The sequence below is a fragment of the Martes martes genome (genome assembly GCF_963455335.1).
Source record: "Martes martes genome assembly, chromosome: 2".
Lineage (NCBI taxonomy): Eukaryota > Metazoa > Chordata > Mammalia > Carnivora > Mustelidae > Martes > Martes martes.
In genome coordinates this window covers 25809095-25881183 of record NC_137889.1, presented here as the reverse complement: position 1 = coordinate 25881183, position 72089 = coordinate 25809095, and the positions used below count along the sequence as shown (strand labels likewise).

The 72089-nt window shown below is 36.3% G+C and overlaps 2 protein-coding genes across 2 annotated transcripts; one reads left to right on the top strand and one right to left on the bottom strand.

Annotated features, from left to right (window-relative positions):
• Positions 1-42294: 42294 nt before the first annotated feature.
• On the top strand, positions 42295-43209 carry ZFP42 (ZFP42 zinc finger protein; the record flags this gene model as incomplete). The annotated part of the gene is made up of 1 exon (XM_080797685.1): positions 42295-43209. The coding sequence occupies one exon, from the start codon at positions 42295-42297 to the stop codon at positions 43207-43209; it is 915 nt and encodes a 304-aa protein (XP_080653811.1).
• Positions 43210-58192: 14983 nt separating this feature from the next.
• Positions 58193-58675, bottom strand: LOC308338231 (large ribosomal subunit protein uL15-like; the record flags this gene model as incomplete). The annotated part of the gene is made up of 1 exon (XM_080796284.1): positions 58193-58675. The coding sequence occupies one exon, from the start codon at positions 58673-58675 to the stop codon at positions 58193-58195; it is 483 nt and encodes a 160-aa protein (XP_080652410.1).
• Positions 58676-72089: the final 13414 nt, after the last annotated feature.

Sequence of the window (72089 nt, the reverse complement as noted above, 5' to 3'; positions counted from 1 at the left end):
AGTAAAGGTGAAAGCCAGGAAAGATACTTGAGAAGAGACTTACCTGGCTGATATTTTAATCTTGCGCTATGGTGAGTGAGTATGAAGGTTTAGACAATCTGAGTTATACTGTGGGGGATGTAATAGTGTATGTATATGAGTATATTTGTGTGTGTGTGTGTGTGTGTGTGTGTGTGTGTGAGAGAGAGAGACAGAGTGAGCCAGATCTACAGTAGGATCTATTCCCTCTTCAAACAGACCCTCAAGATATATGTAAGAGTAAATATATCCAGGCTAATATTAAGATGTAATGAAATCAATTTTTTTATTGATCTGAAAAAAATCTGAGTTTTTTAAGAAATATGGAAAAATAAGATATTTCAATTTGTACATATTCCCAGGTTATACTGTTAAATAGCAAAAGCATAATGAGAAATGTACGATTATATTTTTGAAGACATATTAAATGATGATGTTGTAAGTTGGATAACTGTTCCTATTTGCTCTAAATGTGATTATATACTCAATGCTCCCTCAGTTTCTCTCTTCACCCTCTCTGTCCTCCTCCCTCCTTCAGTGAAAATAGGGACTTCTTCAGTCTGAACCTGAAATGAGAAAATGCAGAGCCCACCAGCCCTCATGTGACAAGAATGGGGAATTTTTGTTACAACGAAAGGTGACTAGTGCAAGTTGTCACAGGGGAAGGGTGGAATTAATAAAAAGTTTTTCTCTCTTTTTTATTTCTGAAAATAAAGACTTTCTTATAACAAGGATTTTATAACCAAGTAAATAATGAAGCTGTATGACAACAAAATAACAACAAGCTTTTCATTTAGACTCCTCTCCCACTTTCCTAATCCCCAGGACCCAAAGTGGGGTACTAATACCACAAACCACCAAGAGGTAAATGACACAAAATGATCTCAGGCTTCCTTCACCACTAAGTTACATCATTTTACTATTAAAAAAGTGTATATATTATCAGACATATGTGGCTTTTTGGTTTGTATTTTAGAGACACACGGCTGATAGTTGTGTTAGTCTACTTAGCATCTCAAATCCTTTTTCAAATCAAAATGACTTTTCAGGCCAAATCAACTAGTTTTAGTCCCTCCTATCATGATGAAAAAAACACAGCTGGGTCATGGTAGAATTAAGTCATTCAATCTAAGTCATTACATATTTCAGATGCAATTCAGTTTCAGATATAAACTAGTCATGACAACCAAGTCAACTGGTTCTTCTAAAGTATAGTCCTCAGAAACATAAATGGTTTCTTCTTGTGAGTCTTGGAATATCCTTACTTGTAGAGATTATGAAATGTGTGCCCTTCTTTCTCCTTTGTCTCTCCTCAAATAACCTTAGTATATCCAGTTAACATCTAAGTCAGATATTCTATTTAACTCAGAATAGAAGTCAAAGTCCACACGAAGCCCACAGAATCCTCCATTATCTATCTAAATGTACTACTCTTGCCTCTCAATGATCAGCACGGTCTACCCTTTAAGACTTGGCACTGGCTCTTCCCACTGACTACAACTCCCTTTCCCCAGTATCCACTTAGCAAATTCTTTCACTTCCTTCACATTTGTACTCAAATATCACCATCTCAATGAAACTCAACCTGACCATTCTATTTAAAATTATAACTCATCCTAAATTCTAGATTTCTCTTACCATGTTCTAGTTTTCTTTTCTCCCATAGCACCTATTGCCTAGCTAGATATAATTTACTTATCTGTAATATTTATTTTTATTGACTGGAAATAAATGTCCCTTGTTAGAATGTAAGTTCCATGAAGCAAGGTTTTTTGTTTTTGTTTTTGTTTTTAATTTTATTTATTTATTGGAGAGAGAGAGAAAGAGTGAGGGAAGGGGCACAGGGAGAGGGGGAGAATCTCAAGCAGATTCTCTGCTGATTCCTATTGAGTGTTCAGAGCTTGGGGGTGGGGAGGCTCGATTCCCATGACCCTGAGATCATGACCTGAGCCTAAACCAAGAGTTGGGAACCCAGCACTTAACCAGCCAAGCCACCCAGGAGCCCTGAAGGCAGCTGTTTTTATTGAGGTATCCCAAGTGCTAGGAACTGTGCTAACAGATACTAGACACTCAATAAATATTTATTACTGTTGACTTGTGGTTCTCAGTAAAAATCACTAAATTCATGATAATATTGTATATTAATACATGTAATGGTCCAAGAATATATGAATTTTCCTTCTCTAAAACCAGACTGTTGCTAACTTGCAATTTTTAAGGCAGCATGTTACAGTCTGCCTCACACATCAGTCAGTTTCTTCAAAACATCTTGAAAAACCAAACATATCATTGCTAGTATACTGCACTTTGATGGATTGTATGTTTTAATCTAGTGGTACGTTCTTGGCTAATTTTAGAAACCATGTTAAGGTTAAACAGAAGGTTGTTTATATCTCCTCTTTGTTTTCTCTATTTCAGTCAGTGTGGCCTTTCAAAAGCAACCTCTGAATAAGTCATGTACTGTAATGCCTACTCAACCATTTGACCATATTCTAAATTTTTAATCACTTTGTCTTTCAAAGACTTCCTTAATCTAAGTACCTGATAAGGATTCTCTGGTTCTCATGACTTCTTGTATTTACAAATTGTAGCACCATGTTCTCCAACTAGTTATCTAACACAACCCTGGGCATAGGAGGTACTAAACAAATACTAAATAAATATATATTTTTTATTTTTAAGTAAGCTCTACATCCAATGTGGGGCTTGAACCCACAGCGCTGAGATCAAGAGTTGCATGCTCCCCTGACTGAGCCAGCCAGGTGGCTCTGAATAAATAAATGAATTCCACCCAAAAGTAGCCAGTAAATCTGACTTGCAATTTACCTCTTCAATACTTTTTTTTTTTTTTTTTTTTTTGCTGTGCCATTTCCTGGACTAAAGTACCCTTGTATGACAGTGGTATGAAGATCCTTCTTTGTCCATAACAGAATGATTCTCAAAATACACAAGCAGTTGTTATGCAACTAGATGATCTTATTATTGCTTCTGGAGGTGCTTTAACAAATATGTTTTTTACTTTCATAGGACTACTGACATCTCATAAAAACTTTCAACAAATTCTCAACTCAGAAATGATTCTGATTTTATTTTATGGATTTTCTGATCCTTTATATACTACATTTTATTTTTATATAAGCTCACTTTGCTTCATATTGAGTCCTCAAATTCAATGACCAAGATAATGTAACAGCATGAGCACAGAATACGACCTCTGCTCAGAAAAATTCCATTTCCACACAATACATTTCCAGGGTTTGGTGAAGGATGAAACCATTCTTCAATTCTTTCTCCTGAGTCATCAACTAACAAAGCAATTCCTGATGCTTTATTATTTTTTTCCCTGAATGGCTTTTTCTTTAATTTCCATTCATGCCTTCTGATCTAATTAGTATAATTAGCCTTGGACACACAATAAACAAAAGCAACAAACAAAAAAGCCCACAAAATTCCATTTCAATAGCCTGCCTTTCATAGACCTTCTGGATCTAAGTTTTCAGCTGCCTTCATAGCTCATAACCTTTAATCCTAACATCAATCTCTGTGTTCTGTTCAATTACAGCTGCTGCCTATTGAGAAGTAGCAAAGGTTTTGGAGAGTTTGTGGGAACAGAGAAGTTGTCCCATTCATTTTCATTAGTAAACTCAGGAGACACAAATTTCACTAAAATTGCCGAGAGTGCTCCTGCTGTGTCTAGGTGATTTATTATTAGACATCATATTTCTTTTCAAAATATGGTTAAAAGAACTCAAGAAAATCATGTGATTGTTTTACCTGAAACATTTTGTAATTTCATCACCTGTGCCCTAAAGTTGCTGACTAAAATCTTGATAGAATCACACAAGGGGATTTGCATGGCTGGAGGGAAAGGAAACAGACAGCAAGACCAAAGAGTAGCATGGAGTATAACACAGTTAGTTCCCATGAAAGTAACAATGGAGGGGAAATTGCATTTTAAAAAGACAATCTGCCATACCTACAAAAATTGGGAAAATGGCTGTTACTAAAAAATCAAGTTGTAAAATGTTGAGACAAGCTACCAATACTAAGGGACAAACATTACAACTTATAAAAAGCAATTAACAAAACTGTTGGGCTGTGGCACTAGGTGAAATGGCCTGTCCCTGCCCTTGAGGAGCCTCAAGGAGCTAATTTCCTAGAAACAATATTCAAGACCTTCCACACCTGGCCCAACTTACCTTTCACGGCTCATAACCTACAATGCCAGACCAGGCAGCCCGTGCCAGTCCACAATCCACATTTAAGGAACAAGGTGTAGCTCAGTTTTCCCACTTCCAGCTGTGCTTTAGGATCACCTAGGGAGCCTTCAAAAATTAAGACCAGGATCCAGCCCAGACTGATGAAATCAGCATCTCTAGGAGTGAGCTTTCCAGGTGATTCTAACGTGTAGGCTGTGCTGAGAACCACTGCTTTCACCACACTGAACTATTTACCTTCCCCCAATTACAGAATCATTTTTCTTCCTCTTTGTTCATATTATTCTCCCAATCTATTTTTATAAAGTTTCTACTTCAAATTTGCAGGCTTAACTCAAATTCCACTTTCATGAACAATCCTTATAATCTTCCAGCTTTTCCTAAAATCAACTGTTAGATTAAGCTAGATCAGCTGGGAAGAACTAAACCAAATTACACTAACCTTCTGCAGAACTATCTGTGACATGTCACCATCAGCCTTATTGCTCTTTTTTTAATTGAGGTATAATTGACATACAAAATTATCAGCCTATATTGTTCTAAAATAACCCTGTCACATTCACCATTTCAATGGCTCTCTGACAAACTGTGAAGGTGTTTTCAGGGATGTAGAACATGTCATATCACAATTTCCTCTTTGTGGTAAACTTCCAGAGTCAATTCTTCTAATTTCTTATTATAAATGGAGTGACACTTCTAAAGAGCAACAGGGATTCTCTGTATCTTGTGGACACTAGAAAGCACATAAGTAATCAATTCCCCCTTTATAAGTCTGCTACTAGAAAATTTAAAGCCAATTTGTGACCCTCTCATGGAAGATATGGTAATTATTAATATACATGTTTACATATTATTTCTGGCTTTGTTTTATATTTCTAGTCCATATGCTTTTTTTTTAAGATTTTATTTATTTATCAGATAGAGATCACAAGTAGGCAGAGAGGCAGGCAGAGAGAGGGAAGCAGGCTCCCTGTTGAGCAGAGAGCCCGACTTGAGACTTGATCCCAGGACCCTGGGATCATGACCTGAGCTGAAGGCAGAGGCTTTAACCCACTGAGCCACCCAGGCGTCCCCAAGTCCATATTCTTTATTATCCATTTACCCCAAGTTTAATTTATGTTATCTTGTTGTATTTTCTCTACTCATGAATTTTACCTTACATCATTTATAGAACAATATGGTGCAGAAGTTAAATAAGAAACAAACTTCCTTTAAGCTGTCCCACTTATTTCATCAAAATTAGCCCCTAAACTACCTTTCCTAGTCCTTTCTTTTATGCTTTGCATCATAGTTGCATTTCTTCTTTTAGATTCTCAATATCTTGAGGACAAGGAACATATCCTACTAATTTGGGTAAAACCCATGACATTAACAATTAGAAATTAGTTAAGGATTATTTGTCACTGTTATATAATATGTAACTTAATATATAATTAACATACACTTACAAATTATATACACACAAATATATATGTATATAAACATGCACGTGCACACACACACACACACACACACACACACACACACACTGAGACCCCAAGACCCTTGGACAATCCTTGAGGCCATGGTTGAAGAGGTAGACCTAAATGACATCATTCTAAGTCTTTATAGCAAAGACAAAAGCTAGGGGATCATATTCCAAGAACAGCAGGATACCAGTGAAGAATTTTAAGCAGGGATGTAGCAAAATCATATTTAAGATTTTAAAAGTGGACTCTGACTATTGTGCTAAATAAAAGAGCAAAAAAAAAAAAAAAAGCTCATTCCATTATGAGGAAAAGGACAATGGAAGCAGCAAGAAGAGCTAAGAAGCTATTGTAATAGCAAGCAAGAAAGCAATACTGGCTTAAGGCAATCTTATATAATGGTACAGCTACACTGAGACAGAAAGCTATTTTCATTCATATGTTATATTTATTATATATGTGGCTCTATTGTCTCTTGGAAGAAGTAATTAAAATATTTTCAAGCAAAATATTTATCCTTTCACAATACTGACTATATTAGCAGTCTTAGAAACTAAAAATATTTTTCCAGCAGAACTTCAACTCTTCAACAAGGAACCTGTTTAACTTCTAAAGCTCCAGATCTAAAATTAAGGATTAAAAGAGGCTCAAAATCTCCATCAAAGAGCCTGCCTCTCTTTAACTGGACCTCAATTTCTCTTTACAGCAATAAAATTCTGCATAGCACAGATTGCATGGTCTGGGACAAAACCAAGGGACACTGGAGGATTAAGGGCTCAAGAGTTGGGGGGGGGTACAAATGTATATATGTAAACTGTCTAGTAAGATGTCTAAAACACTATGTACTCACTATGTACTCACCATGATTCTAGATATTAGCACAGTATCAAGAATTCTGTTTAAGGAGGCGCCTGGGTGGCTCAGTGGGTTAAAACCTCTGCCTTCGGCTCAGGTCATGATCCCAGGATTCTGGGATCGAGCCCCGCTTCGGGCTCTCTGCTCAGCAGTGAGCCTGCTTCCCTTCCTCTCTCTCTCCGCCTACTTGTGATCTCTGTCAAATAAAGAAATAAAATATTTTTTAAAAAAAAGAATTCTGTTTAAAAGCTGACATATATCACCCCAAAACTGTATTACATTTCATTCTGTAAATTGTATTATTTCCTAACTGCATCCTAAGACGTGGTTCCTTTGAGGACCATCTGTCCACGGACATACAGAAACTCTGTGGCAACACAGATAATTGAAGAATACCTAAATAGCTTAGAGAAGAGAGTCGGCGGGCAGGGGCAGAGAGAGAAATTAAGGGTAGTGCCCAAAGGGCATGCAGAGAGCATCTCAGATGCTGAGATTTCCCTGCTTCTCTTTAGAGCTTGCAGCTTATGGGTTGGGCCCCCAGTGATGTTCAGATATAAAAAGAAATACAGCAAAATTAACTGTTTTTAGGCATACAGTTCTATGAATTTTGACAGGAGCACCCAGTGTATAACCACCACCTATATTTAAGACCTAGGACATTTTATCATCCCCAGGATTTCTTTGCCCTACTCCCAGCTTCTGGCAACTATGCCCTACTCTGTCTTTATTACTTCATCTAGGCTTTACAAAATATTTGTTTTTAGATGACAAATAACTGCCAATGTTGCCCCCCAGGACTTTCCAACACCAAAGCTTCTGCTCACTACATTAGGGCAACTGCCACACTCAACTCTTAACAAGTATTATTCAACTCTTTTGCTGTTTATATTTGCTTGTCAGTAGATTTGTTAACAAAACTGTGTTGAGAACTTTTCTTCTCTGTAGGTGTTCTCTCCATGTAGGTATTCTTTTCTTATGTGTAGCTGCCTACTAAATCCTTAACTTATATCTTCAAAGAATTGTCTGCTCCTCTCTTAAATGTCTCCTAAAATTCTGTCACTCTTATACAGGAATCTGCCTGCTTGTGTGAATGTCAAGCATGACTATTTCATGTTCCTCTATGCTTTCGAGCTATAGTTCTTAGGTTCCACACCCAGTATCTATATTGACACCACAAGTACAGAAGAACCCTTGGGACACATTGATGTGGAACTGCGTGTGAATCAACAAAGAAACTAACTAAAAACTATCCAAGTTTCAATTCTTATCCGTCTCCTTAAAGAATCTCCCTTATGCAAAGATAAAATTTTGTGTTTTTTTTCCCTCCAACATACCCCAGTAAAAACAATATAATTGCTTTACCAATATGAAATAATGAGAAAAGAGAGGGAGGGAGAGAGAGGAGAAATAACCTTTGTGTCAGATCAAGGGAAGAGACCACCCACCAAAGTGCTGCCTACCCCTAGGTCCCTGAAGGATATAAACATGGAGAATATGGCTAAGGAAGGAACTCCTAATGGAGTGAGCACTTTCCCCAGCCAACCGTAGGGCTTCACCACGCTATCTCCTTTCTCCTTTCCACTGAGCTACAGCTAGGCTCCTGCTTGGCCTTCTGAGAGGATAGGGGATGAGCCATGGAGCATGAGCATGTTGAGGGTTTTCATACGACATCCACACACAGGAAGTTCAAAAGACAGAAAAGAACAGGAAACAATAAATATTCCAAAGCAGGGAGCCCTACGTACAAAAACAAAAGCCTTTACCCTCTTAGTTGGTTACACTGAAAGTTCCACCATAGCTCCAACAGAATTCTTTGTTCAGATCCCATGTCCATCTTATTCTTCCTCAAAATAGGGAAGAGCTTCAAGCTTTGCATGGGAGCCTCTCAGAGGCTCTTCCTTGACTCACCATTCAGCATGGTATAAAGAGCTTTGAATTGGCTTGATAGAAAAATTACATGTTTGACAACTAAGAATGCCTAAAAAATGAATAATAACTTTTGTTGTCTTAGTTTGTATTCTTAATATATTTTTCACTATAAAAACAAATTGTCTGTCACACCCTATTTGGTGAAAGCTCAACATCTAATGCACTTAGAAAAGGAATCAGGCTGTATAAACAAATGTGTGGTAGATACCTAAGAAGAAAGTGACAGAATTCATAAAATAAAATAAGTGGCAGATATGTCTATCTAAAAATGTTTAGGGGTACCTGGGTGACTCAGTTGCTTAAGCACCTGACTCTTGATTTCACATCAGGTCATGATCAGGATCATGAGATCCAGCCCCATGTTGGACTCCTTCCTGAGCATGGAGCCTGCTTGAGATTCTCTCTCTCCCTCTACCCCTCCTCACCTAAAATAAATAAATAAATAAATAAGTAAAAATAAACATGTTTAAGTATCTCTATTCTTTAGGAATTCTGAGCCTTACATTAGCACATGGAGAATTTTCTTCCAATGTTGAATGAGAATCAAGCTGTTTGTCTTAATGAGCAAAGTACTTTTCCTTAAAAAACTTATTTTTTAAGCCCAGATAAATTGGTTTAAAGAATTTCCTTAGACAAACAGTAAAGTCACTTATTGGTTTGCAGGTTTATCTTCTTGGAACAGGAATCTTCCAGAGAAAACAGTTCAGTGATATTGACACATCAAAGCAGAAAACAATGTTTGGTTTCATACCACATTTAAAATAATACATATCTAAACTTGTGAGATGGAGCTAAAAGAACATTTAAAGGCAAACTTATAGACTCAAATATACATATTAGAAAAGAATAAAAAACTTAAATTACCTAACTGTCCAAATTAGGAGTTAAGTAAAGAACAAAAGAACAATCTAAAGAAAACCAATAACATTAAAATCAGAAATTAATGAAATAGAAAGTAAAGATATAATTGACAGGACAATAGAGCAAACATTGATTCCTTGCAAAGACTAATAAAATAAAATTTTAAAAATGTCTATTAGGGGTGCCTGGGTGGCTCAGTGGGTTAAGGCCTCTGCCTTCGGCTCAAGTCATGATCCCAGGGTTCTGGGATCGAGGCCCACGTCAGACTCTCTGCTCAGCGGGGGGCCTGCCTCACCCCTCTCTCTCTGCCTGCCTCTCTGCCTACTTGTGATCTCTGTCAAATAAATAAATAAAATCTTAAAAAAAAAAAAAAGAAGTGAGTGGAACTCATGGGCAAGAGCTGAAACAGCCATCTACCGTTGGAGTAATACTTTCTGAGGGAAGACCTTTCAACTGAGTGAAGCAGACTTATGCAGGATAATCTAAGATAATCATTCAATAAATATTTTAGGATCATCTGCCTAGTTAAAGTCAACTGATTATGGACTTTAATCACATCTATAAAATACTTTCACAGTAACACCTAGTTTAATGTTTGATTAAATAACTGGGGACTATAGGCAAGCCAAGATGATACATAAAACAAACGATCACAAAGTTAATATAATCTATACCAAAGCCAAAAAAAGAATAGTTCAAAAAAATCACTGGTTTATTTCGGTCATAATTTGGGATTCAAATCCCCTCCCACAACCACAAAACTAACTATATCTAGCAAATCAAATCCAACTATATGTAAAATGAAAAAGAAAATGTCCAAAATATAAACATTTATCTTCAAGATAATTCTGAAATTCTAGAACCACAAAACATTTGACCTCATAGCTCTTTAAATATTACTGAATAGAATATATACAATAAGCTGCCCTTATAATAGAGTAGTATGTTTATTATATCTCTTTTTAAGATATTCCATACTCTGAATAGTCCCTTGTTTCATATTCCATATTCATATGGAATCAGTGAAGTAACATTGAAGGAAGGAAAGTGGTAAATATTTTATATTCCCTCTCCATTATCTCTACTTCCTCAAGGTGAGCCTTTTATAATTACCTAGCACTAGAACTGCTTTACTGCTTCAATTTACTAAATTATATTGTGTTCCCTAATTTACTATGAATTACTAGCTTAATCTATGTAATAAAAGTTCTGAAGAAGAAGTGTTGTGGGGTTTTTTTTCTGGAATTTAAATGAAACTGGTGCTTTTATGTTACCATTTCTATTAATTTTTTTCCGGCATCAAAGTACAAACCCATTTATCCTTTGTAATAATACTCATAAACATAAATATATGAACTAAAACATTCACCTATAAAATTAGACAAATGGAGAAAAATGCTATAAAAGCAATAATACTTAAAGAGATATTGAATTCAAATAGGGTTTGCCTTTTCAATAGCTAAGTTCATTACTGCCAAAGTGGTATTTTAGTTGAAGAATCAGAGTAAGAAGAATTTAAACTAAATAGGGGCAACAATGTCTTAGAAGAGTACTGAAAAGGAAAGTATTCATCCAACAAATATTTAGTGGATGATTGTGTAGTATCAGGCTTGTGTTAAGTACTAGAGGTAACAGGCAAATAAGGAAAAATTTCTTTTTAAGATTCTCACAAGACTGGGGCACCTGGGTGGCTCAGTGGGTTAAAGCCTCTGCCTTCGGCTCAGGTCATGATCCCAGGGTCCTGGGATCGAGCCCCACATCGGGCTCTCTGCTCAGCGAGGAGCCTGCTTCCTCCTGATCTCTGCCTGTCAAATAAATAAATAAAATCTTAAAAAAAAAAAACCAAACGATTCTCACAAGACTAATGGTAAGCTAAAGGCTGACATATAAAAACATAAGTACATTTCTGTGTAATAAATGGTACATAAGAAATATACACAGGATACTATAAGAAGATATAATCATGTGAGAAGTAGAGGAATCCATTAAGAACTTGAGGAAATTATGTCAAATCTACATTCTGAAAAGAAATACCAGTTAGCTCACCCCTTAAGACAATTACTGAGGTCTGTAGGATGCAATACTGTAACTGATTAGACTATTTTGTTGTCAGGGGGCAAAATCTTCTGGAGGTAGGACTGAGGAGGAATGCATGTTGTCCAGGCAAATTAGAAGCAATGACATTCAGGTAGTTTAGGAGCTGCCATTTGGCCCTCTAATATTTGCTCAAAATATAAACTTCATGTACAGAGTTTTGATCCATTGGTTTTTGTGGAAATCTTTCCTCCAATAGATTCTTTAACAACCTGTCCACCCTTGGTTGTAGATTATTGCAATCTTCTGTCTTTAAAAAATGAATGTTGGTTTGCATTTTTTTCCATTGAGATGAAATCTTTGGAAACTTGGTATGGTGAATAAAGGATTTTACAACTCGTCACTTGCTGCTCTTAATTGGGACTGAAAAGCGATGCCCTTTTCATGCAGCACAATTTGTATGACATGATGATGTGTACAGCATATATTCTTCTAGCAACAGTAAGTCAAGACATCAGTGCTTAAATAAATACCTCATACCCAATATCTTGTGAGTTATACCGAGATTTAGTGAAAATCCCTTTTGCAGCTAGTTCCTTGGTATTTTCAACTTCTCTTCTTAATAGTGTAACACCAAGTGTGATGCTCTAATGTGAAGGTCTCACCTCTAAATTGATGAACAATATGCTTATCTTTGGTACTAAGATAATGATTTTCCCTTCTAACCATAACATTCTGTATTGTTTATTTTATCTAGAAATGCTGGCAATGATCTGTTCCAATGCCACTCTCCATTCCTCTCTGCTCCACAGACCCTGATCCTCTACTGCCTTATAAGAGACTTGACCTGCAATGCCTCATTAGCATCATGAGTCTCTAGTCCACTACCAGCATCTGGTCCCTGATAGTTTATCTTTGCCATTTTGTGACCTAATAGCTGAACTTTCCCATTTAGCTTCCCTTAACAGAGCTAAGCTCCCGACAAACCCATAAAGTAATTGATTTTTTGTTTGTTTTTGTTGCTTAGTCATTCTCTGCTTGAAATAAAGGGATCAGAGATATATGTATCTTCTCCTTTCCAAAGCCTAGCAATATCCACCTCAAGAATCTCATTTTAAACACACTTATTACAACATATTTTTGCATTTTGTTGTTTTTAATCTTCTTGTGTTGTCTTCTACTAATTAAAAAATTCTAAGTACTGAGATCAAAATCCTTAGAGAAGGAGAAATAAATCAACAGCTGTTTACTTATAAGTCTAGATTTGCCAAGTGGAGAATGATAGTAATCTCTTTAAGGACTTGGAAGAAAAAGGCAATAATTATATTTGTTTTGCTTTGGCATGCAAAACAAAATGAAAATATTCCTTTCATCAAAAATAAAACAACAATGTTTTAATTAACAAGGGGATACCTATTATTCTAAAAATAAAACATTCGTCCCATAATTCGTGTTAATATTTTTAATAACTTGCTTAGCATAGAAAGTAGGAGAGTTATGTGATGGATGCTTTATGGGTATAGCTCTATAATATCATGATTTTTTTGCATCAGTGAAAACCTACAAAAAAGAAAAACACAGTAAATTGTATTGACAAGCTTTTCATGCTTAAGCTTACATTTTATTGTACCATTATCCCCGAACAAATTGAGGAACAATATTTCATTAGACTGGACAGACATATTATTGAACACATAAAAGAATATCAAAGGCCATTCAACAGTTTTAGCAAAGACAATCAATATTATGTTTGTAGGTTTGTGGGGAAAAAAAGAAAGTACTTTTTATATTATAGCTACATCTTTTATAATGATTTCTTTTTTAAATACCCAAAATGAATAGATAATTTATTTTTAAGAGGTACGTTTTAAAGGTGTTGTTTTTTTCATAGGGCTTTAGTATTTCGAGTCATTATATTTAAAGGAGAGGGTGTTCACATACAATCTTAAGGACTACATCTCAGAACTGGATTCTGAAACAGTTCTGGCAATAGTTCTGTTAAGTCATGTGTTACTTACATGCAGTTTAGTCACAATAAAGCATCCAACATTGAAATTCCTCCCAAACACTCCCCATTTCCTAGCATTAGAGACTATTTGTAACAGGGAATTTAAAGGTTTATGGTGCTTTTACAAGAGGATACAGGTTATTCCATGTAAACATAAGTCATAACAAAGTAGAATAAGGGACATCACATAATTATAAAAGGGTCAATTCATCAAGATGAGGTAACAACCCTAAATGTGTGCCTAACTAATTTTAGAGCTCCAAAACACAGAAAGAAAAAGCTTACAGAAATGAAAAGAGAATAGACAAATGCACAGTTATTACTGGAGACATCAACACTCATCTCAGTAACTGATAGAGCAGACAGAAAATCAGTGAGGATACAGAAGACATGAACAGCAGCATCTACTAATTTGTCCTACTTGACCTTTATAGAAAACTACATCCAACAACAAAATACACATCCTTTTCAAATACACATGGAACATTCACCAGGATAGACCAAGAGATCCTCTCCAACTTTGGTTAGGTATTTAAACCTGAAATGTTTGATACTAATGTAAAAAGTATTAGTTAATTGAACACTTGTCAGCATCTGATAATGAAAATCATTGGATTCCAATTGGTTCTATGAATCTTGCCTCTTACTACCTAGTTTCCAAGCACTACAGTACAGGAAAGCAAGTCCAAGATATCATTCTCTCAATCCTACAAATATCTCATAGCAAGTAGGTAGAAAAACAGCCATATCACCTCTTGCCACTCTCAGCTCTTGGGTGTTCTAACAAGCATATAGTACAAAAGGTTCACTTCAAAACAGACACAATATTTTGCTGATAGGATAAGCAAACATTCTTGTTGTATCAGGTTACATAATGGTTACCTGTGAGTGGAGTCATAGGATCAAAGAAAGCCCTAGGCCTAAGGGACTACTCTGAGAAGATTAGAATGTAGGTCGTATGAAACACTTTTACTTTACTCAAGGGCATAGACCCTGCACAATCTTTCTTGTCTACTATGCATTTTGAACATTGCTCATCTCATCAATGAAATGTTTTTTCCTACATTCCATGGGCTAATTAGCAATGTCTCTGGTTTAGATTTAGATATTAATATTTGAAAATCTGCTGTGTCCACCTTTCAAACTGATCCAAGCAGTTCAAAGGCTAATCAACTACCCCTAAGGTATAGATTAATGTTAATTTACACTTACATATATTTCACACTCCACACTAATTATAAAAAATATATTTTGTCATATGACCCAACAGTATATTAATTCAATATACTAAAAATATGCTAAAATATTTTCAGTAAAATTACCAAAACTTCTCAGAATATAACTGGAGGTGGGAGGCTAGGAAGGTAACATGAATTTATGATGCCAAAAGGAAATCATGGCATTTTAGTTAAACCAGCGGGGGGGGGGGGGAGAAAAAAATTTTTTTTTTGCTTTTTGACATTTTTTTCTATCATCTTTTAATAATTGCTCTTTAACTACCACTCTAGTTTTCCTGAGAACAAAGAACAAATTGTCTGTAGGTAATAGGATTTACCTTCTTTTAGCATCTATTAAAATGCTGTTTAATAAAGGTAATAATGATTTTTAAAATCAACACTTGTTTGACAGTAGAATTTAATTATCTGACTCTTAGGAGTGTAGAAAGATATTCACATTGTAATATATATGTGTGTGTGTGTGTGTGTGTGTGTATAAAAGTCTCCTATTAACATAGGACATATTCTTAGCTGCAACTGGGTTCCATCAGTGTTTTCTTATTTCAATCATGGACAGTTACATCATTAAATTGCATTCATTTGACTAAGTCACTGAAAAACTGTTCACCTCCCACATTCCAATTTTAACACCTACTCTTTGCTCTTCATTTTGTATATGCAGGTTTTAGTTCATCATTCAAATTCTGCAGAGATTTATGTATTTATAACACTTACCAAAATTTTCCAAGAATTTCCTCTAGAGGTAGAAAAAAAATATGGTGCCATGGGCTTAATTTCTCTTTGAAGATTTCGATTTTACCTTAAAACTTGGTTAATTTTGTGTTTAAACACACAATGTATCAATGTTAATTTTTATATAAATGTTAATAATTTAAACTCTCATTGCTTAAATCACATTAATCACACAGCTATATGAAATTCTTCTAGTTTCTCTATGTGTACCCAACCGAATTTGGAACAAGGAACAGTAGCCACAACTAAAAACAAATTTAGGGATCATTGTGAAGGGTTAGAAATGTTTCATGAAGTGACTATCTAATAGCCTTAAAGGGCCATATAGAGAGAAAGGAAATGGAATGACCACATTCATGAACTCCATTTTTCCTAATTCTGTTTCACAATGCCTATCTCACTAAGATTCAGAGAGATTTTAGAAGTGATATTTGGTATATCAATATAGGCAGCATTAATTTTATATGGTTTTTGAAGTTTTCTTCATCCCTTAAACAAGCCAAATTGTAGGAATCATCTTCCAGGCTCATACCTGGCGAGCCTGGGAAGCCATGAAAACTGTCTTTGGATTAAATACCCATTGTGAAAAAACAACCATTTAATGCAGCTTGTTTCTCTTTCAGGATAAATTCTCTTCTCAGAAGCCAAAACAAGAAATATCGGGGTGAAGGAACAACAAAGCCTCAGAATACACGTGGGACAGGAACTAGGTAACTAGAGGTCAGGAGTTGAAAAGACTTCCTTTTCTGGTTTTCTTTGTTTCTTTTACTGTTTGTACCGTGTACATGTATTACCTTCTCAGAAAATAAATTCATAATTTTTAATAAATAATTTCAAGACATCAGAAAATAAGAAAGTGACTTTTCATCTCTATCGTAATTTTAGCCTTGGGGGGGTCTCACCAGACAGCTCTGGAGAAGCTCTGAGTCACTCTAAATGAAGATTTCATACCTGACTATGCCTCATAAGTTGAGCAACTACATGGTTAGTCCTTGCAGTTGCAATAAGAGAGGTGTGCAAATGTGAGGGATATGCTAAAGGTACCCACAATATTTTATATGCTCCCAATTATTGAAAGGGGAAGGAAAATAATATATCCGTGTTTATTCATTTATGCATAAAACAATCTTTTGAAATTACGGATGCCTAAGACATAAAGTGACCCACATTATATTCATTTCATTGGATAGCATCCAATATGTGGAACTCTATTTTGCCTTTCAATTCATTTAGGTTTATTATAGGATTCAAATTAACAAATTTGAATTAACAAATTTGATTCAAATTAACAAAAGTTTATCCAATACTAAATGAACCAATCTAAACTGAGTCTTTCTATGAATACATACCACAATATACACATTATTTGTTTGAGAAAGAAGCAAAGGCAACAATACCCTACTTTCTAGGGGGCCCACAATGATCTTTTTCCCATTGTAGAAATGGATTGGATATCATATATGAATTCTCATCAGAATGAGTTCTAGAGCTTCCAAATGGAAACTCAATCTTTAAGTATTACCCACCTCTAATATTAGGAGTAAAGTAAGACAGTATCCCCTCTTCCCACCATGCACACACACACACTCCATCAAGTGAGCAAAAATTATCAAAGTGTGACAGTCTCCCTGTTGTGGGATACTTTATGGGATTCGTCTGTCTATTCTGTTCTTTCTGTTTGTGGGAGAGTTGCTATTAACACAGTTGCTCAGATTAACTATATGCAACAAAGCTAGTGAAACAAATTATGTTGAATATATGAATAATATGAATAATATACTTGAATAATGAATAATATACTTTCTGTCCCTGTTAACTCCACTCATATGGCCATAGGTTTTAGGGATTTAAGACATGGATACTAAGAAGAAGAAGTTGGACTTGGCCTGCCTTGGTGTTGAGAAAGTGCTATAGCTGAGACTCAGATTCACAATGTTTACACTCATGCATCTACTACGGCTGTCAGTTTTTATGTGTAGGTGGATCACCTGGATTTTGTTAAAATGCAATTTTGGTCCTACAGGTCTGCAGTAGGATCAGAGAGTCTACATTTCTTACAAGGTGCTGCTGCTGTGGCTGAGTCATGGGTCACACTTTAATTAGCAAGTCTCTGCTTCTCTGAAGACTTAGACCTGCAGAGTTTTTCACATGTTTTGAATTTTGAACATGAGATTTTGAACATTTGAATACATTGTAATGTTTTATAACACTGAAACATTCTGAAATGTTTCACTATTCAAAAAATGAATACAAATTATAAAGCAAACAAAATCATCTTTTGTTGAAGTCCTAGTATTCTGCAGCTGAGAACTCAAGCAGCTGAGTAGACCATGAGTAAGGTGAGTAGAAGCTTGGCCCTCTTCAGAAACCCTGACTTCTGAGTAGGAAGCTTTTTTTTTTTAACATGCTCACCCTGGAGATTTCATCTCCTGTGCTCCAGTTACATAGTTCCTCACAGACCAACCTGAAGTGTTACTGAGAATGGCTTCATGAAATTTCCTGAACAAAATAATCACTTTTTCCTCTTCTACATGCAATACTACCAAGAGGAAAAAAAAAAAAAAAAAAAGAGAGAGAGAGAAGAAAAAAAGGAAACCTCCAGAGATTATATGATAATTTTATGAGTATATAACAGGTTCCCTTTGGGGTGGATACATTTGAAAAAGTGGCCCCTTTGGATAGATGAAGCCCTAGGTAGATGGTGTCCTTATTCAAAAGGGAAGGTAGCCCTCCTCCCAGATTGACCTGGCTCATGGCTTGAAGAGTGGAGCTTGGGTTGGATTTGTGAAGGGCACAATTTGACAATTCGATAGGGCAACCTATCTAAAATTCTCCCTTGCCAGATTCAGTACGCAATAAGGAAAATCTCTTAGAAAGTGGGCAATAAATTAAAGGGAAGAGTTTGTAGAGAATAGTCTTTTTATTCCCTTCCTAAATCCCATGATGATAATAGAGACTTTGTGCTGGTAGTTCAGGAAAGCAGATGGTATAACACTAAGGAAAACATGAAGTTCCATTTCCACACTTGACACCTGGTCATGTGTTTGTGTTGTATTATGGGTTGAATTGTGCACCCATTCCCCAATTCCTATGTTGAATGAATGTAACTAAATTTAGCGACAGAGTCTTTCAAGAAGTAATGAAGTTAAAATGAGGTCATAAGAGTGGAGGTCATAAGAGTGGATCCATAAGAGTAGTGTCCTTATAACAAGTGATTAGGACAAAAACACAGCGGGAAGACCATGTGAAGACACAGGGTGAAGGTGGCCATCTACAAGCCAAGGGGAGGGGACTCAGAAGGAACTAATCTTACTGACATCTTGATCTCAGACTTCCAGCCTCTAGAATAGTAAGAAATTTAATTTCTGTTTCTCTAAGCCACTCATTTTATGGTACTTTGTTATGGAAGCCCTAGCAAACTAATATAACTTGTGTCAACTAGACTTGATAATTTATAGGCAAAGTCAAAGGCAACGGTTTGTTAGATTATAGGGGAAAAATGCATCAGAATTATACCCACAAAAAGTTTTCTACTCACCTAATCTCTCCCCCTCCCATCCAAAGGGCACAGAGATTAAGAGATGGCAGTGGATTTAAGTAAAAGCTCTTCAGGAAATGGGACTTTTGAAGGTTGCGCTCCTGACTTGTAATTATCTGTCTTTTTATTCAAAGCCATCAAGATTCACTGACCATAGTCACTGAGTAGACTAAACTGTGAAAAAATGCTTTAGTAAGTACAAAGCATTATATCAAGAACTGTGTTAAAACAGAAAGAAGATGGGAGATGGAGTGTGAAACCCCATTTCTCCAAATTCCACTTCCAAAGCATCTTTGACATGCAGAGAGTGATCACATCTCCTAGGTCAATCTAAGGTGTTTAGAGGGGAGGGCAACATTTATTATTCATTTTTTTTTACTCCATAGCCATTTAAGTCCTTTGCTGCCAAGAAGCAGAGGCATTGGCTAAATGGCTTCTAATTAAAAAGCTTAAAGTGACTTCATAAAGATGTCATGGCAATATAGTGCAATAGTAAATCATGATAACTCCCCAGACTTAAGTACATAAGCATAGATCTATTTCTTCTTGAATTTTTATTTCAGGATATGAGTCCCCTGCCCACTCCAAAGGTCTATTTGAACACAATTTCACTTCTTTTCCTCTTTCCCAAATAACATCTGTAGCACTATTTATGTTCTTCCACACCAAGGGAAAGCAAATCCCTTCTTATATATAAATATATATAGGAATCTATTTCATCAACCGTATTCCATACGGCCTTCACACATGCAAACTTTTTCTCTATTTCTCCAGGTTTTTTCCTTCTTTCTTTCTCCTTTGCGGCTCAAGATGACCTACGGCATAGAACCAAACCTATCACTTTCTGACACCTTCAAAGGTGTCAATGCCTTGAGGAAACTCATGAAGCATCATTAAGCACTGAGTTAAAACTCTCAATGGAGAAAAAAATGTGTTTCATTATAATTAAGTCAGAAAATAGATTTGTCCTCCATTTTCTATGTAATGCCAAACACCTGTGCTATCTTAGACTAGTCACTAGACTCAATGACGTGTGTGTTCATCCAAGTTGCTTATTATGTATGACCATGAGGTGAAAATGAATAGTACTTAATCCTTGTTTGGATAACCTTGTTTTTTTTTTTTAATTTTAAATTTAATTTTAGAACTTTAGAACATACCGAAATGTACAAAGAAGAAAATAAATGTTATCTGTTATCCTATCACCCAGAGTAGCAGTTGGGGGCAGGGGTTGTAGTGATTTTTTTTTTAATTATTTTTTATCATTCCCCCTTCAGTGGGATTTCTATTTATTTTTTGTTTGTTTTAATTAACATATAATGTATTATTAGTTTCAGAGGTAGAGTTCAGTGATTCATCAGTCTTATATAATACCCAGTGCTCATTACATCATGCGCCCTCCTTAATGTCCATCACCCAGTTACCTCATCTTCCCATCACCCCTCTCCAAAAACCCTGTTTGTTTCCTATGATTAAGAGTCTTATGGTTTGTCTCCCTCTCTGATTTCATCTTGTTTTATTTTTCCCTCTCCTCCCCTATGATCCTGTTTTGTTTTTTAAATTCCACATATCAGTGAGATCCTATGCTAATTATCTTTCTCTGACGGAACTTTTTCATTTAGCATCATACTCTAGTTTCATTCATGTTGTTACAAACGGCAAGATTTCATTCTTTTGATGGCTGAGTAGTATTCCACTGTGAATATACACAACATCTTCTGTTGTTGGACATCTGAGCTCTTTCCATAGTTTGACTATTGTGGACATTGCTGGGGTGCACGTGTCCCTTTGGATCATTACATTTGTATCTTTGGGTTAAATACCTTGTAGTGCAATTGCTGGGTCATAGGGTAGTTCTGTTTTCAACTTCTTGAGGAACCTCCATATTGTTTTCCAGAATGGCTGCACCAGCTTGCATTCACACCACCAGTGTAAGAGGGTTCCCCTTTCTCCACATACTCGCCATCATCTATTGTTTCCTGACTTGTTAATTTTAGCCATTCTGACTGGTGTGAGGGGTATTTCATTGTGGTTTTGATTTGTAGTTCTCGGATGCTGAATGATGTTGAGCAATTTTTCATGCATTTGTCGGCCATTTGTATGTCTTCTTTGCAGAAATGTCTGTTGATGTCTTCTGCTCATTTCTTGATTGGATTATTTGTTCTTTGGGTGTTGAGTTTGATAAGTTCATTATGGATTTCAGATACTAGCCCCTTCTCTAATAAGACATTTGAAAATATCTTTTCCCATTCTGTCAATTGTCTTTTGCTTTTGTCAACTGTCTCCTTTGCTGGGCAAAAACTTTTTTATCTTGGTGAAATCCCAATAATTCATTTTTGTCTTTGTTTCCCTTGCCTTTTGGAGACATGTCTAGCAAGAAGTTGCTGTGGCTGACTGCCTTGTGTTGAACCACCCTGGCAGCCCAGGAATAAATCCCACTTGGTCATGGTGAGTAATCCTTTTAATGTACCGTTGGATCCTATTGGCTAGTATCTTGGTGAGACATTCTGCATCCACATTCATTAGGGATATTGGTCTGCAATTATCCTTTTCAGTGGGGTCTTTGTCTGGTTTGGGGATCAAGGTAATGCTGGCCTCATAGAAAGAGTTTGAAAGTTTTCCTTCCATTTCTATTTTTTGATATAGCTTCAGAAGAATAGGTTTTAATTCTTCTTTAAACGTTTGGGAGATGGGTGCCCGGGTGGCTCAGTGGGTTAAGCCTCTGCCTTCAGCTCAGGTAATTACCTCAGGGTCCTGGGATTGAGGCCTGCATGGAGCTCTCCACTCACTGGAGAGCCTTCTTCTCCCTCTCTGCCTACTTGTGATCTCTTGCTCTGTCAAATAAATAAAATCTTTAAAAAATAAAGTAAAATAAATGTTTGAAAGAATTCCCCTGGGAAGCCACCGGCCCTGGACTCTTCTTTGTTGGGAGATTTTTTTTTGATCACTACTTTAGCTTCCTTGCTGGTTATGGAAACTTACTTCCTTTAGTCTTTGCCATATGCTCACCCTGCTACTCTTTTTAGACACTATTAGTTTCTTCATTGGATATGGTTTCTATTTTACTGGCTCTCAAAAGTAAATGTACATATAAATGACCTGTGTATTTTGTTAAGATTTAGATTATTCCAGGGGCACCTGGGTGGCTCAGTGGGTTAAGCGTCTGCCTTCAGCTCCGGTCATGATCCCAGGGTCCTGGGATCAAGCCCTACCTCGGGCTCCCTGCTCCATGGGGAATCTGCTTCTCCCTCTCCCTCTGCCTGTTTCTCCCTCTACTTGTACACATTCTCTCTCTCTCTCTCTCTCTCTCTCTCCCTCTCTCTGTCAAATAAATAAATCTTTTAAAAATTTTAGATTATTTCAGTAGATCTAAAGTTAGACCTAAAAATCATTTCTGACAAGCTCCCACATGATACCAATGCTGCTGATCTGAGATCACACATTCGTTTAAAAGGTTCTATTGTAAATAATGTTATGTGGTGATAGATGGTAACTACACTTATCAAGGTGAGCATTGCATAATGTATGAAAGTGCCAAATCATTATGTCATACACCTGAAACTGATAATAACATTGTATATCAACTATACTCCAATAAAATAACAAAACAACCCCCTCCCCCCAAAAAAACACTTGGGAAATAGAACTGAAAAGTGAGAAAAGAAACCAAAATTTATTGTAACCTTTTATAGGATTTTTGCAGTTCCAAACATGGGCTCTGGGGGAAAAATTATTCGTGATACTTATGTGACATTTCTGCCAAGTGAGTGGCCAAGTCAGTCCATCAGAGAATATTTACTGAATACTCACTTCAAAGTCCTTAGTAAAATATTTATATTTTAGCTTGGTAAGTATTCCCTAAAGAATTTGCCATTTTAAAATCCAAAAGACTAAAAAAAATAAATAAATAAATCCAAAAGTCTTCTAAGTCCTTCAAAGGCAGCCAGTAGCCCATCAGTCATTAATATTCTTCTTCTTTCTCCCCATCTCCTCATCACCAAGAAATATTAATATAAGATTTGTAATTCACTTCTATGCAGATGGGGTTCAGGACCAAAGAAGCTTTCCAGTATCCTCAGGTTGTATTTATTCATTCACTCAACAAATACTTACTGAGCACATACTGTATTCTATGCGCTATTTACTGGTAACTGCAGAACACAGACATCGCCAAACTCCTGCAGTTATGGGGCTCACACTCCATAAGGACAGGAAATAGACAATAAAAATATAAAAATACAAATAATTTCAGATAATCATCAGTAAATGACTAAAATAAAACAACATAATAGGACAGAGCATGACTGGAAAGTATTATTTCAAAAAGGATAATTAGGGAAAGCCTTTCTGTGGTGATCCCATTAGATTTGATATGTAAACGGTGAGAAGCAAACTATGGAAAGAGCTAAAAGAAGACCATTTAAGAGTCACATTTCTATGATTTATTCTGCAGAGTGTGTCCCTGCAAGTACTGTTTTTGTGTGTGGTATTCTGTGAGTCTGAGTGTGTCTGAAAAGTTGTTTTGAAATCCAGATGATACACATTTATCTCTTCTCTTGCCTACATTTTTTAGTTTTTTACAAGAAAATATTAATGTAGACTGTTTACATGAAGACTGGCTTGTTGACAATAACAGGAGAGTGTAGGTACAGATTTCAATGATCCAGGAGCAAACTATACATGGAATATTAAAGTCCATCATACATTTAAGGAAGGGAGGAAAAATTCTCTTTAATACTCACTTAATGAGCACCTGTCACATGAGAAAAAATATATTTTTAATAAAAGAATTAGATGTGAGTACATAGAGATGAATATGATATGGATCCTGTCTCCAGAGAGCTTATAAACAAACTATAAAGTAAAATGATAAAAAGTAAGGAACTAGAAGTACAAAGGGATGGAATAATCACTTTGATGAATGTGTAATATCTGGTAGGAGAATCTGTAAGTGTTCTATCAAGAAGTTGATATTTGACCTCAGCCTTGAAATACGAAACATGGGTTTCGTATTTCATACGAAATACATATCAATAGGCAATATGAAAGTCCATGGCACTAGATGAGACCATTTGGAGAATAAGTAGAAGGAAGGGAAAAGGTTCAAGCATTGAGTCCCTTGCACAGATGTTAATGGTCTTAAAGATGAGGAAGCACAATAAATAGAGATTTCAACCATGTCAAATGATACACAGTAAGATGAATAGTGAAAACTGACTGTGAATTTAGCAATTTGGAGATAATTGGTGACCTTGAAAGTGTCGGGGAATGGGCAAAATGAGTGCAGAGGATGGAAGACATAGACTTTCAGTGATGGAATAAGTCATGGAAATACAAGGCACAGTATAGTCAATGGTATTGTAACAGTGTATGATGACAGATGGTAGCTACACTTGTGGTGAGCATAGCACAATATATTGAGATGTTGAATCACTATGTTGTATACCTGAAATGAATGTAACATTATATATCAACTATTTAAATAAAAAATATTGAAAAGACCTGTTTCAGTAGAGTAGAAAGGAACAATTCTTTGAAGTAGATTCAAGAGAAAACTACAATGAGAAGAACTAAAAATTAGCACTACAAATTAGTGCTTCTCAAACATTAATGTCATTATAAGTCTTGGTAATCCTACTAAAATGCAGTTTGTGATTCAGTAGGTCCAGAGTAGGATCTGAGAGTCTGTGTTTTTACGAAGTTCCTTGGTGATGCTGATGCTGTTGGCCAATCATAATTTGAGAAGCAAAGAAGCAAATCCTTTCAGGAATTTTCTACAAAAGGAAGCAATAAAATGAGATGAGTGAGCAAACTAACTTGGGGGTGGGGGGAGGTACTGGGTCAAGGGAATTATTTTTAGAATTCTCATTATCACAGCATGTGTGTTTGAATGTCATTAGCATTCTCTCCAGAGTTGAGAGAAGGGGGAAAAAAATGAAGATGGAGGAGAGAGGGGGAAATTGTTTGAACAATGTCCTTGAGTAGTCAAGACAAAATGGCATCCAGTGATAAATGAAGGGGAAGCCCTGGCTAGGAACACTGACCGCTGACCCACATTACTAAGGAAGGATCCAAGTTACCGGGGTATAGATGCAAATGAGTTGGATGGTGGAGTGCATAGAAGGTTCTCTTCCAATTGTTTTTAATTCTCAGTGCAGTAACATACTTAGATGATAGGACTTGGGAAAAGTTGTTAGAGGTTTGAGGAAAGAGAAAAATGTGAAATAATCATGAAATGGGGAAAAGGGGATGAATAGGTGCAGCACAGAAAACTTAAGGCAGAGAAACTACACCATGTGATACCATAATAATTGATACATGTCATTATATATTTGTTCAAACTCAGAGTGTACAACACCAAGAGTAATCATTCAAACCCATAGAGTGTACAACACCAAGAGTAAACCTTAATATAAACTATGGACTTTGGATGATAATAATGTGTCACTGTAAGTTCATCAATTAGTAACATATCAACCACTCTGTTGGGGGTGTTGATAATGGAGGAGGGGATCGATGAATGCCAACAGGGGGCACAAGGGAAATCTCCATACCTTTGCTCAGTTTTGCTTTGGACCTAAAACTGCTTCAAAAATAAAGTCTATTATATAAAAAATACATAAATATACAATTATGAGAAAGTGATTTGTCTAGGACAGTTGTTCTCAACCCTGCCAAACCCAAAGACCACTTTTATAACATTTTTAACACCTTTGGCACGTATTGCATGGACCACTGGATGTGACACATAAACAATGAATTTTGGTACACTGAAAAAATAAAATAAAGTTTAAAAAAAAAAACTCTTGCTACTTCGTAAAAATAAAGTAATAATTTAACCTAGCTACACACATCTTTTTTGAATCAATATAACATCCTCACCATACTATAAAAAAATAAAAGGGAAGTAAGTAATAATAAAACAACATGTACTTCCACATGTAAATGCTCAGGTGTGGGTATACGGAGACCAAAAACATCTCCACAAAACACTTAATGCCCTCTGGGGGGCGATTCTACTCTTGGTGAGAATGATTATGTTGCTTGACGTGATTCCACATTAGGGCTTGTGATTTCCCAGGAGACCCATTTGCAAAGTTGTGTGTTTTGTTCAGCTGCTTGGATGCAAGCTTAGGAATAAGTGAGTTGCATCTAACAGGATAGTAGCTTTATTAGAAGAGTAAATGAACTGAGCAGGGAACAAGGCCACTTAAGGCCCAAGTCCACAATTCCTTTCTGTACTTCCATAATCCAAAAAGATCATGGAAAAAAACAAACAAACAAAAATTTCTTTTGATTATATGGTTCACAACTCAAATGGCAGCAAAACTCAACCTGAACAGGCTCATAGCTATTTAAATCCTTTATTGGCCTCACTTATTTGGGAATAATCATCAGTCCCACTGCAGATGGTGTTATACAACACGGTATGGTATAGGAACTGTACTCTCTTTCTAAAATTAAAAAAATATATATGTGAATTTGGAAATACATTAGACCTCAGGGATTTGGAATAAAGGTTTATGACCTGTATACCTAAAGGAATTAATAAAATAATGGTCCATGTAATCTAAGGTGGATCAGATAGGAAATGAGGACAAGAGAAGTTGAGGGACACTGAACAGGTAGAAAGCTACTGGATGGCAGATCCTTGAGTACTAGAAGTGAGCTGAGAAGGCTGGAAGTGATGGTCACAGAGTGAGATGCTTTTAAATGAAACTGTGAATTTGTATGGTTACAGGAAATGATGAGTTTGTGCCCTGAGGTGGCAGAGGTCAAGAAGAATCATTCGTGTGGATACTGAAATCATGAAGAAGAGTAGTGGGTACTTAGATTTGACTACATCAAGGAGTAGTGCTGGGTAATATAGTCTGACAGCCTAAACTTCAAAAGAGAAGTTTGGTATGAGTAGGCAGAAAGAAAGGTCTGGAGGGAGCAACAAGGGAGAAGAACATTTATCCATGGTGTCGGGTGAAAGGTTGTGGGGGAAAAAAAGAAAAAAATAACAGCCTCAACCTGAGAGGTCTTCAGGGGAAGCCAGGCTATTTGTTAAGGCGAGAAGATGGTAATGGTTGTTGGCATACAAGGACACAGAAGAAGGTCTGTACATTGGCATACAAGAACACAGAAGGACTTCTGCAAATGTGTGAGATTGGCTCACATAAGGAAATGTACAGAGCCTTGTGATGGGGACAGACCAGTGAAGAAGTGTTTGGCCACTTGTGGCAACTGAGGTAAATGGGAACAATTGACTCACTACTAAGGATATACACAAGCAACAGCAGAATTTTGAAAATGAACCAGCCCTATTCAGGCAAAACAGAGTAGTTCATGGGGTCAGTTAACTTTTTTGTAAAAGACCAGATAATAAATATTTTAGGTTCTATGTCACAATGATTCAACTCTGCCAGAATACACAAAGTAGCCATATCCAATGGCAAGTGAATGGGCATAGGTCTATTCCAACAATATTTCATTCATTGTTAATGAACTTTTAATTTCACATAATCTTCAATGTCAGAATATATTACTTTTCTTTTGATTTTCTGTCCAATAATTTAAAAATGTGAAAACCCTTCTTAGCTCATGATAAGCAGTAGAACACATTTAGACAAGGCACTACAGGTAGAAGACCTCTGGAATAGTTTAATATGTAGACGGGGAAAAGAGAAGAAGAAGTTAGAACCAGACTAGGGAGGGAGGACTTCAAAAAGCATACTAAATGACTTTGTACTTTGGGGGGGGGGGGTTGGTATGCTTTAGGACCTATTCAATTGTCACAGAGATAAAAGATATCATCTCATCAGTGTTCAGGAAAGTAAGTGGTTGTCATAGAAATAATGGATTGGAAAGACGAAAGAGTGGCTGCAGAGTCTCAGTTTAGAAGTTTTGGCACTTGGGGCGCCTGGGTGGCTCAGTGGGTTGAAGCCTCTGCCTTCGGCTCAGGTCACGATCCCGGGGTCCTGGGATCGAGTCCCGCGTTGGGCTCTCTGCTCAGCAGGGAGCCTGCTTCCTCCTCTCTCTGCCTGCCTCTCTGCCTGCCTGTGATCTCTGTCTGTCAAATTAAATAAAATCAAAAAAAAATTAAAAAAAAAAAGTTTTGGCACTTATATAGAGGGGACATAAATGCCCAGAGACCCCTTCGTTTCAGAAAGGATAAGCCATTCAATGTCATTAGAAATAATAAAAAAGGCAATGCTGAAAGGATATTAAATATACAATTTACTTTCTGTCTGAAAATTCTCAGAGGAGGAAGTTATCTAATGAACAAAAAAAGCAATTCAATATCCTGAAATGGAACCCAAAGAGTATTGTAGATAGAGAAAGCACATACGAGGCACAGACATAGAAAGGAAAGAATATTTAGGAATATTAAAGAGATTTAATTCACAGGACTCAGAGGCTAAGAATATGATGCTGGTCAAGAAATAGGAGAGTGGGGTTCGCTTCGGCAGCACATATACTAAAAAAAAAAAGAAATAGGAGAGTGGGTATACATAGAGAAGAGCTCCGAAAAGGGGATTCAAGAGCATGGTCCCTCCACTTATCAGAGCTAAAATTATTTTCCCTTGGGGTTTGAGAAATCTTTTTTATGACAATTTCTTAAAATACTTTCTTCTCTTAAATTTTATGACTGACTTTTCTGGGCAAAACTCTAGAAGCTGGGGAAAGGAGAAATCCCATCCTAGAGACTTCAAGTGATTCTAACCCAGAAAGGCACATCTGAGACCCATTCCCAGGCTCAAAGGACTCCTGGCTTGGGCCAGCAAGAAACACTTTCAGAATCCTACCAAAGCAGTAATTTCTTGGCTCCTTCTGTAGAAAAGAGTAAAAATATACCCAGAAACCTCTGCCATTACTTTCCATATTCACCCAAATAAAAAAAAAACTAGTAGAAGTGTAGAAACTTGGTGAGTACTCTGGAGAAAATCCACTTACTTTCTCTTTTGCCCTTTGCTATTTAGAGACTGTACTTCAAAGCGGAGCAATTAAAATTTGGTCCTAAGCTGCCTCTCTTTTCTACTTTTGCCAGCACCAGGGAGGTTAATACAAAGAAAACAAATCAGGAACATACGATAGAATTTGAGAAAATTTATGTACACTGGCCCCAACCTACCGCTGAAACTGAAACCAGAATGAAGCCAAGAACCAGGCTTGTGATAATCTGGGCAGAGAATTTCAGACAGAAGAAAAACAAGTGCAAAAATCCTGTCAGTGGTCCTGGCATGGCTGTAGAAGAAGGAAGGAAGGTTAGACTCGAGGAAAAATGAGTGCAGCTGAGACAGGAGATGGTGGGTACAGGCCATACCACTGGCTGCCTCCTAAGATAGGAAGGCATTTGAATTTTTTTCTAAGGGAGATGGAAAGCCATTGGAGGAAGTGGCATTTCATTTACCTTTTTAAAAGGTCACTGTGGTGTGCCCTATTCTTTCAATGGTGCCTTTTAATAAAATTTCATAATTTCAATCTCATCCAATTTATCATTTTTTTTCTTTATATTCAATCTTCTTTTCTGAGAGAGAGAGAGTGCTCGTGCAGGCGTCGGGGGGGGGGGGAGGGGGATAGAGAGAGAGAATCTCAACCTGACTCTCCGCTGAGCACAGAGCCCCATATGGGGCTCGAACTCACCTCCCCGATCATGATCTGAGGAGAAATCAAGAGTCATTTTCCTATTTCCTTCTTAAAGTTGTATTATTTTTACCTTTCTCAATTATACCTACAATCCATAATTATAGCTATAATCTGGAACTTCCCTTTGTGTGCAGTATGAATAACAGGTGAAGATTCTTTTTTTCCCCACATAGATAACCAGTAGTCTCAGCATTGTTTTTGGAAACACTAGTCTTTTCTCATGGCCACCTTTGTTATGAGTCAGTATCCTCGTCAATTCAGGCTGCTATAACAAAATACCATATAATGGGTGGCTTATCACCTTAGGAGAAATTTATTTCTCATACTTCTGGAGGCTGGAGTCAAGATCATGGTATTCACATGGTTGGATCCAGTGAGAGCCTTTTCTCTGAGGCAGACTGCCAACCTTTCATTGTATCTTCACGGTGGTAGAAAGAGAATGAACCACCTCTCACCTCTTATAAGGGCACCAACCTTATTTGTGAGTACCTTCATAACCTGATTACCTTCTAAATGTTCTGCCTCCCAGGGCCATCACACTAGGTGTCAGATTTCAGCATATGAATTTGGGGGAGGACACAGGTCAGTCACGTTATCCCAGGTATACAGGGCTATTTCTGGTCTCTGCTCTGGTATATTGTATGTCTTTCTATCATGTTAACAGACTTTATAGAAAATATTTAATGATGCCAGTTACAAAGATGGATGTGACCAGTAACACAATTCTTACATTGTTCATTCCTGCTGCACTTTCTTGTGGATGGGGAGTAAAGTATAACTGGAAAACTGAGGACCTGCCCTGTTTATTTATATAAAGTAGATTATCTAAACTAACTTATTTTAAAGCACCTTTGGGATTATTTTAGCTCAAAAAATAAATAAATAAAATATTTAAGTTCCAAATTAAAGACTGTCTGAATCTCTGATGCTCACACCTTTACCCATTTTGATCCATTTCTAATGAAAAAATATAAACAAATTATTTAGAGCTACATTTTTCAAACTTTATTGAGTAACAAAATGCTGGTCTGGGGTGCCTAAGTGGCTCAGTGGGTTAAGCCTCTGCCTTCAGCTCAGGTCATGATCTCAGGGTCCTGGGATCAAGCCCCACATGGGGCTATCTCTCAGCAAGGAGCCTGCTTCTCCCTCTCTCTCTCTGCCTGCCTCTCTGCCTACTTGTGATCTCTGTCAAATAAATAAATATTTTTTTTAAAAATGCTGGTCTACTCACTAATGGGTTCCAGCTCACAGTCTGAACAAAATACATTTAGATCTGAAAATTAAAAAAAAAAAAAAAAAGACTATACATGATTGTATACACCACAACTAGCTCTTTTATATATTTTTCTTTTCCCAAATAAGGCAGAAGCAATATTACTTGTATGTTAAACCTCACCATTTATTTTCATTTCTTCAAAAACAATATAAAACAGTAACCAAAATCTTCTACAGTTTTTGTAATTAGAGTACACAGACTTTAAAAAGCCTGGAGGATCCAATGTGCCATAATGATTTTCTCTTGTACAAATGTGCATTTTACCGGTTTCCCGCTTACCACATTACAGATTCGAAAGATCTCTAAAGGTAATGTTAAATAGCTGATTATGTGGAATAGAATATATTTCTAAAAGCCAAGGTAATTCTAGAGAGAGAGAGAGATGGCATTGAGTTTCCAAAAGATTTTCTGAGAGGTATGATTCTTGACTTGCGTCTTGAAAGAGATATAAACTTGGAATCAGGGTTGGCGTTGAATTTTAAAAGAGGAGTGGTATTAGGTTATCCCATAACATACATTGCATTTTTTGGGCTGGAACTGGAATTAGATTGTGGAACTCATGTTTGTTCATTAACCATATCCTAAATCCAAAATAGCATCTGGACTGAACCCTAGAATAGATTTTTTTAAAAGGAGATTAGCAGAAAAACTGGTGAGGTCCAAGTAAAAAATTTTAACAGTATTGTAACAATGTTGATTTCTTAATTGTACAAAATGTGCATTGGTTATATAAGACATTAATATCAGGGGAAGCTGGGTGAAAGGATATATGAGAACTCTTTGTATCATCTTAGCAAATCTTCTAAAAATCCAAAGGTATCTCCAAATAAAAGTTTTTTCAAAGACCATGGAATCTGTGGTTGACTCAATATTTTATTAATTAATTAATTTATTTATTTTACGGGAAAGGATAAGAGAGGATCTAATATAAGTTGGAGAGAGCCCTGAAAATTTTCTTCATATGAAGCCAATTTTAATAGGTTCTCCAGTAGGAAGGGAGGTTATATGAATAGTACCTTCTTAAGAGAAAAAAGGATCTTATGAAACTGCCAAATAACATTAAAAAATTATTGCCATAGGTCCAAGAGAATATGCAGTCTGAAAAACAGCCTTAAAAAAAAATAGCCTTAAGGTCCCCCACTTAGGCCCACAGCTGAATTCTCCCAGAGAAAATGAAACATGACAATATTTGTGTGGTTATATCTTTCATCTAAAGAGCATGAAGACTGATGAAATGTATGACAGTATGATGACAAGTCTCATTCTTATCAGTGTGAAGCATCAAACAGCTTCCACTTAGATTAAAAAAAAAAAAAGTAGAGTCCACCTTCACCCATTTCTCCTATCCCCCCCACCTGCTACTTCTGTGTGAAGTGGGTGAAAAGGCACAATTTCCAGTTATAAAATAAATAAGACCTGGGGATGTAATGTACAGCCTGATGAGGCTAATACTACTAATAATATATTGTATATCTGAAAGTTGCTAAGAAAGTAAATCTTAAAAGTTTTCATCACAAGAAAAAAAATGTAACTTCGTGGTAAAGGATGTTAACTGGATTCATTGCAGTGATCATTTCACTTTCTATATATAGCATCATTCTGTATACCTGAAACTAATATAATGTTATGTATTAGTTATATCTCAATAAAAAAAGTACAGAGTCAAAATATGCCTTGGTACACCTTCTTAAAATAATCTACTAAGATCTCAAATTCTAAGGAGAAACATAAATATTATTAAATAGATTTTTGTGTGTGTGTGTAGAGAAACTCTACAAATACATTTCAGAGGGGCGCCAGGGTGGCTCAGTGGGTTAAGCCTCTGCCTTCGGCTCAGGTCATGATCTCAGGGTCCTGGAATCAAGCTCCACATCCGGCTCTCTGCTCTGCAGGGAGCCAGCTTCCTCCTCTCTCTCTGTCTGCCTCTCTGCCTACTTGTGATCTCTGTCTGTCAAATAAATAAATAAAATAAAAATACATTTCAGAAGCTCTTTAAACAATTGACTGACTGAACTTGACAATATTAACCTTACCTTTAAACTTTGTCAAGACAGCAAGACTTAGGGTCTAAACTTTGGCCCATAAGCTAATAACTGCAGTGCTTTGAAGAACGCACTTGTCATTACTGACTTTCTTTTCCTTATCTGTGAAATGGGTAGCAACAATTCATAAGGTTGCTATCAAGGTCAAATAAGTATATAAATAGGCATTATAAATGATAGAAAATAATAGTGCAAGACACTTTTTATAAAAGATACAATCATGGCATCTCTATGGCATATCATGCCATAGTATAAAATGCTGTATCTCAAAGAATTAAGCACACGAGGTTTTCTTTTTTGCAGTTTCATTGATAAATAATTAGCATATATCACTGAACAAGTTGAAGATGTACAACACAATGATTTGATTTACATCATTGTGAAATGGTTTCCAGAACAGGATTAGCTAACATCCATCTTCTCATATAGATACAATAAAAAGAAAAGAAAGGAAAGAAGGGAAGAAAAATTTCCTCTTGTGATGAGAACTCTCAGGATTTACTCTCTTAACTTTCCCATAGATCAATGTTAACTATAGTCATCATGTCATATGTTACATCCCTAGTACTTTATCTTACAACTGAAAGTTTGTACCTTTTGATCACCTTCTTCCAATTCTTCCTCCTCTCAACCTCTGGCTCTGGAAACCAAAGTCTGATCTCTTTTTCTTTTCCTTTCCTTTTTTTTTTCTTTAAATATTTCACATTTAAGTGCTATCATACAGTATTTGTTTTTCTCTTATTTCACTTAACATAATGCCTTCAAGTTCCATTCATGTTGTCGCCAATGATAGGGTTTCCTTGTTTTTTATAATTGAATAATATTCCATTTATATACACATACCACTTCTTTATCCATTCATCCATCTATAAACACTTGGGTTATTTCCACGTCTTGGTTATTATGAATAATACTATGAAAGTAAGGGTACAGATTATCTTTTCAAGTTAATATTTTCATTTCCCTTGGATATATTTCTAGAAATGAAACTGCTGGATCATACGGTAGTTCTATTTTTAATTTTTTAAGGAATCTCCATACTGTTTTCCACAGTGGCTGCAGCAATTTACAATCCCAGCCATAGTGCACAAGGGTATCTCTGGCCCAGTGTTTGTTAATCTCTTGTCTTTTTGATGAAGGCTGTTCTAACAGGTGTTGTACCCTTGAGTTCTAATCTGAGTTCAGCTACTTAGTTTATTTACTTTCTTTCTTGGTGCTTCAGAGTTATCAATTTTTAAGATTTTTATTTATTCATTTGAGAAAGAGAGATAGAGAGAGAGAGAGAGAGAGCGAGCATTGAGCAGGGAGAGAGGCAGGGGGAGAGGGAGAACCAGACTCCTCACTGAGCCAGGAGCCTGATGCGGGGCTCAATCCCAGGACCTGGAGTTCATGACCTGAGCCCAAGGCAGATGCTTAACCATCTGAGCCACCCAAGCACACCCAGAGTTATCATTTTTAAATATAAATGAAATGATGATAATAATAATAGTAATGATAATCATTTTAAAAATTTGGTTTTTAGATGAAATGAGTAAATGTATGTAAAGCATTCAATTACTATTAGGAGATCACACTTAGACTGAAGCTCCAACAATGAAACAAAGTTTACAAGTTCAACTTTAATATGCACTTTTGTATGAAGCATGCTTTCTTGGAACAGTCCATTCCCACTATTCTTGGATGAAGATCTAACTTTTGTTGGGAGTCTGGCACTGTATAACCCCTCTTGCTCTCCCTCCTTAAATAGCTATTTCCTCTTTTGTTAAGGGGAGACGGGGGATTTTGCCTTCTGATCTGCCTTCAGATCATAGCAGGTCTAGGGAACCTTCCCTGAACTTCCAGATTCCGTTACAGCTTCCTGTTATGGACTCCCATAACACCAAATACCTACCCCTCCTTGTCCTAACAATAGCTGCATGCATTTTACATTTACAAAGCATGATTATTCAGTTGTTTGTGTTTATTTGAATTTTTGTATTTGTTTACCATGGATTCTTACGCTAATTTTTGTTTTTTATTTTTTTTTAAGATTTATTTATTTATTTTTAGAGAAAGACAGATAGCTTAAGTGGGGGGAGGGGCAGAGGGAGAGAATCTCAAACAGACTCCCGGCCAGGCACAGAGCCCCACCCAGATGGGGCTGGATCCCAGGACGCTGAGATAATGGCTGAATTGAAATCAAGAGTTGGATGCCTAACTGACTCAGCCACTGAGGAGCCCCTCACTAATTTTTATTTTTTAAAAGTATTTCATTAAAAACTATTTCATTGAACTATCATTAATTCTAATAACTGAATTTTTTGGCATTCTTTAAATTTTGCTGCAGGGAAAACTGCCAGTTATTTGCCTCACTCTAGTTCCTGCCATGCAACTTTACCTTGCAAACTCCAGAAAGTCCAGGAATACATACCCTCTGGGCCTAGAACAGTGGTCTGCCTGGGGAAAAAACTTAAATATGTGTTGAGTGAATTAAAGCCTATTAATAGTTCTCTATTCTAAGATTTTTAAGGGAAATATTGGTTTATAAGACAGAAATAAATTTTCAAAATACAACTTTTAAAAACTAGCCAGGATGTTATTTGTAGAATTGCTATGACTAAAGTTCCAGGAATCCAAAAAATTAACTTGTTTCTTTGCACCATTCCCTTTGTACCAATTTCAAAAGGCAGCCCACTTTTATCGCATGGTTTAATTGGTTCCCTAACTCATGTTGGAGATTTGCCTTTGAGCTCAGATCTTATGACAACAGATGAGTTCCTTCCTTTTGGTTTACTTCTTTAGGAAAGCTAAAACAAAATGGGAGCAAAAATAATTTATGTAGAAGGTGGAGTGTGAAATGTAAATTTAGATTTTCTAAATATGTTGTCTCCAGTTTCCAGATAGCGCAAACCAAGTGAACAGACTGAATCAGTAGTGAGGAAGGGATTATAAATTAATCTAGCTGATTGTATGCACTGTTTTGACAGTAAAGGGGCTGATAACAAAAGGGTGAATGAGATGAAAGAAAGGATCTTCAGCTTCAGCTCACGTGTGTATTTCTCTCTCTATATATATATCAACATTATTTATATATAAATTATATATTAAGATATAAATGATATACATTTTATATAATTTGTATTTGTATATTAATATAAAACATGTTTTATATGTTCAACATATATTATCTATACATATAAAGTATATATAAATGATTATGTCACTTATTTATATTTTTATTCATATATATAAATAATGATGATTCCTTAGAGAGAAAGAGAAAGAGAGATACCTTCAGTGAGAAGGGGGACTTTTAAAGAACAATGGCATTGCCATTTAAAGGCTTGGAAAGAATGGTCTATTAGGATTCTTGAAGTGGTGTTTTTATTGAAACCTACAACATTAACATTTTTATCACCAAAAAAAAAAAAGGCTGCTGAAAACTTGTCTGTACGGTTTATACAGACCGTACCATAGAGAACAGGAGAGAAGTAGTTTCTCACAATCTCTGCCTTCAGAAACTCACCTACAAATAATATGTTCCAAAGTAAGGAGCAAGGAAGCTTTATGTAATTTCAATTTCATATGGATGAGGATCTGGTATGCCTACTGGGGGAAATGACAGAAAAATACTGTAGAAAAACAGTTTACATATTTCCCCTACTGGAAATGATCTTTTACTTTTCGATATTATAATTGATAATTATTCTAAACAGATTTTAAAAAATAGCGTGGAGAACTGTTCCCAAATATATATGTGAATTGCAGACCAGCTTCAAGTAAAATTTAAGAGGTTTTTAAACATTGATTTGGGTTTTTGTTTTAATGGTCTGTGTGCTTACACGAACTATTAAACTTCACTAGACCATAGCCAATGGCGATTGCTGATTGACCACGGCTTTCAAAGTGAGTTGTGTTACCTTTAGGGATATGAACAGTCACATTAATGGCTGAAAAAAAAAAAAGCAGTAATTCTGGGACTGGAGGTAGAGTGGGGTGGGGACTGGAGTTTGGGGGAGAGTGCGGGGCAAGGTGTGGTATGCTTTTACGTAAACCACTACTTCTAGAGGGTAAAACTGCCTCTACCTCTGGATTTTCATTTCATTGATAAGTAACTGTTTAAATACGATTATACCTACTTTCATTTGTTCAAGAGACATTTACTGAGTGCCTACTACACGGGAAAGCTAGGCGATTGCGGTTCAAAGAGGTTTGCCCACGTGCTGAGGGCCCAGCGCCAGGGACTGAGGCGCAGAGGGAGGAGTCACCCCCGCAAGGTAGGCTCTCGGCTGAAGGTGACCGCTAAGGCCGGGTCGAGGCGGCCTACCCCGACCTGGGCGGAGCAGAGCCACACCCGCCACCACGCCCACTGCTACCTGATAGCTCTACCCTTAAAGGTTTGATAGATCTGTTTCTAAACTAATCAATGCAGCGCTGAAATGTAGGTGTAGCCTAATTTGAATGTGTCCATCAAAAAGAGGGTGGGCCTAACTGGCTGGTTTCAGCTGCTGTTGGGGCTCGAGTAGCAGTTTCTTCTTGCTCTTACTCGAAACCGGTGGGATAGGAGGTACCAGAGTGCATCTTGGTAGCACAGGTAAGTCTTGTTTCATGGACCTTCGCTTTTTTTCAGATCTAGGAGGAAGGGGTGTGTATTGAGTTCACTCCTTAGAATGTATTTTTAACATGAGTCCTGTTCAAAAGGTTTTGAAAACCATGGACAAGAAGCGTTTTATCCTAGAACCAAGCGGGGAATGGACCTTGGCCAGGAGACTTCCAGTGTTTATACTGCGTTGACTATAGCTGCTCTGGGCCACTGGCCTCAAACTCTTAAAAGAGAGAAAGGAGAAAAGACCTTTTCTTGAAAGTAGATGTCTGGTTGAAATTTCCTTAAAGTTGCATTCTTAAAATTTTGCTTAAAAAACATATAAAAATTATATTTCACTACAACAAATGGCTAGATCTATTTTGCTTTAAAATGTTTATATTAAAATGTTCACTTTTTATGACAAGTCTTAAAATGTTCAAATTATTAAATCAAGAACGTATACCTGTCTTCCCTTTTCTTCCCTCCTCCAGTTATCTCTGCAAGTGACACTACCATCTGCTCAATTACTGCAATGAAAACCTAGGACCACTTACTCATTCATTCCTCTGTTTGCCTTACTCCCTTTATCTAATCCTCCCACAAGTTCAGAAGGTTCTGTTCTCTGTCTCTTCTGCCATTTCATCTCCGCTACCAACACCTGCTCCAAATGAACTGCACTCTTTCTGGATTGCTAAATAGCCCTAGGGAATTTTCTGCTTTCACCCTTGCCTCCTGAGGTCTATTCTCCACTCACCAGCCTGAGTAATCATTTTAACCTCAGCCAGAACAGGCTTTTTCTGGTCTGAAAGAAACCTCTGTAATGGCTCCCACTGGTTTGTGAAAGAAATGCAAATGGCTCCCCTGGCTCCCAGGATTCTGCGAGGTCCTCAACCTTATCTCAGACCACTCTGGTCTCTTCTAGCCACTGTGTGCAATAAACATGGCTTCCTTTGCCCTCCAGCATGTTAATCCCTTTGTACTCCCTGCTGCAGCCTGGAAAGAACACTATTCTCCCATCTCTTTACACTGGCTGATACTTTTCTTTTTCAAGTCTCCACCTAATGCCCTCTCCTTGGAGGCCATTCCAGACATTCTTTCTCAAGATGGCCTCCATCATTTCCTTTCCCTATCACACCTTAATTGCTTTTATTTTCTAGCTTTTTTCTCAACCTTAAACTATTTTATTTACCATTTTACAAATAATTTGTTTATTTGCATTTATACCTCACACAGATAAAAGCTTTATGAAAACCAGGACCTCAGTATCTTTTTAATGCTCTAGGGTCAGCACCTAGAACAAAATGTTTGCTACTAAATATTTGTCAAATGACTGAGTAAGTAAATGATGCACCCTTGGAAGTACTTCCATCTCAGTCTGAGAAATGTAAAATTATATTACTCTCAACCCAGTATGTATTTTTTAACATCCAGATTTTTCTCTTTACATGTTTACCCAGTACATTTTCCAAATAGTTATATCCACCAACAGAGAATGTACTTGTCATATAAACAGGATTTTTCCCGTTATAAATTAATAAATTACTATTTAAATTTTATACATCATTCTCACGAAGTTGAATATTGTGCAAGAGATGCTGTAATGCTCAGATCTGGCAAATGAGAATCTAGCTTAGAAAAGTAAGGGCTACATAAGTTCATAAAGAGACTACCTCTTTCAGCCCTGATCTCATAAGAGTTGTCTTTCTAGGTAACATCTTGGCAAATTGATAACCAACTTTTAGAAACTTCCATACTGTATTCAAAGTCCCACATAATTTTGTAGGTTTACTAAATCAATATCATCATTATGATTATTAATGGATATTCATCCCTTCATTTCATTAGACGAATGTACTAAGTCCTGCAACTTGTGAATAAAACAGAAGAGAACCTTGCCCTAGCAGAGCTTAGAGTCCATTAGGTAAGTCAAATCTTAAGTAATCAATACCAGAGACTCCGTTCAGTATAAAATAGGAAGCTATGGAAACAATGAGCTTGGGGACCTAATTAAGCCAACGAATCAAAGGAAGGTTGCCTGAGGACGTGATATTTAAGCAGACATCAGAAATAATGGATGAGAAATAAGCAGGTGCCCATGCTAATAAGGGAAGGAGGAGTGAGGGTGGGTAGTATTTTACTGAGAGGGAAGAGCATGGCACTTTATTGAAGGGAGAGTTTATTATGGCTGAAAAATAAGTAGAGCTGGAGATACTATCTCTATCTCCAGAATAAATTTAATAAATTTGGAGAGAAAAGCTGGAATCAATCAAATTGCAGTTACTTTAAATGGACTAAATGGAATGGGGTGGGAGGGGTTATATTGTCCTACTCAAATTTTAGAGTGATTGCTAGTGATTCTGCTCCAAAGATCTTACATTCATTAATACCTTTAAAGAGTCAAGAATTATTTCTAGCTAGGAGAACAAGATTTTGTTAGGCAAAATTTCCTGAATATAGTCTCCTGGTTTATTTTACCTTTTTTTTTTTTTTTTTTTTTTTAAATAATAGGGGTGCCTGGGTGGCTCAGTAGTTAAGTGTCTGCCTTCGGCTCAGGTCAGGATCCCAGGCTCCTGAAATGGAACCCTACATTGGGATTTCCTGTTCAGCGGGAAGCCTGCTTCTCCCTCTCCCACTACCCTTGCTTGTGTTCCCTCTCGTCCTATCTCTATGTCAAATAAATAAAATCTTTTTTAAAAAATATGAAAAGAAAGAAAAATATGAAAAGAAAATAATACTTGTACCATTTAACATTATACATACACAGCTTGAAAATATATATTGTATTTTTTGTTTTGTTTTTTTTTGTTTTTGTTTTTTTAAGAGTGTGAGTTGGGGGAAAAGCAGAGAGAATCTTAAGCAGACTCCACCTTGAGCACAGAGCCCCACTAGGGCTTGATCTCATGACCCTGAGATGATGACCTGAGCCAAAATCAAGAGGTGGAGGCTCAACTGACTGAGCCACCCAGATACCCCATACAGCTTGAAAATATACTGAAGTAGCCACATTTAAAAACACCTAGAAAGGATCCTACCATTTACTTTGGGGGGAGAAAAATACATGGAATAAAACAAAGCATGCTTTTTCAATTGGTAAAGAAAGAGTATTTTAAGTTTTTTCTTAAATGTTTGTATATATTATATAAAAACATTTATATATTATATATACAAATGCTTAAGAAGAAATCCAAAACTCTTCCCTTAGCAATTTATATATACAAAATATTTATGTATTGTATATAAATACATAATTTATCTTATTTATGATTTATTTTAAAACTAATTTACATAAAACATTATTTATTATATATTTTTTATATAAATGTTTAAAAAGGCATTTCAAACTCTCCCCATAGCAATTGAAAAACATGTTTTGATGCTGTGTGTTTTTGCCAAACGTAAATAGCATGATTCTTTTGAGGTGATATTTTTAAACATAGCTATTTAAAAATATTTTCAAGATGTTAATTTTCTCTCCACTACTTTCACATTTACTCCTTTTTAAACAGGATTTATTTTTGTTCCTACAGCAGGACATCGCGACAGTTACAAGAACTTCTATAAGGCACACAATTGTAACATTAAGCAAAAGATTCCCAGACTATAACATATTCATGGTATAACTTTTATAATGCTGCTTTTTAGATATTTAAGAAAAAAGAAAGTATTCAAGGCCAAATTCCCCTGTGCATAGAAATGCATGGATTTCATTTGTTTTTTTCCTCTGAATCGCGGCCATCTGCAGAAGTAGAAACTACACATGGGCAGATCCAGCCTCTCCTTACTTTATTTGGAACACGGCCACGCCCCCCTTTGAAGCATCTATGGCAGCTTCCGTGCAACAAAAGCAGAGTTGAACAGTTACGGCATAGACCATGGGGCCCACAGAGCTTAAAGCTGACTGTTAAATTAAAAACAAACAAACAAACAAACAAAAAACGCTACCCTTGGTCTAGAGTAGTATCTGGTGTATCCCAGGACCCAACATATACTTAAAGAATGAATACAAAGGTGAAATAACACTAGCTCATGTAACCATTCAGCATTAGCTCTGTGCTAAGTACTTTGTAAGAATTATTTAATTTGAATTTCACAACAGGGTTACACAATAAGCAACCCTCACTTCAAGTTTTAGCTGCTGGTACCTCAGTCAAGGCCTGCCTGAGCTCCCTATTTAAAATTGTGGACTCCTTTCTACCAGCCCCTTTGCTTATTCTGTACACTTTACCTTCTTTGTTTTGTTTTCAGGGGTTTTTTTCCCCCAAAGATTTTATTTATTTAGCAGAGACAGAGCGAGAGGGAACACAAGCAGGGGGTGTGGGAGAGGGAGAAGCATTTAATTTTGTTAGTTAACATAGTGTAGTATTGATTTCTGGAATAGAATTCAAATGACACCCAGTGTAGCACTTTACCTTTTAACGTGTAGCATTCACAAGAATGTACACACCAGGAGGCATAGATTTTTTTTTGTATGTCCACTTACTGATAAATCTCAGCCAACGAGTAGCCTAGAATAGGGCTAACACATAGTGCCCAGTAACAGTAGGTGGTTAGTTGGAGAGCTCAGATAATTTGTGGGGATACCCACTAAGATATAGTTATCTTGTATCTTAAGATATACAGCCTGTGTTACAGTTCATTCTCTTACTTTCTTGGGTTTGTCAGAGAAGAAACAAATGGAACCATTTCGTTAACTGAAACGTGAATTAGAGGCCATTTTTTGAGGTCGTTTTCTGACAATGGTTCTAAAATTGGAATATATTTTATCTAAAGGTTACTGTCTCAAAAAAGGAGGTTTGCTGAAGACAACTTACTGAGATCACTGTCACTTGAAAGTGATTGATATATCCTGGTGCAAATATTCAAGGAAGCAGCAGACAGGACACTATGGACCAGCAACTAAAGAAAAGGGCAAAGACTTGTGGCCAGAAAGGCCTGGCTAGAAGAGCCTTCAAGAGGGATAAGCGAAGACCATCTAAGCCATGGGCAGTCCAGAAGAAACTTCTCAACACAACATGGGCCTTAGAAGATGAAGGTGTGGTCTTTGAGACAAGCAATCTGGTTGTTGGAGAAGACTCTTTCTCTGACTGTTACATAGAATGCATAATAAGAGGTGAGTTTTCTGAACCCATTCTGGAAGAAGACTCACTTAAGTCCCTTAACTACCTGGAAAAAGGATCAGAGCAAGAGCTTTCTCAACAGGTTCTTACAGCAAGCTCGCTTCTGAAAAAATCCTTGAAATGTGCACAGAAAGGGGCAAAACGAGAACTTCCTCAACAGATTGTTAGAGAGAATTCACAGCTTAAGTATTCTGAGTATGTAATGGGCAAGAAGCTTCCTCCTGGAGGAGCACCCAGCATTGACCTACCAGATCCTAAAAAGTCTGCAGAATTTGCTAGAAAGAAGCCAGCAAAAGATAAGGAATATGAGGCTCCAGAAAAAATTGTTTGTCCTTACAGTGGATGCCCAAAAAAGGTAAAGAACAGAGCTTCCCTGAGAAAGCATCTCCTTGTCCATGGTCCTCGAGATCATGTATGTGCAGAATGTGGGAAAGCATTCAATGAGAGTTCGAAACTAAAAAGACATTTTCTTGTTCATACTGGAGAGAAGCCATTTCAGTGCACTTTTGAGGGGTGTGGAAAACGCTTTTCCCTGGACTACAATTTGCGTACGCATGTCCGCATCCACACTGGGGAGAAACGTTTTGTGTGTCCCTTTGAAAGTTGTCACAAGAGGTTTATTCAGTCAAATAACATGAAAGTTCACATCTTAACTCATGGAAAGACCAACAAAAATCAGTGAAAGAGAAGATGGAAAAGAGTCCTCTAACAGGATAAGCATATTAACAAAAGAGTGATTTGGGGACAAATGTACCTACTGTTGTCTCCAGGAAAGTTTTTAAAGCAGTTGAAACCCTACATGGCATATTTTTGTTTTAATGTACTATAGTGCTCCAGTAGTTTATGACACCATTTTAGGACACTATAGAATTACGTGTTTTCAACAAGAAGGTCAGTAATAATTTACTGAAAAAGCATAATCCTTAATACATTATGAATTGGATTACTGGATATGGGACTTATTTTCACATGCTATAAATATGAAATTTACTTTGTTTTTAAAGTGTGTAGTTCCCAGTTGTTTAGCTTTTGCCTTTTAGGAATAAACGCCATGCAGAGTGTGATAATCTTAGAGAATGCTGGCAGTAGGTTGTCAGTAAGTGAATGAGTAGTTAAACTTGTTTAAAAGTTCAATATATTTTTAATCTTTTTTCTATCATTGTAGAAGTCTAGTGAAATCAGAAAGCTAGATTTGAATGGTTACTACATAGTGTCAATTCATTGGAATCCATTTTAGATATTTTAAAAGGAAATAAAATCCCAGAGATACGCGAAATCAAGATTTAAAATATCAAAGAGGTGTGTGTTGAAAAGTGGTACCATTTGTTTGTCTTTGAAACTAACAAAACATTGCAAAGATTAATATTTAAGTATTGGTGAAGGGTGGGGAGAAGTCCAGAGTCAAGGTGTTGGCAGGGGTTAGTTCCTTTTCAGTGTAGTGAAGGAAGGATCTATACCTGGCTTTGCTCCTTGGTTTATAGATCGTCATCTTCATGTATACATGGTGGTTTTCCCTTAGGACCCCATCTCTTCCCTCTGTGCATGTCAATGACCAGATTCCCTCTTACAAAGACACCAGTCATACTGAATTAGAACCCATCCTAATAACCTCATTTTAACTTGATCACCTCCATAAAGACCCCATCTCTAAATAAGGCCGGATTCTGGGGTGCTGGGGCTAGGATTCTGACACAAATTTTGGGGGGTATACGGTTCAACCTGTAATGTGCATTTCCTTAAACCAAATAATTTCATTTCTGGAATTATATTCCATGGAAGTATTTTCATGAATGTACAGAGATACTTACTCAAGGACATTAAGCATATTTTAATAGTATTAACTTCATATCTTAAATGTCCATTAAAAGACAACAGGTTACATAAATCATGATACCTCTGTATGCAGATATCCTTAAAGGAACCCTGAATGTAAAGGGAAGGAAATAGAACCAGTCAGGAAAGCCACAGAGAAGGAGGAACTTTGTTGTTTTTAACAGAATTAAAATTAATAAAATAGATACTTTGAGACAGAATCTGGGGTATTTACATTCTGTGGAAGAAAATTCAGAGAAGGTAATTAAATATTCTGGATAAGGTAGAGGAATTGTTTGGTCCAGAAGCTCCCAAAACAAACAAACAAAAAACTCTAGCTTCAAAATAGGGATTAACTGAATCCCTGATTAAAATAATCTTCTGATGGGCAAAACATATCAAACTTGGAAAGCATACCCCCCTCCCTACATTAATGTTATAAATAGTCAGTAGTTAGCATACCATATTTTATGTTAAGATTTAAGACTCCATTGGAGGTAATGATTGTACCATAAATTTAACAGCTTTTGGGCGGGGGGGGGGGGCACAAAACAGTATATAAACAGATCAACTTAAAGATCAATTTTGATTTGAGGAATACCAAAATGTACAACCACATGACTTCAAAGCGGTTAAAAATGAAAGGCTTACATTTTTACCTCATTGAGCAAACCATTACTAAGGAATATTATAGAAACAGTTTTTTATTTATAATACATTTGGTATGACATTTATACCATCATTTTCTATAGGAATGTAGGTCTTGAGTTTCTAAGTGAATAGGAACATTGGATTTATAGTCCATTCGTAAATTTGTAATTTCCTCTAAATCAAACACCTGAGTATAGAATTTAGGATGGGAATTTGCTATTTGATAAGGATGATGGAGCATATGTTTGTCTGGTTTTGCTTTGACATTAGTGTGTTTGGTCCTGGATTTTTACCTCAAGAGTTAAATTAGGACATAGCATCTCTATAGGCTAAGCAAAAAGGGAGGATTAAATAGGGAGCAGTCAAAACTAGATCAAGTCAATGGCGGGGTTTAGGCAGCAGGCTCTTAAGACCTGGGACTCAGGGCATCAAGAGGGATCGATCGACTAGGCCTTTGTAGAGGCTGGTCTGCTTCTGTAGATTACTCTTTCTGGAGCTGAGACGCCCAAAGCTCAGTATTTACAGTCCTAAAGCTTAAATGTACAAGAAATACCAATTTGGGAAAGGGTGTATCTGGATTCTAAGGCTCAGTTTAATTCTGATTTGGGAATAAGATGTTCCTTGGCTAGCATTAGAGCTGTTTTTCCCAAAGAAGACCCCTAAAACTGCTAAGAATGTAAGAGGAAGAAGGCATGTGGATGAAAAATTGAAAAAGGAACAGAAAAGGAAATTAGCTAATGCAGATGCGCTGTCTAAAATCTTAATGTTTTGGAAAGGGAATATACGCACTTCTACATTTGCATTCTGAGGAAGAATGAACACATCCAGAGAAAACTGAAAAAGTTAATCAGTCCATCTAGATTTTTCCATGTCTCCAGGTACCAGCATGTTACAAACCCCAAATCCTGATAAATGAACAAATATTTTTCATGCTGGTATTTGGATTCATGCCCTATATCCTTTTTTTTTTTTTCTTTTTTATGGCCAAACATACTAGTCAGAAGGTAACACCAGAGAAATAGCTTTCCATAGAAAAATGAAAATCTTAAGGCAGAGCCTATCACTTTCTTGGTGTCTCTAACACATAATTAGTTGGCACTTAATTATGGGATGAATAAGTGTAAAAATAGAGCATAATATGCTTTTTTAAAAACTAATTATGCAGTTCTCAAAATTGTATAATTTAAAAAGAGCTAATTACTTCTCTCACATAAAATCTCCTGGTTACTGTGAAATAAGGTGAACAACTTCACCAAAGTAGTATTTGCTCATTGAAAGAAATGTAAATATATATCAGTTACCCATGCATGTATCAACTCTTACTCCAAAAGTAATCACCACTCTTAAAATACTTTTAAAAACTTAGATTCTTTGATCATTTTTAGTGATAATTATCTTAAGTCTCACTTTTTTCCCCTTCTCGTTCTTCAAAAGGGGCAGGAGACTGAGGGATCTGTTCATGTCCAAATATCTTAGATAATGGGGCACTAACCTGCATTGAGAATTATATCCACCAAGATTGTGATTAATTAAAAATGTGTTGAGGCACACTCCTACTTTAAATTAGTTTCTTTTATCTCATTCTCCAATATGTACACAGATTTCCAAAACAGTCATATTTGATCCTTTATTTCACCTTGGCTACAACATAACATTAGTAGACACAAGATTTCTATCCTACTCTATCTAAGAAAGAATTTTATACAAAAGCAGTTTGTCAAATTCTTTTCTGTGGAATATGCATGTGCAGAAATCCGTGTGTGCTTATGTTTTAATTACCTAATGCACTAGCTCTGAATAAATTGCATGATTACATCCTACATTGGACACAGAACAGTGCAAGATATATTAAAAAGCCATTATATTTGCAACTCTGAGCAAGAGACTGTAATTAAAAGGCAATTGGATGAAATTAGCTTTGAGAGTACAAGAGTTTAAGTAGGATTTGGTAAATGAACATTAATGGTTAACATGTGGGTTTTATTATGTCTTTCGCTTCTTCTCTCTGTGACCCCAGGGTTGAATTTCTTAGATTTCAGTGGACTAGACATGTGAAAACACCTGTATGAAGCTATGCTTTACCATGTGGCTAAAGTTATATCCATTAAAGAAGCCAACATAACTTTTGTGACTTTAGTAAATCAAAGGTATTAGGTAAGTTAGAATGATACCCTGGGCATTAATAAACCATTTTAATGCTCCTAAGATCTTGGGTATGTGTCATAAAAGCATAGTTCACACTTCATGCAGCTCAAAATGCTGGTCATAAAATACACATGTACAAATCAAAGAAGGAATAAAACTTTAAAGAATTTTGATTTTCGTGACCATTAAATATAAAAATGTTGTTAAAGTTACACACAGTATGTGTAATACCACTTTACCTTTATCTAAGACAACCAATACTTTTGCAAACTACTGAGGATCCCACATGGTACTGATACTTCCCGTGTGTGTGGGTGTGGAGGTGGCTGTGTTTATCAGGTATATATGCCCAGCAGATCATCTACTTAGGGCAGATTATAGATGGCTGCAAATTCTTTCCTATTGCTGCCATTGAGAGTTGGGAGTCTATTTCCCCTCTGAGTTTCTGCTGGACTGTGAATGTCTTGATCAATAGTTAGGTATAAATGATGCTATAATAGCTATGCCGATGTCAGGCCTGGCTTTTAAGAGGCCTGGTAGCTACTGCCTGCTCTCTTACAACTTACTGCCATTTAAGAAATACAACTACCCTAAGACTACCATTGTAGGCAAAATCTGAGCCACCTGTTGAAGCCTGTAAGAGACCTGGAGAGAACAAGGCCAAGAAGCAGTAAGGAGCCATCTTGTAGGATCAGCCAGCCTGTCCCCACAAGTGACAACAAATGAACTGTAGGCTAATTACCCGGATGGTCCCTTTCTAACTTCTGACCTACAAAATGAAGAACAAAATAAAATGGTTGTTTACATGGTGACTATAGCTGATAAAACGATATTACATAGTTCAAATTTGCTGAGAGTAGAACTTAAATTTATTAGTATATACATGTATACATATAGTGAGAACATTGTGAGGTGATGGATGTATTAACCAACTAGGTGGGGGGAGTCCTTTAACAATGTATACCTATATCAAATCACAACATACACTTTAAATCTTAAATGTTGTCAATTATATGTCAATAAAGCTGAAAAACGATTATTTGAAGTCACTTGAGTTCGTTTTTTGCATTGTGCAGTATCAGATATAAACACTTAGAATTGTTACTTGAATTTTATAGTCTCCACTCTGTAATGATTGTTACATGTATACCTGTGCATATCCATATAATTAGCGTATGCCTAAATTCAAAAGGAACTACTTACTATATTTTCTAATTTATATATTAGATTTAATTTCAGTAAATCGTAACAGCAAAGTAGGTAGTGAGTTCTTAGACCAACAGAGACTGATCTGTTTGGCAGGATATCTAAGGAAACCACAGCTGCCTTCAATAAAACCAAAACTGAGTTTCTCTAAAGTTGATGGGAGGAGAGTCTCCCCTTGGGAGAAAGTTGCTCTTGACCAACAGTTTATGTCATCCTGGGTTGCAATAACTAACTGCAGCTACCACCTTCCTGATAGGGCCATACTCCATAACACTGAGCCAGGCATGAGTGCACAGCTCTCTTCATTTTCAGTGAAAATGAGACTGGATATTTAAAAGTCCCATTAGAGGCAAGAAGAACATACCACACAGCTTGATTTCTCAGGTCACAAGCTTTAGAGATACCCACCTGTTTGGGATCCAAAGTTAAGAATAGCTCCAGTGGTTAATTTTGACCTGAGACCTGGTTTAGATTTCTGACTGAGGACCCACTTAATTCTCCTTGCTTACTAAACTCAGTATGTCTAGATGGGAGTATTTAAGGAGACCTCTAAAGTTATCCCATATGGGAATATAGGATGTACACAAAGAAGATCTTGCAGAAATTGTCGAACAAATTTTGAAGGCTTTATAAATCCATCTTTAAAAGTTAGAATTTTGTCTTACAGTCAAAGCATTGAAGGAAATAAGTGACATGATCAAATCTACTTTTTAGAAAAACCATTTGGGATGCAGGGTAAAAGATTGATTGGGGAATAGGAAAACAGGCAGCTGTTGCAATAATCCACAGGAGATAAGACATGTCTTATTGGACCTTGTATTTCCAGCACAGGCATAGTACACAATAAATGATTAATGGATGTTTGAATAAATGCTTGACTTGACATAACAAAGTATTTCTAAGCAGTAGTAAAAATAGAAAAGCAACAGATGCACTAAACATCACTGGCACACAACAATCAAAAGACAAATAATACAATTAAAAAAAAATGAGCATAGGGCTTGAATAGACATTTCCTCAGAGAAGATCTGTAAATGGCCAATAAGCTCACGTAAAGATGCTCAACCTCAGGCGCTGGGGAAATGCAAATCAAAACCACCATCATACCACTTCACACTCAATAGAATAGCTATAAAAAACAAAAACAAAAAACAGAAATGCTAGCCAGAAAGTGGAGAAATCTGAACCTTCATTCACTGTGGGTGGAAATGTGTAATGGTGCCGTCCCTTTGGAAAACACTACAGTAGTTCCTCAAAATGTCAAACATGAGTATTACATGACCCAACAAGTTCATTCCTAGAGAGATGTAAAACTCTTCACACAGAAATTTGTATATGAATGCTCATAATGGCATGATTCATAATAGCCAAAAAATGGAAATAAGCCAAATGCCCTCCAACTGGTAAGTGGATAAACAAAATTTGGCATATCCACACAATGGAATGTTATGTCAGCCATAAAAAGGAACGTGTTATAATATGGTGACCTTTGAAAAGAAGGCAGTCACAAAAATCCTCATATTGTATTATTCCATTTACTTGAAACGTCCAGAATAGACAGACCCACAGAAACTTAAAGATTAGTGATTGCCATGGTCTAGAACATGGAGAGAATAAGCAGTGACCACTAACTGCTTATTTCTGGTGTGATAAAAAATGTTTTTACCTGATTACTGTAGAACTGTGAATGCACTAAAAAACACCTGTGTACTTTGAAAGGATGAATTTTATGGTATGTGAATTACATCTCAATAAAGCTGTTATTCTAATAATCACTTCTGCAAACTCCTGTTGTCTTATTAACTACAGATACTTGCATCAAAAGTAATAACTAAGCACATCAACCAGGGTTATGAACACAGACATCAGAATCAGGCAAACAGGGGAAATTCAGTTTCATCACAAAGAGACTGTGTGACTTTGGGTAAATCACATAACCTCTCTGAACTTCCAGTTATCTGTAAAATAGGAATAATACCTACCAGAGATGCTGTGAACATTAAATGAGACAACAGGCAGAAAAGTCCTGAGCTGAAGTGCCTAAGAAATGAATGTTAGATATTGTTATTCTGTGTATTATAAATCTGACCTCTAGTGGGTGTACTGTGTCAAAACCATGGTCCTGCCCCTTCAGGGTCTTATAATCTTATAGCACATTATAGGTGGCTGATATAAATTATGTTTATGTTTTCTTAAGGAACATATGTATTTTTTAAGTGTTAAAGATTAAAATATTTAAGGTCAGCATCTTGTAATTTCATTTGTTTTCTAAAACTTGAACCCCTGTGACTTACACATTTGAAGGTTTTCCAAGGGCAGCTTAAAGTGGGTAGATCTGATATTTACCAGGCTCAGTTCACCCTCTCTCCTGTAAACCAGCCAGCCTCGACAGACATTTTCTGTTATTAAAGGAACAAGGCAATTCAGAGACCTTTCTCAGTAGCACGGCTTTCCCTTGGTGCCTCTGGCAAAGCCACAACAGTGTCCTCAGTTAGAATTGACGGCATCCTTCTAGGTCTAGGTTTTCCCCAAAGTTTTCATCATAAATATTAGTGCTCCTTTATTGCCAGATATTTTTGGATAAAGTGAAAGTAACATACAAAGAGTATTCATAATTTTATGAATTTTTACCAAGTTCTTGATTTTTAGTTTCTTCCTGAGATAATAAGTGGGGGGTGGGACTCAATTAATGATACCCTTGTCCTAATTTGCATTAGTGGAGACCTTCAAGATGGTCCTACTGCCTGGTCTGTAGATGTAATTCCGGTTCATCAGTAGGTGTTTTGCAGTGTTAGGAAAATACACTGCCTCTTTGAGGACCTCTAGTCTGGGTAATATTTGAGGCCACTAGGTACATCTGTTATAAGTAGGGTCTGAGACCCACAAAATACTCTGAGTGCTGTAACCAGTGACATGTGAATGACAAGATAGCAAGATGCAAATTCAAAGAGTTCTATTTCTAGAATATAATTCTAAGACCTTTTTAGTTCTGAAAGTCTGTTCTAATTTAATGGTGTTGACATATGATAAATGAGTCATGTTAAGATAACACAGTAAAAGGTAAGAAAGAGACAAATTACTGTTTTATTGTTATTATTGCTTTATTATTACTAATGACTTAGAGACACGATTTCAAAAACCATGGTCTTGGCTTTGGAGGAAATTATAGGTGTCTAGAGTGGTTAAATAATAAAGATACACATTCACATTTGCAAAGTGCTTTGAAAATGAAAGGTGAAGTATGAGCATAAAATGGCATGTTGTGTGAGCACAAAACGCCATGGAAAATGGAACTGAATGTGTCTGAGCCAAAATCCATAGTTGAAACTTGAACCTCTAGTACCTCAGAATATGAGATAAAGATGTGGCTCAGGTAAAATGAGGTGGTTAGGATGGGCCCTGATTCAGTCAGACTGGTGTCTTTACAAAAAGAGAAAATTTGGATGCACAGAAGAGACACCGAAGATGGGTGCCCACGAAGGAATGGCCTTGTGAGGACATAGAGGGAGGGCAGCTACCTACAAGCCAAGAGAGAACTTGGGGGAAGGGTGGAGACAAAACAAAATCAAACAAAACCTGCTGACACTTTAATCTTGGATTTCAGGCCTCCAGACCGTGAGAAAATAAATGTCTGTTGTGTAAGCCACACAATCTGTGGCATGTTATTACAACTCGAGCAGATTATACAGGCCACTTTGTGGAAGTGCAGTCAGAGTAAAGAGCAGGAGCAAAGGCACAGAGGCCAGAAACAGCATAGCACAGGCAGGAATAAACGCTGGGCAAGAACTTTCAGAGAATAGACTGGAGGTGTGCATAGGTGGCCTTGGGCTAAAGCAATCTTCATACTGTGCCCAGGAGCTTTAAATTCTCACACGTAGAAACTTAAGCCTTTGAAAGGAGAGTTCTAGGTCACAGAGGGTGTTTTGTTTTGTTTCATTTTAATTGCTTTTGTTTTAAGAACTGAGAACATTTTCAAGAAATGTAGCAAAGTATAAAGCATAAATAAAAGAGAAATAGACTAAAATTTTTACCAACTAGAAGGAACCTACTGGTGAATACATTCCTTAAATGTCAGAGAGTTTATTCAGAAGAGCAATACGTTCAGATCTACATGTTATATCTAACACTATCGTGTGACCTGTGGATGTGAGCATCTGTGAAGCAGGGGAGAAGAACAGACTGAGAAGACAGGTCTGTTTGGAAGAGGTATGGAAAGCCTGAGAAAAGGCCACTTGTAGGGATAAAGATGAAAGAGATGAGTAAGGTAATGTGTAGGTGAAATCATCAGGCCTATGGTGATGCATGGGAGGAGGAAGAAACTTCTAGAATGGTCTTTAGGTTTCCAGTTTGGAAGAGTGGGTAGGCTGTTGATACTGGGAAGTGAAGTAGAAGCTAAAAATGCAGGAGGAGGAGCAAGGAGAAACTATGTGATATGTTCAGTTTAAGAAGAGACTCATTGTGTGTGTTGGCATAAGAATAAGAAATCACTATAAATCAAATTTGGGAAAGCTAAGAATTCACATTCCACAATTTTATAGACTTCTTAAGACAGTTAAACTCTGCATTGCAAAATAAATAAATAAGTAAATAAATCAGAGAGGATAAGTAGTATTTTAATAGATTAAATGTGAGATAGTTTCATTACGTTTTCAACCCTCCAGATAGACTAATAAGTCCATGACAAACTTGAAATATGTAAAATCAAAATCAAAACAGATCAAAGCCATTTTTCTGTTGCAGTCAAATATTTATTTGCACAGAAGATAGTTATGATCGAGAATGTCCAGCCAATCTTTAAAATAATTAGGAATTCAAAGACCTGCTATCTAGAAATTTCTCTAGTCAAAGAAATAACCATAGTTGTAAAATAGCTGACAAGCCATTTATTAAAACAGCAGGCGACTAATGCTTCTCCTTGTTACAAGGTTACATTATAAATCAACTTAGAGGGGCAAAAACCTTGTAGGAGACCTGTAGGAGGATGAGCAGAACAATTTAAACTATAAAAAAAAAGTCCTAAAGTGCATATCTTACTTACAGAAAGAATGAGGTTTAAAAGGATGATAATTAACAGAAATTGACACAGCTGGCATCCAGCAAGTTTCAATTGCAAAGATCATATAAATTGATTTATAATGTTCCCATGTGACTAATGAAAGTAGATTGGTGACCATATTGTTCTAAATGATTGCATTAGAGAACATTATTACTTTAGAGAAGCCCACATTAATAATAAAATCATTATCACCAAGGAATAAATAAAGTAATACTTTTCAGAATCAACGTGTTGGATTTTAACATTCATACTTTATTATTATTAACCGTCTTTCAAAATGATTAAAATGAAAACTTTAAAGAAGCATCAGTTCTGTTCTTCATTTTATTTTTCCCTTGGAAGAAAGAGGGATTCAAACCTTCCTGATGTCAGCACTTAGAAAGGTTAATTATTCATACAGAACAATGAAGAGGAAGCACTAGATTTAATTGGACACATGCTTCTCACATTTAAAGATAGGGGAGTAGATAATGATGTCCCTTTTGTGTCCTTCCAAAAGAAATATGGGGAGCTGATAATGTCTCACATAAGTCTTAAAGGAAGAAAATGTAGAGCATGCATTTTCGTAAATCACTCACTCATTAAGGAAAAAACTCAGAAGAAATGTAGTCTCAATAAAATGTAATCCTTTCACAGAGCTTAGATATGATCAAATTTAAATATCTTACTTTGGAAACAGTAAATTTGACATCACTAGCCTCTAGAGACTAGTAGGAAATTCTGACATATAAAGTTTTATCTAAATACAGGGACTTTCTGATCAAGGAAATAGTTAAAAGGAATGAACAAACAAAAAAATTGGACCACAGAGCATTCCACCAATGAATTCTGGTGAAAGCATACATGGAAATGGTGACAGTAATATTCTTTTGCTCAAAGTAAATAAACTATACTGTAAACTGCATGAAGAAAGAGAAACTAAAACTTTTTGTTTGTCTCTGTATCCCCTGTGCCTACCATAGTATCTAGTATGTAGTAAGTAGGCAGGGACTAAACTATATGTTGAAAAAATGAATTTTGGAAAGGTCAATTTTAGGACATGTACTGACAAGAAATAATAAGTATTCTTAGAGCAAAAACCATTCCTTCACCAAATTTGTTTTTAATGCAAATCCCTTTTTGACGTATTAGATGCAGACAAATGTATAGATCCTGAAGCCACTTGCATTCCACTTGCCCCCTTCCAGACATTATTCACCCTCTCCCAAAACCACTCTGCTGACCTCTACCACCACTGTTACTGTTAATGGCATCTGGAAAGTTTCTGGTTTAAGGCTGTTATAAATAATACTGCTATGAATATTCTTATGTCTTTTGGAGAAAAAAATGTTCTCATTTCTTCTGAATATAATTAGAAATGGAATTGCTCATTCTTTGGATATGTATATGATGAACTTTAAAAGATATTTTCAGTTTTCTAAAGTGAGAGGGAAAATTCCTCTAAAGAGTTGTCTTAAGTGATGGGTGGGAGTCCTTTATTAGTTGTGTGTGTGCTCACTTCCCTCCCCCAGGAACCAGGTCTCCAACATTCTCTACTTGGTCTACCCTCCCTGGTGATCTCATCCAGTTTCAGGCCTTCATTTTATTATTTTTTTTAAGATTTTGTTTATTTACTTGAGAGAGAGAGAGAGAGAGAGCAAAAGCATCAGCAGGGTTGGCGGGGGGAGAGGGAGAGTCAGCAGGGAGTCTGATGCGGGGCTTGATCCCAAAAACCCTGGGATCATGACTTGAGCTGAAGGTAGATGCTTTACCAACTGAGCCACCCAGGCACCCTCCGTTTTAGGCCTTTAAATGTCTTCTGTGGGTAACATAATTCCTCAAATGTATACTACCTACTTATCACCTCCACTTAAATATCTTCTATGAATCTCAAATTCAACATGTCTTTATCTCTACACTTCAAATTCCCCTCCCTCTACTCCCTTCTGGTGTTACTCTTCCATGCTCAAGACTCCTCTCTCTTCCATGCTCAAGACTCCTCTCTGTCCGCATTGACCTCCTTATTCCACAAGGAAGGTATAAGTTATGTTCCCACTTCAAAGCGTTTATACCTGCTGTTGTCTCTTACTTCCATCTGGAAGACTCCAGATATCCACCCAATTGGATTCCCCACCCCATAATCTTCATCAAGTCTTTCGGGGAAACGTCTCAGCAAGATCTTATCTAATTACTGTTTTCTGCTTTATCACTCATCACCATCTAATATATATTTTCTTGTTTATTTGTGTTATTTTCTATCTCTCTCCTCTGAAATGTAAACTCTATGAGGGCAAGAATGTTGGTTCACTTCTGTATACTCCATGAGTTCAGTAACTTTGTTTTGTTTTTGCTATATCCCAAACACCAGTAAGAGAGTCTGGTGCACAGTAGGCATACAGTAAATATATGCCAAATCAATAATAAACTTACTGAAATCTTATTTGGCAATGTTAATAAATAGCCTGAAATTAGTGATAATACTACAAATAGAGTCTTACAAGTAGCCCACAAAAAGAAATTATAATCTATCTTATGTACTCTCTCTTATATATGTGAAGCCTTCTCACAGATAACACAAAATAGCTTTGAACAGTTGTTTCATTTATACTCTCTGAATCTCTAGGTTTTTATGTGCTGCAACCTTTCTCAATATCTTGCCTGAGTCAAAATAAGCAATGAAGAATTTTACCCACTATACGAAGATCAGCCTGAAATTCATGCCATATTTTACTCTCTCTCCATATTTTAGTAAACTCTAATACAAGATACACGATGCATCTTCCATGTCCTAAGAATTTTAAAAATACAAAAATCTAAAAAATATAATTAAAAAATAAAAAATACAAGAAATATTTTATTCACTACAAACCAAAACAATAAGCAAAAGTACAACTTGAGTGGCATATACATGAGTGATGAGGGGTTATCTGTACAAGCTTCACTAAAATTCTAATTCTTCTACTCTTGAATAAAGGAAAAGAGCTATCAGTGAGAGCACTTCATTCTTAAAAATTCTTTCCAGTAAACTGTATATGAATTCATAGGTTGTATAACAGTTTGTAAGCATTTACTTTCTACTTATTATAATTTTTATAATAGAAGTAATACATGATTATCATGCATAATAAAAGAATGTACAGGAGTGCTTGGGTAGCTCAGTCAGTTAAGCGTCCAACTCTTGATTTGGGCTTAGGTCATAATCTGTGGCGGGATTGAGCGCTGCATTAGGCTCCGTGATGGACACAGACTTTTCTTGGGTTTCTCTTTCTCTCTGCCCTTCCCCCTGCTTGTGTGAGCGTGCTCTCTCTCTCTCTCTCTCTAAAGTAAATGAATTAATCTTTAAAAAAAAAAAAAAATAGAGTGAAGAGTTAGCCACATCACAACCCCCTACTTCTTTCTTCATATGTCACTATTATTAAGTGTGTAGTATTTTTTCTCTCCTTGTATGCATCTGAAAGTGTGTGTATGTGTGTATACCTAAGTTTGTAATACATATTTATAGCATGCATGGTATGACTTTATCTCCCCCATGAAACTCTTGCTATATGTGTCTAGATATATTTGGATTTTTAAAAAATGGGCTACTTTGAATATTATATGACCATGTTTTACTAGTAGCACTATATTCTAGAGGGTTTGCTGTATATAAAGGTCTACCCATTCTTTTTAATGACTGCATAGTATTCCTTAATATGAATACATTGTATTTTATTTAACCATTTGCTATCAGAGAGTATTTAAATTATTTACAACATCTTGTTATTATCAGAAATAGTACAGTAAATCCTGGTGTATGACCTGTGCATAAGTTGTGACTATTTCTTTAGGTCAGTAGTTCTCAAGAGTGTGGGTCTGGAGCCCCCTAATATGTTATTTGCCTTTGTACTTATGTCAATATTTACACCTATGAGGCAAAAGCAACAATGAATAAGCCAGTCTGCAGTTTAGAACAAGTCAAGGCACTGGCACCAAACTGAACTAGAGTCATTATATCCTTCTCTACTATGCATCAAACACTGGCACTTTTATAATGAAAAAATAATTTATAATAGACTGCATCTAATCCAAAATTATAATCAATGGTTCCAAATTCATATATAAATTCTGTTAACTTCTGTTCAAATTAAAATTCTTTTGACACGCATCTCATATGCCAATATTCCTAAATTATACTCATAGATAAGTACACTCCAAGTCATCTAAATGAGTTGATTTGGGCTCTGTGGTAGATAGCCTGCCAATATAGCTGCCAACAATTCTTCCCAACTAACCCTTCAAGCACAGACCACTCCTCACGTCAAGAGTAGATTCTAGGGCATCTGGGTGGCTCAGTTGGTTAAGCAACTGCCTTCGGTTCAGGTCATGATCCTGGAGTCCCGGGACAGAGTCCCACATCAGGCTCCCAGCTCCACGGGGAGTCTGCTTCTCCCTCTGACCTTTTCCCCTCTCATACTTTTTCTCTCGCGTGTGCACTCGCTCTCTCAAATTAATAAATAAAATCTTTAAAAAAAAAAAAAGGAGTAGATTTTATTTCCTCTCCATTCGAAGATGAGCTGTATTGTGACTTGTTCTAACAGAATATTAGGACACATTCTAGGACTTCTGAGCCCAGGCTTTTTGGAAGAAGTTTCTAATTATAAAGCAGCTAAGGCTAAACGATTCAATGAAGAGAAGCCCTAAGAAATGACCACCCATCGGGTATATTCCTGCCACTGCTGAGCTTCTAGTTGAACACAGCAGAACAAATACCTTCATCTTTTTTTTTTTTTTTTGGAAAGTACTTGTTAACATTTAATGAACCTCCCCCCTGGAGGCTTCAAGCTACTAGAATGAAGGTGCCACTCTCACCCTTAATCTTCTTCTCTGCTTTTCTACTGAAGAATTTGGCCTTCATGATGACAGGCTGTTTTGGGAGTTTTCTCTTTCCCGAAACTTTATAGTAGCTGGATCGCTCCACATCAATGGTAGGAGGAGCTCCAGTCTTGTTTTTGGTGGCATTTACCCATGTCTGCTCACTGATTAAGGTCCTCAGTTTATCAAAGTTGACAGTTGGGCAGAAGCTCTGGTTCCTCTTTAAGTGGTCATGTCTCACACCATCTTTTACAAAGTAACCTGGGGGATATTTGTCTAAGTTGATCGTATGGTGATGTATCCCACCACCAGCATTAACCCGGCTTCCTGGGTACTTCTGGTGCTTTACAATGTGGCCGTGGTCGTGGATCATGTGGCCCCAAAGTTTTTGGGTCTTCCTCAGTCTAGATGGCAAGTCAGCAGCCCAGAATACCTTCATCTTATGCATTGTGAAGAAGAAAAGCTTCCTGAACTTAGTCTTCCCTCAAGATTATAGATAAAATAATAAATTGTTGTTGTTTTAGGTCACTGAGTTGGTGTTTTTTAATTATTCAGCAACTGAAAACTCACTTTTTTCAAAGTAAGCAATGAATAATTGACCATTCAACCATCATATTTAAATATCTAACATTAAGCCACATGAAGTTTTTTTCAGAGGGAGGCATTTTTTTGGTTAATATTTTATTATGATATAATTATAAACTCACAGAAAAGTTGTAAGAATAGGATGAGGGACTCCCATATACCCTTTACATTTTTATCATCTTTGCTCTATGATTCTCTCTCTTTATCTGTCTCTGTGTCTCCTTCTCTATCATTCTTCCTTACATTTGAAAATAAGCTAGAAACATCCTATCCCCTAATTCCTGAACATTTCAGTGAGTATTTCTCAGAACAATAATATTTACTTACATGAACACAACACAATTATCAAATTTAACTTTGATAAAACTATTATCTGATAGGCAATCTCTATTTCAAATTCTGTCCATTTCCCCAGTAATATCCTTTATGGCTACTACCTCCCCTGTCCCCTGAGTTGAGGATCCAATCCAGGTTCACGTATTTATTACATGACAATTGTCATAACCTTTTCCTTTCCTTTAATATAGAAGAGTTTCTTAGCCTTTCTTTGTGTTTCTTGACCTTGACATTCTTGAAGAGTATAGGCCAGTTATTTTGTAGAATGTCTCCCAAATTGGGTTTGTCTGTTGTTTCCTTATGATTAGACTCAGGTTGTGCATTTTTGGCAGAAATATAACCATAGTGATTTGGGGGCCTTCACTGTGCATCAAAAGGCACATGACGTTGATTTGTTCCAAGGCCAGGTTATCTTTGAGCACTTTGTTAAGGTTGTGTCTGTTATGTTTCTCTACTGGAAAGTTACTGTCTTTCTTTTGTCTTTCGTAAATAATTTGTGGGGAAAAACCTGGAAACTATGCACATATCCTGTTCTTATCAAACATTCACTCAGTGGTTTTAGCATAAACTCATAAGAAAAAGGAAATTTTGAACAAATATATAATAATAATTAACTATTAAGAAACTTCTTGAAACAGAATGTTAATTGTATTTTAACTATAAACAAATCAGAAATGTATGGCTTCAATTTTCTATAAAATATGTTTACTTAAAATTCAGTGGAGATGTGCTTCACAAAATGCATTCTAAGGCTTTATTGAATGAAATATATTTTCAAAAAACAGACTGATATATTTAGAAATTTCAAAATGAGAGATGCTCAACCCTACTAAAAATTTTTAACTATCTTCACAATTTACTTAACATCCAAAAAAAAAAAGAAAGAAAGAAATGTTAGTATATATAATACACATAGTTTAACCTGATTCTATGACAAAATTAAAAAACTGTTATACTGTAACTGGAAAAAAATGCAGATTTTGTATTTAATTAACATTTATTGAAAGTCTATTACCTGCTAAGCATTGTGATACACACTCCCATTCATACTAAGTATCTTATTTTATTATCACAATTCTATAGAGTAGCTGCATTCTTTTTTTCACATAAGAGAAACTTTGAGAGGTTTATTGACTTAGCAAATCATGACTACCCTGTGCCAAGATTGTTAAGCCTTGGAAATACAATATGGAAAAAGGTAGAAATGGCTCTCTTATAATCTAGGCAAGACAGACAAATAAACAGCCAATCATAACATTCTGTGCCTAATGTTTAACAAATGGTATGACTGAGCTCTGCGCGATATACTAAGAGAGGCCCATAATGCAGACTGGTGTTGTGACAGACTGTGGACAGAATTGATGATTAGGCAGAGAAATGAAAGGTGAGCAGGAGCTATGTGTAAAGTGTGGGCTGGTAGTGGTGAAGAGAGGGCCCAAATATCCCTGGAACATTTTCAAAGGTACCCTGGCTATGCAGACATTTTCATTACAATGGGAACAGGGAGAGTCAGGGCAGATGACAAAACAATGCTGCAAGGCAGGTAAACCAGCTAAAGGCTGAGTGAAATAAGAGCTTCCTGAAGACAGCACTCTCTACTCACCACTTGATTAACATCGCTCAAGTATCACCCCTATCACTTTGAGGAGGTTTTGACATAGTTTACATTGATTTTAGTTTGTTCATTTCGGGATCAAAGGATGGCAGTATCTGCTGCATCTAGGATGTTCTGAATCATTAAAATGCTGAAACCACTTTTAAAGAGTTTATTCTGGTCCTGGCCAGAAGTCACTAACCTAGCTGAAACATCAAATACCAAGGTAATTTGGCTGAAAATAAATAATAGATTATGTTAATACAGACAAGGATTAAATAATTAGAAAAACTTCTCAGTTCTGCAGCATATTGAATGGTTTATTTGTGAATCAAAATGAAGCAAATAAATTGCTTTAAATGATTACTCTTTTAGGTGTTCTTAATACTCCCATAAATTATAAATTAGGATAAGCAAGAAAAGACCTCTACATTACAGAGTTAAATTATTTTATAATTCTGACAGAGAACTGAACTTTTTTTTTTTTTTAAAGATTTATGTATTTGAGAGAGCACATGCAGGAGGGGGAAGGACAAAGGGCAAGGAAGAAAAGCAGATTCCCCACTAGGTCTGGTTGGGGGGTGGGGGGAGGGCAGGGGAAGGACTCCCTGCGGAATTTCTAAGGGAGCCTGAGCACAGGGCTTCTTCTCAGGGCTCTAGAACAAGACCTGAGCCGAAATTGGCAATGGAAGGCCCAAAGGACAGAGCCACCCAGGGGCCTTTCTAACATAATATTGGTCATATTTGTTGACCACTTACTATGCATAGTCACTGAATTCTGAATTTTTTACATCTTTACATATATTAAGTCAAATATCAAAAATTGCCCCAAATCTCCCTTACAGAACTGATAAGTCATATTTGTATTGTCTTATTTCTTAAAAACCATTGTGTATACTGAACCACAACTGGCCTCAAGGGTTCTGGAAGAGGGATTTCTGGACCTATTTAATTAATATGCCAATTAATAATTAATTGCTGTATTAATTTAACTTAGTATACCCATTAAAATTAATACTTGAATTGAAATGAATATTTTAATGAATATTTGAATCTAGATATCAGTATAAAGAAATTGCAGAATATCAAATAAGATTTAATTACCACAAGTTTTAGAAAGAATTATGTTGTTCCTATCTGACTCTAAAATCCAGGTGGTTGTTCTCTTACGCAGCATCTATGGATTATGGCCTAGAATTTAGTTTAGCTGGAATACGAAACACTGAATAGAACCTATCACTGTCAAGGACGTGACTGCATATCCAGTTTGAATCTTTTGTCTTTAGTTTAATAAGTTTTATAGCAATAAGGAAATTACCAAGTATCCCAATCCCTAATTTTCATTTCTGTAATATATGATGATAATTTATGACTCTGGGTTACTCTGAGAATTGAATAATAAGATAATGTGGGTCTTTACATCTAACCTCTTAGTAAACACGTAGTTGATGGTAACTATTATTAAGCCTAATAATTATACACAGGGATAATATTTTTCTATCAAAGCTGACAAGGTTTTGATTAGGTAAATGTCTTCATAAATGTTAAATATGCTGAAATATGTAAGAAGCATACCTAACATGAAAAATTTCTCGTACTGCTAAAGTACTTAGTGATAAAGCAGATAACAATTCCTGCAATTGTAGAGTTTAGCTTCTGGAAGGCCAAGCTGGAGAATGACTTTTTTAAACAAGCAAACTGAGGGGCACCTGGGTGGCTCAGAGGGATAGGCATCTGCCTTTGGCTCAGGTCATACTCTCAGCATCTTGGGATAGAGCCCCACGTTAGGCTCTCTGCTCACCGGGGAGTCTGCTCCCTGTCACTCTCCCTCTGTGCTCTCTTTCTCTCTCAAATAGAATCTTAAAAAAAAAAAGAACCATAAATTATAAACAAGCAAATTGAAATAAATGTTAGAAGATGATATATGCTATGGGGGGAATGGGAAAAAAGCAGAACTGGTTTTAAACAGATCATGGGGAACTGAGAAGGCATGAGTTACAAAGGTAAAAAGGTGGTAAATATAGGCTGAATTAAGATAGTGATATTTGATCAGAGACTTGAAGTAGGTAAGGGCCAGGTAGATATCTGCAAAAAGAGTATGTCCGGTGAGGAATTTCTAGGGCAAAGGCCCTAAGGCAAGAGCTGTGTCCTAGGACGGATAAAGTCTTAGACTTGCTTGAACCTCTGAGATAGCATGGGGCTACAGGCTGGGGTGGGGAGACCAAACAGACGGACACAGAGATAGGAGATTGGAGGAGAGTAAGAACCACGTAGATATTATAAGCACTTGGATGGTTTCTCCAAGTGTTATGGACTTCCACTTAAAATATTCTGGCCCTGCAGCAATGTCCACAATAGCCAAACTATGGAAAGAACCTAGATGTCCATCAACAGATGAATGGATAAAGAAGATGTGTGTGTGTGTGTGTATGTGTGTGTGTGTGTATGTACATACAGACACACACACATACATACATACATATACAATGGAATACTATGCAGCCATCAAAACCCCCCAAATCCTGCCATTTCAACAATGTGGATGGAACTAGAGGGTATTATGCTAAGCGAAGTAAGTCAATCAGAGAAAGACAATTATCATATGATCTCTCTGATATGAGGAATTTGAGAGGCGCAGGGTGGGTGGTCATGGAGGGCAGGGAGGGAAAAAAATGAAACAAGATGGGAACCAGGAGGGAGACAAACCATAAGAGACTCCTAATCCCAGGAAACAAACTGAGGGTTGCTGGGGGGTGGGAGGGGAGGGATAGGGTAGCTGGGTTATGGACACTAGGGAGGGTCTGTGCTATGGTGAGTGTTGTGAATTGTGTAAGACTGATGATTCACAGACCTCTACCCCTGAAGCAAATAATACATTATATGTTAATATAAACAAACAAACAAACAATATTCTGGCCCAGAGTCCAGTAAACTTACCCTGTGAAAATCCAGATTGTAAATATTTTAAACAGTTATAGTCCAAATGATCTCCGTTGCAACTACTCAACTTAGTCCCTATGGCATGAAAGTCATAGGCAATATGGAAACAGATGAGCATGACTCAGTTTCAATAAACTTTATTTAGGGGAAAAAAAAAATTAGGCCACATTTTGCCTACTGGCCATGGTTTGCCAACCTCTGCTTTGGCCTAAATTATGGACACATTGTTTTTGTCCCTGTTTTGTTTTGTTTTGTTTTGTCCTTTCCAAGAAGTTTATAGTTTTATTTTTACATGTAGATCTAGGACCCATTTTGAGGTCATTTCTGTGTTATGAGCTAAGAACTTAGGTTTTTTTTTTTTTAACTTTTTCTTTTTTTTTCTTTTTCATCTATGGATATCTAATTGCTCAGCACTTTTTTGTTGAATAGATTAGCTTTTCCTTTTACCCTGGCACTTCTGTCTAAAATCAACGGAATGTGTGTATGGGCTATTTCTGGAGTCTACTGTACTCCATTCATTTCTGTGTTATTCGTATACAAACATAACACTATTTTGATTATTCTAGCTTTATGGTAAATCTTGACTTCAGGTAATCTAAGACCTTTAACTTTGTTCTCACTCAAAATTATTTTTGTTATTCTATGCCCTTTGCACTTGCATGAATATTTTAGGACCAGCTTTTCAATGTCTACCAAAGAACCTATTGGGGTGCTGATCCAGATTTCAATGAAACCCACAGATCAATCTGGGGAATATTTACCTCTTAACAAAGATTTCTTTGATAAGGTGCCAAAGGTACATTTAAAAAATTGAAAACTGCACTTCACCAAAATTCAAAAGGCACAAAATATAAAAGGACAAGCCACAGACTAGGAGAAAATATATGCAAAAGATGTATCTGATAAAAAAAACTTGTATCTAAAGTACACAAATTGTATAACTCAAAAGTAAAATAACAATCAAGCTAATTAAAAACCAGCCAAAAGATTTGAATAGAAAATTCATCATAAATATATGATGGCAAATAAATGCATAAAAAGAAACACAACATTGTTATTTATTGGGAAAATGCAAATTAAAATCAGAATGAGATACCGACACACATCTACTACAAGACTGAATTTAAAAAGACTGACACTATCAAACATTATAAAGAGTGTGAAGCAACTGGAAATCTCAAACATTGTTAATGGGAATTCAAAATGATGCAACCACTTTGGAAATTAGGCAGTTTTCTTAAAAACTTTACCATGTACTTATGGCAAACTCACTCCTAGGTACTTAACCAACTGAAATGAAAAATATGTCCACAGAAAGACTTGCACTGAAATTTTCATAGCACCTTTATTCAAAATTGACAAAAACTAAAAACAACCCACATGTCCATCAACAGGTGAGTGGATAAAATAGAGTGTGGTATCTTTATGCAATGGAATATTTCTGTGAAATCAGAAGAAACTGAGTGAGACACCCAACAACATAAGCAGATTTTAAAAGCATTTGCGAAGTGAAATAAGCCATATGCAAAAGGGTACATATTGTATGATGCCATATAAACAAAATGAATTCTAGAAAAGGCAAATCTATAGTGATAGATCAGATCAGTGATTGCCAGACACTTGTCAGCAGATAGTAGGGAATGTGATGGAAGGACTAACTGAAAGGGATATGAGGAAGGTTTTGGGATTGAATTTTTTCCATTTTGTGATTCTTGTTGTTCTGTGACTTTTTGTGCTTGTTGAAACTTAAAAGACTCACAATAATCAAGCACACTGGTGAAAGCTGGACCAGTGTGGTAGTGGAGGAAGTTGGTGGAGAGAAGTGATCAGATTTTTTATTTACTTTGAAAACAGAGTCACAGGATTTCCTAACAGCTTGGATGTGAAATATGAGAAAAAGAAAGAAGGGGGTAAATGAACCTCCAATGACATAAGATATTCTCTCTCAACCATTGTCAAAGACTGCACTACAGGCTCACTGGGAAAACCCGCTTGGGAATAGTACAATACAATAGTAAAGAGGCTAGACTGGGAGATATTGCTGTGGCTTGTAGAGGGCCCTGCAAACCTCTTAACCTTTCTCAGCCTCCTTTTTCTCATTTTGTAAAATGGGGTTAACCCAATGTCTATCTTGTGGGCCTATTTAAAGTATGAAATGAGTTAACACATACAACATGTTTAGAATGGGGCTGACATACAATAATCCCTCAATGAGCATCAATTCTTCCTTCTCAAAATCAGATTCAAGAAATAGACTTAAAGGAGCACTCAATTTTTTCCCCCTAAAAGGGATATTTAGTCAGCTTAAAGCTCTTTGCTTGGGGAAACAGCTCTCTGTGCTTGACCAATTAGCCTATCTTTCCGTCTTGAACATCAGTCTGCAAGCTAATTGTTCCTGACCCAGGTCTAGCCTACCTTCAATAACTGCTGAGCCTTGGCACCAACTGGTGCCAGGTAAATTTTGTCTTTCTCTCTCTCTCTCATTTACTATAAATGTCTCCAGTTACCATAAGCAAGTCAGAGCAATTTTTTAGAACAGTTTAAGATTTATAGAAAAATTGAGAAATAGAAGAAACACCCATATACTCTAGACAGTTACCCTTATGATTAATCTCTTATATTGGTATGGCACACTTGTAACAATTTTTGAACCAATATTCATACATAATTTACTCGGACTTCTTAATTTTAACCTAATGTCCTTTCCTTGGTTCTAGGAACCCACGCAGTATACCACATTACAATTAGTCCTTAGGTTCCCCTTTGGTGCCTCCCTAGGTTCCTCTTAGCTGTGACAAGTTTCTAAGACTTCCCTTGTTTTTTATGACTTTGGACTTTGACAGTTTTTCAGAGTACTGGTCTTGTATTTTGTAGCACACTCTTCTATCAGGATCTTTCTGCTGTTTTTCACGATTAGGTTGGGTTAATATTGTTTTGGAAAGGAAGACCACTGAGGTTAAGTGCCATTGTCATTACTTCATTATGTTCTATTACCGCAGTTGATGTTGGCCTTGATCACTTAGCCGAGGTGGTATTTCATAGGTTTCTTCACTGAAAAGTTAGCTTTTTCATGCTGTAGTCTTTGGTGGGAAGTCAGCATATGCAGCCTATATTTAAGTTGTACTCCCTCTCCATCCATGGCATGTGTTTTTGTTTTTGTTTTTTTTTTTTAAGATTTTATTCATTTATTTGAGAGAGAGGGAGAGCACAAAAGGACAAGGGTGCAGAAGGAGAGGGAGAAGTGGGCTCTCCGCTGAGCAGGGAGCCCAAAGCAAGACTTGATCCCAGGACCCTGGGATCATGACCTGAGTCGAAGGCAGTTGCTTAACCAAACAAGCCACCCAGGGGTCCCCATCCATGGCATTTTTAAAAGTGAAAATTTCAGGCATTTGAAAACAACTAAGCATTCTGATATTTTATGTACTTTCATTTCATGGGTTCCCCCTGAAGTTAGATGATGTTATAAATTCAGGGCCCCAGCCCAAAAATTCAAATTCAGTACCTTGAGGGTGGAGCCTAGGATTTAACAAATGCCTCTAGGATGATTCAGAGGCACATACTCCAGCAGTCCACTTTAAAAAGCTCTACTCTAATCACTTACTAATGATAATTATTCTGAACTAAAGACCTTTTTACTGACTCCAGAGCTATTTTTCCCTTGGCTAAAGGTTTTTGTCATTAGTTTCCTGTCAGAGTTGGGGGAATACCTCTCTGCCCTTGTCTGCCTGCTTAATATTCAAAATACCTGAACTAATTTAGCAACCACATAATTATTATTCATTGCCCATGAGGAAATTCAAATGCAGTGTACAGTTCTGCGTCTCTTACTCCTTCCTACCAAAAAAAGTCCCAAATACATACAAATAAGTGTATAAATTATTGAAAATGCACTTAAAATTAATCTCACAACTCCTAAAAATAGTGAAGTCAAGGCAATTGTTAAGAATTCTTCTAAAAATGGGGTTATGGACATTGGGGAGGGTATGTGCTATGGTGAGGCTGTGAAGTGTGTAAACCTGGTGATTCACAGACGTGTCCCCCTAGGGATAAAAATACATTACATGTTTATAAAAAATTTAAAAATTTAATTTAAAAAAATCATTTATAAAAAAAAAAAAGAATTCTTCTAAAGAGGGGCGCCTGGGTGGCTCAGTGGGTTAAGCCTCTGCCTTCAGCTCAGGTCATGATCCCAGGACCCTGGGATCAAGCCCTGCATAGGGTTCTTTGCTCAGCAGGGAGACTGCTTCCCCCTCTCTCTCTACCTGTCTCTCTGCCTGCTTGTTATATCTCTGTCAAATAAATAAATAAATAAATAATCTTTTTTAAAAAAATAATTTTGGCACCTGGGTGGCTCAGTGGGTTAAGCCTCTGCCTTCGGCTCAGGTCATGATATCAGGGTCCTGGGATCGAGGCCGGCATCTGGCTCTCTGCTCAGCAGGGAGCCTGCTTCCCCTCTCTGTCTCTGTCTGCCTACTTGTGACCTCTCTCTCTGTCAAATAAATAAATAAAATCTTTAAAAATAAATAAATAAATAAAAATAAAATAAAATAAAGTATTCTTCTAAAGATTTGGAAGGAAGGAAGGAAGGGAGGAAGGAAGGAAATAATGGAAGATATTCAATGAGGACAGTAGTTTCTTCTGAGGAGAATAATATAGAATCTGATGCTGAGAATTCAATGAACCAACATCCTGACTGGCCTTTCTCTCTAATTAGCTGTGTGACACTAGGCAATGCACTTAATTTTTTTACTTCAATTTCTCATCTGTGAAGAACAAACAATAAGCAACTGTCTTACTATATTGAGTTTGAGTTTAAGATAAAATGGGATACTGTATGAGGATCTGAGGATTAAAGATCTCAATGCACAGATATGAAGTTTCTTTGTAAAGCAGAATTTGCCAATGTATTTATGGGATCAAATAATTCAACTTTCAATGTTTCGTATCATAATTATTCCATGTCCATATCTAGATTAAGGAAACAAAGTACCTCTGATCCTCCAGTATATAAAGGAACAGGCCAAGATATATACTATGCAAAACTATTCACACCTAAAACCTAAAATAATTTCCAGAAACTCTAGAATATTCATATTAAGTTATACTTTAGTTGTTTAAAGTAATTATATTTGCATTAAAAAATTAAACAATATGACATTTCTGAAACTTTAACACTGGCCTTTCAAAATGGAGGCCCAATAGCCATTTCATTAGAGAAGCTATAAATTATAAAGGCTTTGGTCCCTGAATTATGGTTGTAAATTCTGGCTCCGCCACTTTGGCAAGTTTCTTGGGCAAGTTTCTTAACTTGGGTTATCTTGGGAAAGTTTCTTAACTATTCAGTTTTCATATCAGTAAAATAAGGATAATAGCAGTACCTACATGGCAGATTATTGGTGAGTGATTAGAGTCAACATGTGTAAAAGTCTTTAAAACACTGGTATATGTGATACTATTATTATTATTTACTATTAGCCATTTTAGAGGATTAAAATCTATGGAAACCAATGAGATTAATTTTTAAATAAAAAAAAAGAAATACTGGCAGTCAAAGTTTGTAACTACTTTATGTAACAACTGAAATATGAAATATGAAGATTATTTGGATTTAGTCAAAATTATAAATTTAAAGTAAAACACCAATATCTACTTCCTCAAGTTAAGTACCAGATAGAAAATGGATAGAAAAAGAATTAACTGGATGACCAAAGGATAGTTGGTGACCCAATTACTTCTGTTTATTAACTAATTTTAAAAAGTCTGAACAATTAAATTGGAAAGACTTTCCTGTCATGAAAAATTGAGTTAGTCAACTAGCTACATAATTCTACATTTTCTGTTAAATGAGACAGGAGGCCTTACTCTCAACCATGATATACTATCCTATTGACTAATATTTAAAACTGAAAATCAGTTATCAAAATCCACATTTTAAAGATTAAGTTCAACTTCTGACTCCATCACAAAGATTCTTTGACTACCCTGTGGAGAAGTGAGTTCTTCCTTTCCATGTGCAGATGTAGATAGGGTACTGTAATTTTGGTGATTATTAATATCACTAGCATAGTTTCATACAGCACCTACTACAAAGGAATTTGTCTTATACTTATTTTTGTACACTCTCACTCCACCAAGCACAGAGAATAAAGGTATCTGTCCATGGCCATGCAAATAGATACCAACACTGGATACAACTCAGATCTTCTGACACTGTTTCAAATATGCTTTTCCTCACACTTTTCACTCATATATATGCCCCATCTAGTCTGAAATTCCAGGACTTGAAAATGCAACAAGAAAAAAATTAGCTGAATAATAATAAGGAAAAAAAGACACTTTTTCATTTGATCAGATATTTTTATACATGACTAAACAGTCATAATATACATGAGGTAGTAATACTCTCCATTTTCAATAATGAAATAACATTCCACAATATAAGTCCTAACCTAGGATTCATTAAAAATGGAAGTATTTGGTTCTGCTATGGCCAATATATTACTTTTTCATATGTGTTTGCTATTAAGTTTGCTATTAAATATAGGTAGGTAAATATGTAATTATGGCAAGGTAGTAGGATACAAGGTTAATATGCAAAAGTCAATTTCTTTCCCATATAGCAGGAATGAACAAGTGGAATGTGAAAAATGCAATACCATTTATACTAGTACCTAAAAGAATAAAATCCTTAGGTATAAATCTAACAAAATATGTCCAAGCTCTATATGAGGAAAACTATAAAATTCTGATGCATAAAACAGAAAGGAACTGAATAAATGGAGAGATATACCATGTGCATGAACAGGAAGACTCACTGTCAAGATGCTAGTTCTTCACAATAAGATTCAATGATATCTCTGTCAAATTCCCAGCAAATTATTTCACAGATACTGGCAAACTGATTCTAAAAATTATATGGAGAGGCAAAAGACCCAACTAACCAACACAATATTGAATGAGAACAAAGTTGGAAGACTGCCACTACCCAATTTCAATACTTATTATAAAGCTAGAATAATTAAGACAGTGTAATATTTTTGAAAGAATAGAAAAACAGGTCAATGGGACAGAATAAAAAGTCCAGAAATTGAGCCTCATAGAGTCAACTTATCTTTGACAAAAGAGCAAAAGCAATATAATGGAACAAATATAGTCTTTTCAGCGAATGGCACTGGAACTGCTGGATATCTACACATTAAAAAAAAATCTGGATACAAACCCTACATGCTTCATAAAAAGTAATTCAAAATAGGTTACAGACCAAAATATAAAAGGCAAAGGTATAAACCAAGTATAAAATCCTAGAATGTAAGGCAGGAGAAAATTTAGATGACCTTGGGTATGGCAATGACTTTTAGATCCAACATCAGGGGAAAATCTATGAAGTTCATTAAAATTAAAAACTTCTGCTCTGAAAAAGACAATGCTAAGAGAATGAGAAGACAGACTGGGAGAAAATATTTGCAAAGATATGTCTGATAATGGACTATTATGCAAAATATACAAAGAACTCTTAAGACTCAACAATAATCCAATTAAAAAATATACCAAAGACCTTAAGAGACACTTCACCAAAGAAGATGTACAGATGGCAAATAAACACATATGAAAATTTTCTATATCACAGGTCATCAGAGAAATGAAAATTAAAACAAGGTACCACAATACCCACATTAGAATAGCCAAAATGTACAACACTGACAACACCAAATATTGACAAAAATGTGGAGCAACAAAAAGTCTAATTTATTGCTGGTTCATTGAAAAATGGTACAGTCACTTTGGAAGACAGTTTGGTAGTTTCTTACAAAACTAAATATATTCTTACTATACGATCTAGCAATTGTGCTCCAAAGGAATTGAAAACTTATGCCCACACAAAAACTTATACATAGACATTTATAGCAACTTTGTTCACAATTTCCCAAACTTGGAATGCAACAAGATGTGCTTCAGCAAATGGATGGATAAGTAAACTGTGGTACGTCCAGACAATGGAATATTACTCAGTGCTAAAAAAAAATGAGCAATCAAGCCATGAAAGACATGGAGAAACTTTTAAGTACATATTGCTAAGTGAAAGAAGCCAATCTGAAAAGGCTATATACTTTTATAATTCTAACCAAATGACATTTCGGAAGAGACAACTATGAAGAAGAGTAAGAAGATCAGTGGTTGCTGGAGGTTGAGGAGGGAGAGATGAATAGGTATAGCGCAGAAGATTTTAGGGAAATGAAAATACTCTGCATGATATCATAATGATGGAACTACATCATTATACATTTAGCCAAACCCATAGAATACACGACATCAAGAGTGAACCATAATTTAAACTATGAACTTTGACTGATTATGATTTATCGACATAGATTCACCAGTTGTAATAAATGTACCACTCTGCTGGGAG